General features: G+C 35.5%; 2 protein-coding genes across 2 annotated transcripts; one reads left to right on the forward strand and one right to left on the reverse strand.

Annotated features, from left to right (window-relative positions):
• Positions 1-21,799: 21,799 nt before the first annotated feature.
• LOC101893557 (uncharacterized) lies at positions 21,800-29,675 on the reverse strand. The gene is made up of 4 exons (XM_011297677.3): positions 29,523-29,675; positions 22,355-22,659; positions 22,116-22,226; positions 21,800-22,052 (listed from the first exon to the last, which is right to left on the reverse strand). The coding sequence occupies exons 1-4, from the start codon at positions 29,649-29,651 to the stop codon at positions 21,872-21,874; spliced, it is 726 nt and encodes a 241-aa protein (XP_011295979.2). The 5' UTR covers positions 29,652-29,675; the 3' UTR covers positions 21,800-21,871.
• An 8,712-nt stretch (positions 29,676-38,387) lies between these two features.
• On the forward strand, positions 38,388-44,216 carry LOC101893391 (uncharacterized). The gene is made up of 4 exons (XM_020039707.2): positions 38,388-38,662; positions 38,749-38,868; positions 38,992-39,281; positions 43,950-44,216. Exons 1-4 carry the CDS (start codon positions 38,438-38,440, stop codon positions 44,170-44,172), a joined length of 858 nt encoding a protein of 285 aa, XP_019895266.2. The 5' UTR covers positions 38,388-38,437; the 3' UTR covers positions 44,173-44,216.
• The last annotated feature ends 27,873 nt before the right edge of the window (positions 44,217-72,089 follow it).

Here is a 72,089-nt window from a genome sequence, read left to right on the forward strand (position 1 = left end):
AGTCGATTTGGAAGTGTGTACTCATGTATTCGAGAAGTACTAAACGGTACTAAATTTGGTACAATTCGAAATTAGAGGAACGGTTGGAGCTGGAATCCTGAAATTTGAAATTGATATTACTGTCGACGAGTAGGATTGGGATATGAGGAAGTTTACGAAATTTGAACTTATGTGTGCGATTTGTACTAAACTGTACTAACATTGGTACAATTACGATTTGGGTGAACATATAATGCTGGAATACTGAAATTTTTTGTTTTGGAAATTCGTGCTTATGTGTACTAAATAGTACTAAATGCGGTACAATTTGAATTTGGGTGAACCAGTAGATCTGATAAAGTAAGATTGGGATATGGAGGAAGTTTTCGAAATTTGTACTTATGTGCACGATAAGAACTAAATTGTACATAGTTTGGAAATAAAATTACTATTGCATTGTAGGACTGAGGTATATGCGTAGTTTTGGAAATTCGTACATATGTGTACTAAATGGTACTTATTTTGATACAATTTGTCTCCAGTCTCCAGGAAATCTTCTGTTAATTAAAACATAGAAGCTCCTCAGAAGGAAGTTCATCCAATAGAAGTCCTTTAGTATATCTTCTATTTATTGGAGACTCTCTGGGGGTCTTCTATCCATAATAGGCTTGACAAAATCTTTTATATAGTAAAGGCCTTTAGAACGCCTTTTATTCCTAAAATGAATTTTCTATCCATAGCAGTCTTGCGAAAGTCCCATATCCATAAATGTCCTTCATGAGTGTTTCTGTCAACAGAAGCCATGCAGAAGGTCTTCAAAAGGGCTTTTTCTTTATTACGATTTCTTTTGCCCATAGAGCCCTGTACGGAATTCGGACGGAATTCAGTAAAGGAGCAAGTACGACAAATTTGGTGAAAATCGGGTTAGATATAGCTATATTGCTCCCATGGCTCCCATATATATATTTCGTCTGTTGTGGTGTTAAAGTCCCTCTCATGCGTACTATGCACTCCACAACAAGGATATTTGATACATCACATCGGATAGAGCTTGAAAATACTTCTGCCAAATTTTATCTAAATCGTTTCCTATTTATACCCTGCACCACATAGTGGTAAGGGTATTATGTCTTTGTGCATTGGTTTGTAACATGGAGAAGGAAGCGAGATAGACCCATAGTTATTTTTGAGGATCTCCATAGAATCACTTTCTGAGTTGATTTATGCATATCAGTCCGTCCGTCCGTCCGTCCATGTATTCTTGTGAACAAAATGCAGGTCGCATTTATTATCCGATTGAGATGAAATTTTCCAAACAACATTTGTTTGGCCCAAGGACGAACCCTATTGAAATTGGAGATAATCGGTGAAAAATTAGATATATCTCCCATATATATATTCGCCCGATTTGCCTTTTATTGTGCACCAAACGTGTAATATCAGACCGAATAGTATGGAATTTTGCACATACAACCTAATTAGGCCTGAAAATAAGTATGCCAAATTTAATTTGTTATTTTAGTCCTCCGCAGCCGTAATATGCACTCGGTAACAACAATATTTGGGGAAATATATCAAATGTAGCTCAGAAATACCTTTGCTAAATTTTATCGAGATCGGTTCGGATTTGGATATGGCTCTCATATATAACTTCGTCCGATTTAACTTTTATTGTACACCAAACGTCTAATATTTGTCCAAATGGGATTTGGTACATGCGACCGAATTGAGTCTAGAAGCTAGTATGCCAAATTTGGTGAAGATCGGTTCAGATATAGCTGTAGCTCCTATATATATTGTTCATCCGATTTGTTGTATTTGTTTCCCACAGCCGTAATATGCACTCCGTAACAACGATATTCAGGGAAATATATCAAATACACCTCAGAAATATCTTTGCCAAATTTTATCGCGAATGGTTCAGATTTGGATATAGCTCCCATATATATATTTATCCGATTTCAAATTAATTTTGCACCAAAGGGTCAATACAAGTCCGAATTTAAAAGATACAAATGGTTCGGCATATTTAGTCCTTTGAACTTTAAATTACAATTATAATCATAGCGAGTATGATTAAATTCTTTCATAAAATCTAAAATCTAAAATTTCACCGTTTTAAAATGGGTGAGAATCGGTTCAAATTTAGATATAGCTCACATATCTACCTGCATCCGATTTCGGTTGATTGTACACCAAATATCAGTCCAAATGACCTGAATTTTGGCACTTTCGACGGATTTCAGTCAATGATGATATATACGTCTCCCTTATATAAACGTTTCATCCAATGTGGTGTTAAATTCTCTCTCATGAAACAAGGATATTTGATACCTTACATCGGATAGAGCATAAAAATACTTCTGCCAAATTTTATCTAGATCGTTTCAGATTTTTTATACCTTCGATATACATCTTCATCCGATTTCACGGTTATTGTCCACCATATTTGTAATATCAACCCAAATTGAATAGTTTTTTATACCCCTAACAATGCATACGAGTTGTATGGAGGGTATAATAAGTTCGTCATTCCGTTTGTAACTCATCGAAACAATAGTTTAGACCTAACCATGTATATAAATTCTTGATCAGCGTAAAATTCTAAGACGTTTTAGCCCTGTCCGTTCTTCCGTTTGTCCGTCTGTTGAAATTAAGCTAGGGTCCAAACGAATTAAGATAGGAAGCTAAAATGTTTCACAGTGTAGATGGGCTATCTCAGTCCACGAAATTAATAATTTTAGCGGCATTATTCACCGGAGTTGTCTCAAATTTCGTATTTAGAGTTCGTAAGGAAACTACTGTCTATGCCAGCAAATTGTCTATGCGGGTCCAAGCCTTTACGAAGGCCCCATATATCAGTACCCTATATTCGGTATTTTGACGATTTTAAGTACAATATTCGCCGAAATTGTTTGAAATTTGAAGTTCCTAATAGGTACTACAGTCTGTGACAGAAAATTGTCCATGCAGGTCCAGGTCTTCGCATAGCCCCGATATAACGGTACCTCCCTCTATTCAGTATTTTGATGATTTTATCTACATTATTCAACGGATTTTTTCTTTTCATGTTTCCTATTTGAAGATTGTAATGGCTTATGACAAAAGTTGCCTATACAAGTCCAGGTCTTCGTATACACTCCAATATAACTCCTACATTGAGTATCTTTAAGATTTTAACAGAATTTTCAACGGTTTTTTTTTTTTTTTTTTTTTGAATATTTCCAACTTCGTTGTGAATGCTGAGGGTATTAAAAGTTCGGCCGGGCCTGCTACCTATTTACTTGTTTCATATTCAACCAAATTATTCCACTTGGTGAAGCTCGGAAACTCTTATCGAATGTTATTTGGTACGCGAAGTACAAAAGCCTCCGTCAAATTTTTTGAAAATTGATTTAGGGTTGGATATAGTTCCTAAATTGTGACTACTCTAAAGTCATGATAGGCATTCAAATAGGGTTCATAGTTGGTATTCACACACTTCACATTAATTCCCAATATAAACTTGTTTTGTTACAGGAGCTCTGCTAAATACGCATAGTGGTGTACGGTATCATATAGACAACGACCGACTTTTGACCTTTCCTTACAGGCTTCATCTTTTCTTGATTAGATAATCTTAATTTTAAAATACATGCAATCTTAATTAACGGAAATTTGTCACGATAATTAGATAAATATCTTAATAAAATATTCTAATGACTTTTGACCCAATAAACAAAAAAACGAAAATCAAGACCAGTAAACACAATTTAAACGCCTTTCCAAAAATTGACTAATTTCCCTATCAACAAAATAAAATAAACATAAATTAAGAAACTGTGCCAAGAAATTTGAACTTTCCTCGGCAAATGGACAACATTCTGCCATAATAAATCTCACTATCACTATCTTCATCATCGGAAAACTACAACGTTAGTTTAGCCCTCACCCATTGAATTTGCCTGTCATCCGACCTGTGCCGGGTCAAGTGAAATAAATTCACAGGAAACTATAAAATCAACATAAACCCAAAAATTATGTCATAAAAAATGATAAGAAGCAGATAACAAATTAAGCTTACAAGCTTGAAGGCACACACAAACGGCAAAGCACGGAAACACAAAGAGAACTGGAAAACTTCAATGAAAATGTTAAAAGAAAGTCTTTTAATTAGAGGCAAAAAAATTTTGGACATAGGAACCTAAAATTAAAATGAAAGATGAAGTAAAAATTTGACATTTAAAATTAAGTAGATGTGATACTAGATAATATATTAAAATTAAGGGTGCTTGCATGAGAGTGAAAGAATTCATTACTTTAAAATTAAAGTCTATCTTCAAAAAAAATATATGTATAAAAATGACGGTATTGAAGAGAACATATAATCATGGGTCAGTGTGTAGTTCAACGCCTCGCAAAGAATCTGAGAAATACACCGCAAGACGCGAGCCTTAGACAAAAAAAAATTAAGACTCTTAGACTAACGATGCTTTCTTCAAGGATATCTAGACCTAGGAAAGTTAATTTCTAAAGAATATATTTTCAACCATCCCTAGATCAAGAAAATTTGATTTTTAAAGAAATTTTAAAAGATTATCTGACCAAGTAATATGGAAATTTTTAAGAACGTTGATTTTTTAAAGAATATTTTTTCAAGGATTATCTGACCTAGAAATATTAATTTTTTAAGAACATTTTTCAAGGACCAAAGGACCAAGAATTGTGCATTTTTTAAGAACATTTCTTTAAGGACTCTTAGACCAAGAAACGTGTAATTTTTAACTTTTTTTTTCAAGAATCCCTAGACCAAGGAAATAGGTATTTTGAAAAAAAAATTGGGACTCTAAGACCAAGAAATGTGGATTTTGAATAGAATATGTTTTCAAGGGAGTTCCAGATAAATAAACCTAGATTTTTAAAATAATACTTTTTCAAGGACTCCAGACCAAGAAATGTAAATTTGTTAAAAAACATTTTTTCAGGGGAGTCCTAAATAAGGAAACGTGGATTTTTTTTTAAGAATACTTTTTCAAAGAATGTTTTCCATAGAACATTTTTCCAAGGATTATCTGACCAAGAAATATGTTTTTTTTTAAGAATATTTTTCAGGACTCTTACACCAAGAAACGTGGATTTTTAAAGAATGTTTTTCAAGGACTCTTAGACCAAGAAAAGTTGATTTCTTACAGAACATTTTTTCAAGGGATCCTTAGTCAGAGAAGGTAGTCTTATACCAAGAAAAGTGTTTTTTTTTAAAGAATATTTTTTCAAGGACTATTAGACCAAGAAACGAGGACTTCTTAAAGAATATTTTTTCAAGGGAGCCTTAGATCAAGAAACGTGGATTTTATAAAGAAAATTTTTTCGAAGAGTCTCTGACAAAGAAACCTGGATTTTTTAAAGAATATTTTTTCGAAGAGTCTCTGACAAAGAACCCTGGATTTTTTAAAGAATATTTTTTCGAAGAGTCTCTGACAAAGATACTTGGAATTTTTAAAGAATATTTTTTCATGGACTCTCAGACCAAGAAACGTAGATTTTTTTAAAGAATATTTTTCAAGGACTCTTAGACCATGAAACGTGGATTTTTTAAAGAATATCTCTTCAAGGACTCTCTTTTCAGGACTGTTAGACCAAGGAATGTAGATTTTTTTCAAGAATATTTTTTTAAGAATTCTCAGACAAAAAACGTGGATTTCTTACAGAAAATTTATTCAAGGGATCCTTAGTCAAAGAAGGGAGTCTTAGACCAAGATTTTTTTTAAAATAATATTTTGGTCTAATGAAAAGTGGATTTTTAATGAATATTGTTTCAAGAATAGTCGATTTGTAAAGAGTATTTTTTCAGGAATTTTCGACCAAGAACAGTAGTGCATTTTTAAGGAATTTGAAATTTTAAAGAAAAGAATAACATGGAGAAGGAAGCGGGATAGACCCATGGGTACTTTGAAGGGTCTTTATAGAATCATTTTCTAAGTCGATTTATGCATGTCAGTCAAAATGCGGGTAGCATTTATTATCAGATTAAATTGAAAATTTTCAAACAATATTTATTTGGTCCAAGGACGAACACCATTGAAATTGGTTAGAATCAGCTCAACTTTAGATATAGGTCCCAATTCATTTTAGAAGTAAGTACATCAAATTTGGTGATCGATTCAGATATAGCTATAGCTCCCATATATCTAATTTAATCCGATTTAGTCTTTATGTCCCTCATATTTTTAATATGCACTCCACAATAATGATCTTATAGAGCTCGGAAATACCTTTGCCAAATTTTATCAAGATCGGCTTAGATTTGGATATAGGTCCCATATATATCCTTAATCCAACTTTAGGTTTATTTTGCAAGTATTGATAAATTAAGCCCAAAAGGGGTGGATTACGGGACGTACATTTCCATTTGGTGGATCTCGGATACGATATATTTTTTTATATAATCCTTCACTCTAGAGCAATTTTATTTGGTATAAAAGATAAAAATGTATCCGTCAAATTTGGTGAAAATCGATTCAAAATTGTATATGCCTCTGATATATTAGTTCCCTCTGAAACCAAATTATAACGGGTCTAAAACCAAATGTGGTATGATCTACTTCAAATAAATTCTTCTGTTACGGGAGATCTATGTGGATAAATTTAATCTTCATAAAAAAATAAATAAATGTCCACTCCCTGATTGTCGCTATTTTCAAGGTTGCGTTTCCAGCCAAATCAGTTGTAACTTTAAATTTCGATTTATTTGTGCTGTTGCATTTTGTTTTCTTTTTTTATCACTCCAAAATATTGCTCCAATTCTAATATTTGACCACCTTTTTAATTTCTCTATCTAAGACTATTCTTAGCTATGCCACGGTTCCGTCAGAGCAGCATATTCATATTAATTTCGAAGAATTGTAGTCTGGTTTAATATTTTTATCTCAAGCTTGTCATCTTTACTCTGCATTTTGGGATTAGACATCATTAAAAAATGTGAAAAAAAGAACAACCCAGCCGAGGGGGAAACTAACCCCAAGCAAGTGCATTGAGACGACAATGGTGGGTGAATGTGCTCCCGCACTTGCAACCACAAAGAAAGTTGGCCGAGAAAGATGAACGAATAATAACCACCTCTCTTGTCTCTTAGCCACCGTTTCGAATTGTGCGCGTAGAATTATTAGCCAGTGGTTGTGTCAAAAGTTACTACCACTTTATAGCTTGGGAATTTTATGTGTAAAATATAACAGGGCGTTTGCTATTCGGTAGCAATGAGAGGTCCAAATATTGTTGCTCACAAAATATGCAGATCATAAAGAATATATTCTCCTTCTTTCGCTGGCAGATGTAACGTTTTGTCAAACTAATTAGTTTATATAAAGAAACTACAAAAAATTAGCATAACAATAGTGGGAGAGGAAAGAAGAGCTATTAATCTTGCCTGGGAAGCATTGTCGGCGACTGGATTGGACTTATTTGAATTAATTTCTTTTTTCAATAACACTGTGCAACATAATTTCTAATGACGGGAAAATGCAGTTGAAAAAAAGTAAAAAATAGTAGGAAGATGCTAAAAATGGAATATGCGTGTATCGGCGTTTTGAATGTTCACATAGCTAAGAGACCTAAAAAGAGGGGGCTAGTTCCTCCGTCTACCATATTTTTTCATAGTTCGAAGATGGGCTATATTGGTCCAAAATATCGTAAAGCCCACACACTTTTAATGGAATTGTCTGAATTGTGAATTCTTAAACACCTGAAAGAGAATTTTCTATATAGATCTACGACATCGTATAGCCCCCCTACAACAGTACACCCCTATATTCGGTATTTTGTTGATTTTAGCGACATTTCTTACTGAAATTGCTTCAAAATGGTTTTCTATTTGAAGCTCATAATGGGTACTGCAAACTATGACGGAGAATTGTCTATGAAGATCCATGTCTTCATATAGCCCAAATATAACGGCACTTCCCTTTCCTCAACATTTTGACGATTTTAGCGTCACCGGGATTGTTTAAAATTTCGTATTTGAAGCTCTTATATGGACTGCAGTCTATTATAAAATTTACTTATGCTGGTTCTCATTTGAGTGGTATTTTTGACGGTTTTTTTTTTTTTTTGGAAATTTTCATGTTCCTTCAAAATGGTGGAGGGTATTAAAAGTTCGGCCCGGCCAAACTTAGCTGCTATTTAACTTGTTGTTATACCCTCAGCAATATGGCTACAGAAGATATATGTCATTTGATACGGCCAAAACATTCCTCATTGAAATAACGGTCTTAGACCGTAGGTCTCTTTGGAGCAAACCTGTCTCATTACATTTGAAGTCAATCTACGGGTATCCGTCCATCCGTCTGTCTATCTGGCTGGTGCGTACGCTAACTCTCGCAAGGAGTGTCCAACTTGGTCCAAACATTGTAGGTCGTAATATTATTGTCCATCTTAGACCGAGTTCGCAGATGGACAATATAGGTCCCCTCCTTCTGGTAACTCCTACACAAAAGGTCAAATTGTTCACAGGAAATAATTTTCCGTATAGTACAAAAAAGGAGCAACCAATTTTGTTCAAATTTTACAAATCCCTTTATATGTCAGGTACGAAAATGGAAGCACTCCATCATATACCTCCTACACAAAGGGTTAAATTTTTATACCCTACACCACAAGGTGGTCAGGGTATTATGTCTTTGTGCATTTGTTTGTAACAGGCAAAAGGAAACGAGATAGATCCATAGTTCCTTTTGATGATCTGCATAGAATTACATTCTGGGTCGATTTATGCATGTCCGTCCATCCGTCCGTCCGTCTGTCCGTCCCTATTGAAATTGGAGATAATCGGTCAAAATTTAGATAAATTTCCTATATATATCTTTGTCCGATTTTCCTTTTATTGTGCACCAAACGTGTAATATCATTCCGAATAGTATGGAATTTTGCACGTACGATCAGATTGGACCTCAAAATAAGTATGCCAAATTTGATCGAAATCGGTTCAGATATAACTATAGCTCCCATATATATTGTTCATCCGATTTGTCATTTGTCAGCAATACATACAAATACATTTTAAAGATACAAATGCTTAGGCATATTTAGTCTTTTGAACTTTAAATTATAGTTATAATCATAGCGTGTATATTGAATTCTCCCATAAAAACTTTTAATTGTTATGCGGAGCTCTACTAAATTAGCAAAGTGGTGTAGGGTATCATAAAGTCGGCCCCGCCCGACTTTAAGACTTTCTTTACTGGTTTATAATTATAGCTCTTATAAAATACGAAATAAACATCAGATTCTTTACATGAAAATATTTTTATTAACACAAGATCAGGTGTGAAGATGTCGGTCCATTCCTCTGGTGTCTCCCCCACAAAGGGTCAACATTTTGAATTTCTCTGAAGCTCATAAATGGGCATCCGATTATTTCAAACTTGGCAGATCTTAATTTTTTCCCAACACAAAATCGGATCTAAAGATGGAATCTATCGGGCCAATCCTACTGGTACCTTCATCACAAATGGTCAAAATTTTTAATAAAATGTGAAATGGACATCGGTTCACTTTCAAACTTGCCACATCCCAATGTTTCTACTAGCACAAGATAGGGTGTGAAGGCAGAATATATCGGACCACACTTTCTGGTACCTCCCTCACAAAGGGACATGAATTTGAATCACCACGAAGCTTAAAAATGCAAACTGAGCATCCGATTCCTGGCTGATCCTAATATTTTTTCAACACAGGATCGGGTGTGAAGATGGAATATATTGGACCAACAGACCCTCTATACAACGGCTCAAAAATTTGAATAATAATGAATAATCTCTCAAAAAATACGAGATTAGTGATCGATTATCTTCAAATTTCATACATTATTATATTTTTATTAAAACAAGATCTGGTGTGAAAATGGTAGACATAGGACTACTTCTTCTGGTAACACCCCCATGGAGGGCCAACATTTTGAATATCGATGAAGCTCATAAAAAGCGAACTGAGCCTCCGATTCCTTTCAAATCTGGCTGATCTTGAGTGAAAATGGAATATATTAAACCACTCCTTCTGGTACCTTCCCTACAGCGGGTCAATGTTTTGTATAACTATGACTCTCATAAAATACGGAATTAGTAATCGATTCACTTCAAATTGCACACACTATTATATTTTTATTAAAACAAGATCTGGTGTGAATATGGCATCGGTCTACTCCTTCTGGTACCTTCCCCACGAAGGGTCAAGATTTGGATTAACCTAAACGCTCTTAAAATGGGAAATAAGTTACGGATTCTCTTCACATTTCACACGTCTCAATGCTTTTATAAACACTGCTGTGAAGAAGATAGATGTCCGCATACCCCTTCTGATATCTCCTCCACAAAAGACCCACAGTATTCATTAGTTATACTCTCATAACGTAACATGTCAGCTGTTCTATTCAGCTTATCTAAATATTTCTCTTAACCAGAGAACTTGATGCAAATATGGATCCATCATATTTACATCAGAACAGCTGACATGTTACGCAAGTTATGAGTGTGTAACAAAATGAATATTGTTGTCCTTTGTGTAGGATTCCCATTAAATTCGAAATGAAGTTTCAACTTCCTTAATTTTTCTTAAATTTCCCAGTATTTTTATTAATATTTATATGAAGTGGAACGCATATTTAAAACATTTTCCAAAAATTATCAAATATCTCATATAAAGTGAAGGAAATAGTCAATATTGTATTGGTACTGCCCCCATGATGGGTCAACATTTCGAGAAATCATAACTAAAGTCAAAATATATTTCAATAAACGAACTCTGGCTGAGGGTATACATCTGTCAGCAAAACTGACTGACACTATTTAACTTGTTTCAATATTAAATAAAATGGAATACTTTGGTCCACTACATCTGGTAGCTCATGTGCATTTATATATTTTTAAAATGAACAAAAAAATTAATCGAAACTTCATTTTTAGGGAAAAAAGTCTTTTTCCATATGCCTCTTCTTTCTTTTGAATCATAATCCGTAATCACCTGCCTCTTCTCACTTCTGTATGTTACCTGTATTATTATGTCTCCCCCGTGGAAATTAATGATTCCGTGGCTAAGCAACTGACAGTTGAAACTGTTCCAGGAACATTTCATTTGAGTTGAGAACTTTTTGATGGAATTGTTTGTATAAGCATGGCTTATGGTGACGACTCAAGTTCTCCACGGGTTTTTTATTTGGTTGATAAGACCTCACATTCGTCATGCATTAACGCTCCGTAACATTGGTTGATCGCTAATACAACATCTTTTTTTTGGCTCAATTCATTTTTCATTCTTGGGAGTTCTTCAGAAATTCGGGTTCTTGGCGGTCATTTTTCATTTGATTGTTGTATGAAATTTTATATTAAAATCCCATTAAAAGTTATTAAATTATCATAATATAGGCCTTGTGCAGCAAATCGTGTTCTTTGTGTGAGGTTAAGCGGCCACCAAAAAAAAAGAAGCAACTATTAAAAAATTTTTAATTATGGACTTCAAGAAGTGGGATTAGAATTCATCTCATCAATGCTAGTATCAGGAGAGAAACAATCATCGGTGTAAAATATCAACGTTTAAGATGGTGGGGTAATTAAAGCAATTTTTTTTGATACAATACCCTATAATAAGCATGCAATGTGCTTAGGAGGTATTTGGTCCCCAGGAGTGCATGTTTTACAGTTAGGTTGCTACAAGTGAACACGAAGTCATTAAAAAACTCACGATGGAAAATTTGTAGACAACTTCGTCAAACAAGTCTCATCCTAATAAATCTTTAATTTATAAACATAAAAATTAAGTATTGATTAAAACCTGAGCCATTTGGCTACAGAGGGTGTATATCATTTGACCCTTAGACCGATAACTCTGGAAAAAAGTGTCTGATTCAGTCCAAACATGGTACATTATAATATTATTATGAAACTTAGATCGAGATGGGCAATATCGGTCCACACCTTCTGGTACCTCCCCACAAAAGGTACAGTTTTTCCAAAAAAAAAAAAAAACGTTTTACTGCAAAGAAATAGAAAGAATTATCCGATTTTGCTCCGACTGTGCTAATCTTAATATTTGCATCCGTGCGAGGTCAGATGCGAAAATGGACAATATCAATACACTTCATTAAGTATCTCCCCGTTATTTTGAATTATTATAACTCTTCTAAAATGTGAGGTAAAAGTCGGATTCTCTGCAAATTACATACATAACAATACTTTATTGACCCAAGGTCTGATGTGAAAATGGAATATCGGTCCATTCCTTCTGGTACCTCCCCCACAAGGGGTCAAACGTTTAAATATTTCTGAAGTTCATAAAACGCAAAATTAAAACCATATTCCATTCAGACTTGGTACATCTCAATATTCCTATCAACACTTTTTCTGGTATCTCCCTCATGAAAGGTCCAAGTTTTGAATAACCAAAACGATCATAAAATCCGAAATTAGCATCCTGTTCTCTTCATATTTCACACATCCCAATATTTCTACTAACAAACGATCTGCCGTGAAGATGGCATATGTCGGTACACGCCTTCTGGTACCTCCCCCAAAAATTTTGAATATCCATGAAGCTCATGAAAATCGAAATTAATATCCGATTCCATTCAGACTTGGTACATCTCAATATTTCCATCAACACAACATATGTTATACAGACGGCAGAGATCAGATCATTTCATCTTGTACCTCCCCCACATAGGGTTCAAGAGATACGAAATAAGCATCCTCTTCTCATCATATTTCACACATCCCAATATTTCTACTAACACAAAATCTGCTGTGAAGATGGGATATGTCCACTCCTCTTGATACCTCTCCCACAAAGGGCCAAAAATGTTGAATATCCATGAAGCTCGAAAAACGCGAAATTAACATCCGATTTCATTCAGACTTGGAATATCTCAATACTTCCATCAAAGCAAAATCTGTTATAAAGATGATGTAGATGGGACCATTTCTTCTGGTACCTCCCCCTCATAGTCTTCAAGATTTTGAAAAACAAAACGCTCAAATAAAGCATCCAACTCTCTTCAAATGCGACACAAACATTTTTGCTAACAAAAAATCTTTTCGGAAGATTATATATATCGGCGAATGACTTCTGATACCTCACTCCTCAAAGGATCGCAATTTTCAATACATGAATCTGTCATAACTTGCGAAACGAGTCAAAGATTCTTTATAACTTGCTATATCCAAAAAATGTCGCTCAACAAGAAACCTGAGATGATGATAGACCCACAGATTATTTTGAGAATCTTCATAGAATCACTTTCTCAGTCGATTTATGCATGTCAGTCCGTCCGTGCGTCCGTCCATGTGTCCTTGCGAGTAAAATGCATGTCGCATTTAATATCCGATTGAGATGAAATTTTGTAAACAATCGGATGAGAATTAGATATAGCTTCCATATTTCTTCAACCGATTCCGGGTTAATTGTGCACCAAATGGCCAATCAAAGTCCAAAAGAATGAACTTTGGTACAGTCTAGAAGCAAGTAAATCAAATTTAGTGAAAAGTTCCTCATATGCATTCGACAACAATGATATTTGGTACCAGTAATCAGATACAGCACAAAAATATATCTGCCAAATTCTATCAAGATCGGTTTAGGTTTGCATATAGCTACAATATATATCTTCAACCGATTTCGGGTTATATATGCACCAAATGTCCTGAATTTTGGTACATCCGACCGAATTCAGTCTAGAAGCAAGTACATTTGAATTCGGAGAAAATCGGTTCATATATAGATACATAATTATACCCTTCAACACTATGTGTTGGGGATATTATAGGTTTTATTGGATCAAAAGTTATGAAACACCTCGAAGCATTGGTTTCCCATATAGGAAAGTGTATATGGATCTTCCTATCTCGCCGAGCTGAATCGATATAGCTATGTATGTTCTTCCGTCCGTCTGTCAAATGGAGGTGCGGTTAGGGTCACAATAGAATCTGTCTGTCTGTTGTAATCACGCTATCTTTCGAACAAATTGAGATAGAAAGCTAAAATTTTGCACACGTGTATATTTTGCCAGTAAGCAGTTTAAATTTGTAAATGGGCCATGTAGGTCCAAGTTATCATATAGCCCCCATATAACGGTACCCCCCGATATTCTTTATTTTGATGATTTTAGCGACATTATATAACGGAATCGTTCAAAATTTCGCATGTGAAGTTCGTAATGGATACTACATCCTAAGTCAAAAAATGAGCCATGTAGGTTCACATCTTCATATAGCCCCCATATAACGGTACCCCCCGATATTCGGTATTTTGATGATTTTAGCGACATTATTTAACGGAATCGTTTCAAATTTGGTATTTGAAGTTCGTAATAGATACTTCAGCATAAAACAGAAAATGGGCCATGTAGGTCCACCTCTTCGTATAGCCCCCATATACCGTACCCCCCAATATTCGGCATTTTGATGATTTTAGCGACATTATTTACCGGGATTGTTTCAAATTTTGCACGTGAAGTTCGTAATGGATACTTCAGCCCATGCCAGAAAATTGTCTGTGCAGGTCTACCTCATCGTATAGCCCCCATATAACGGCACCTCCTATATTCGGTATTTTGATGATATAAGCTACATTATAAATAGATTTTTCTTCAAGTTTCTCATTTAAATATTGTAATAACTTATGACAAAAGTTGTCTATGCAGGACCACGTCGTCGTATAGGCATTATTTTTCATATTTTTCAGATTTTAACAGAATTTTTAACAGATTTTATTTATTTATTTATTTATTTTTTTTTTTTTTTTCTATAAGCTCATTTTTTGTGTTACTTGGTGTTATTTAGTGTAACACAAAGTCGACCATAACTTACATCCACTATACCATCCTATATCTTCCCTACATTCGTCTTACTTTAGGGGTTCTTCATCACCCATTCTCTCTTTTGCCTTTCAAAACATTTTAGAATTTCTAATTGTTTATAATTATAGTTTTCTATGCTAAATTTATACGAAGAGTTTCAATTTAATTTCTATGGCATGAAAATTCCCTCCAGACATTGTCGCCAGTAGCCAAGAGGGCACACATTACCAAGACCACCTATGGAGTTCGTCTACCAAAAAAAAAAACAAATGCCACACAAAACGGAATGTAAAACACAAAAATATTAATAATAAGCAGAATCAGAAACAAAACACAAAAATAAGTTATTATACATAATTAAGAAATTTACATAAGAAAGTTCATGCGAAAACAGCAACAACAAGGCAAGGCAACAACACCTAAAACTCATAAAAGGAAACCAAATATCGGAAACAATTTGTAAGAGTTCCGCTATGAAATGTTATTTTAATACCGATTCTTTCCTATTTTTCTCACATACATTTGTTATGCTTTGAAATTTTCGGTGTTTTCGTAATTGCAGATTTCACACCAAAACAAAAAGATTCCCTCGAATTGATGAAAGATTTCAGTACTGCCTCCTTTTTTTGGTGGAAGGAGGAGGAAGGAAAGAAAAAAAACATCACTAACTTTTCGACATTAATTATACATTTTATGCCATAATACCGGTCACACCACGCCGCCACAATGAATGGCCATAAAATGATTAATTATTTTTGCAGTCATAATTTTGATATACATACAAGTAAATAAATAAATAAATATTCATAATCGGACATTGACACTGACAGCCATAATCTGATGATAGATTTTTCGTTTTTGTGTTGTTTTTTCTTTGTTTGTTGGCTTGCAGAATATGCCAAGAACAGAAATAAATCATAAATTATGAGATTTAAATCTTTCGCCGGTCATGAGTTGTGTAATTTAATAATTTATTAAATTCGAATGCAAAATTAAACGAAATGAGATTTGTATACCCTACACCACAAGGTGGTCAGGGTATTATGTCTTTGCTCATTTGTTTGTAACAGGCAAAAGGAAACGAGATAAACCCATAGTTCCTTTTGATGATCTGCATAGAATCACATTCTGTGTCGATTTATACGTGTCCGCCCGTCCGTCTGTCCGTCCGTCTGTCCATATATTTTTGTAAACAAAGTACAGGTCACATTTATTGTCCTATCCAGATGAAATTTTGCACAAATCATTTGTTTGGCCCAAGGACGAACCCTATTGAAATTGGAGATAATCGGTCAAAATTTAGATATAGCTCCTATATATATCTTCGTCCGATTTGCCTTTTATTGTGCACCACACGTGTAATATCAGGCCGAATGGTATGAAATTTTGCACATCCATACTATGAGTCTAGAAGCTAGTATGCAAACTTTGGTGAAGATCGGTTCAGATATAGCTATAGCTCCCATATATACTCTTCATCCGATTTGTTATATTTGTTACCCACAGCTGTAATATGCACTCCGTAATGACGATTTTCGGGGAAATATATCAAATACAGCTCAGAAATATCTTTGCCAAATTTTATAGAGATCGGTTCCAATTTGGATATAGCTCCCATATATATCTTTATCCGATTTCAAGTTAATTGTGCACCAAATGGGTAATACAAGTCCGAATTTAAAAGATACAAATGCTTCGGCATATTCAGTCCTTTGATCTATAAATTACAATCATAGCGTGTATGAACTTTTAATTGTTATGCGGAGCTCTACTAAATTAGCAATATGTACTCTCAGCATGTGACGTATTATATATATGTTATAGCCAGGTTGCACTTGAAATAATATTTAAATTTTATTCAAGTCCGGTTTTTTGGCCAGCAAGTTCTTGAATAACATATATTGAAAGCCCACTTATGTCAAAATTCATTTTGGAAGATTTCGTGTTTGAAATAATGTCATAGAGCCCTGCCCAGATGTTACCCTTAGGTTTTTGACCGGGGGCATTTGCCTAAGCATTTGCACTCCGTCGTGTTTTCAGGTATTCAAAACAATTTCATATGAAAATTGTGGTCCATTTTACCGCTAAATTTACCGCTAAATTCCAAAATGCTTTACTTCTTCAATTTATTTTGTGTATAGATTGTACATATTTCGCTATATATCCGATATCATGACTATCAGCATCACTGTGAGAATTTAAATTTTAACGTATTTGTAATTTTGCCGGGATTAAAAATAGCCGCGGCTTAGTGAAAGTTTTTGTTTTTTTTTTTTTTACATAAATGTTATGGTTTATTTTGTCCAATGATCACCCAAATTGGTATGCTTCATTCCAGGCCTAAAATCTAGCCCCATGCTAAATTCGCCTGCAGAGCAAGTGCAAAATCAGGAAATTTTTCTGTTTTTGGTCCATTTCAACCTCCAAATATTATGCGATCATATCCAAAAGCAATAGGCTTCTATTCTGAAACTATATCCACCTCTATTTTCAAGTTCGTGAGGATCGGGCCATCATTGCGATCTCTAGCATGATTAGCAATTAACATGAACAGATCGATTTAACTCGGCGAGATAAGAAGATCCATATATGCTTTCCTATATGGGAAACTAATATTTCGAGGTGTTAAATAATTTTTGACCCAATCAAACTTATAATACCCCCAACACATAGCGTTACAGTGAAAACAAGCCAAAAAGTGGCCGGGCCGAACTTTTAATAAGCTCCAGCATTTGTCAGGCACTTCTTTATCAAAAAAACGCCAGTGGAAAAAAAACATTGTGTGGAAGCTGTACGAAGATATGGACATGTAAAAGTAATTTTCCCAGTAATTCCCAACTTCAAATATCAAGTTTGGAACAATTCCGGTCAATAATGTAGCCAATATCATCAAAATACCGAATATCGGGAGATACCGTTATATGCGGACTATACGAAAACGTGGACCGAAACGTGGACTTAACTAGCCTGCCAACACACGTGTGTAAAATTTTAGCCCTCTATCTCAATTCCTTCGAAAGATGGCGTGATTATAACAGACAGACGGACGGGCGGACATCTCTAAATCGACTTAAAATTTTACGCTGATGCAGAATACAGGGTAAGATTAAAAAACTGCAACCAATTTCAGACTGCTGTCGTTTCCAAGCCACTCGTCCGACAGCTGTTAAAATTATTCCAGTGACAGCTCATTATATTGTTTACAAGAGTACAAAAGCATTTTGGTGAGAATTTTCCAGAAAAAAAGTTATTCGTGATGGAATTCAAGCGTGATGGTGTGATTTCTTTATATTTGGCTGGAAAACCACAAGTGGCTATCGTTAGAGAACTCCAGTCTCGTACCATCACTCGTTACCGTGATACTGGTAGCGTAGCTCAACGTCAAGGAAGTGGAAAAAAACCAGCAACATCTGCAAAAATGGTTCGAAAAGTAAAGAAGCGACTTGATCGAAACCCTCGTCGCAGTGGCCGAAAAATGGCTCGTGATCTGAACATATCGCAATATTCCATTCGGCAAATATTGAAAAATGAGCTCGGGGTAAAGTCATTGAAATTCCAAAAAGTGCAAGAATAGAAAGAAAATAGACTCAACAGAGCTAAAGAGTTGCTTCGCTTGGCAGAATTTGGTTTTCTCCGATGAGAAAACATTCTTTGTCCAGCAGTTTGTAAACAAACAAAATGATCGTGTTTTCTTACCAAAGAGGTCAGCTGAAAATGTGCACCTTCGGTTGACCATCAGAACTCAAGCGCCGGCCATGGTAAAGATGTGGCCCGCCATAACAGCCGATGGCCGCTCTCTGCTCGTATAAATCGACCGCGGGATCAGAATAAATGCCGAGTATTATCCCAAATATATTATGGAGGGTGTATTAAAGCCATAGGCACGCAAACGTTTTTGCCGCAGACCTTGGACATTCCAACAGGACTCAGCACCATCGCCCTCAACACGCGTCACCCAAAAATGGTTACAAAATGAGGTTCCTTGCTTCATTTCCAGCGCACAATGGCCACCAACATCTCCAAATACCAATCCGTCGGATTATAGTCTGGAGTATTTTGGAAAGAAAGGTTGACACTAAAAAATACCAAAGTGTCGATCACCTCAAGCAAGCGCTTCGCCGGGAATGGGCCAAAATACCGCAGAGCGACATTCGGAGAGCGTATGACGGTTTCATTGGCCGTTTGAGGGCCATATTTTGTGCCAAAGGTGACCAATTCGAACAAATCTAAACTTATTCTAAAATGTATTGCTATTTCCGACATTGTTTATTTTCATTCAATAATATTTAAATTATGGCGTTTGATTTTGTAACAGTTTTTTATGTCACCCTGTATAGTTTCTTATGTTGGGGACCAAAATTTCGAGGTGTTACATAATTTTTTGGCCCAATGAAAATACCGAATATCGGGAGGTACCGTTATATGGGGGCTATATGAAAATGTGAATCGAAACGTGGACTTAACCTGCCTGCCAACACACGTGTGTAAACTTTTATCCCTCTATCTCAATTCGTTCGAAAAATGTCGTGATTATAACAGGACGACGGAAGGACGACATCGCTTAATCGACTCTCGCATTTTACGCTGATGCAGAATATATATACTTTGTAGGGCCTAACATGAGTATTTCGAGAAGTTACAAACGGAATGCCAAAGATAGTTATATAGTATGGTAGAGTGTTTAAAATGGAAAGTTTCGGTTGAAGGTGAAAAAATCTATCCAATTGGGCTGATATTACATATTTGTTGCACAATAACCGTTAAATCAAATCGGATGAAGATGAATAACAAAGCTATATAAAAATCTTAACCGATCTCGATAACATTTGGCAGAGGTATTTTCGAGCAGTATATGTTGCCCAGTATCAAATATCAGTGTTGTGGAGTGTATATTAGACATGTGAGGGACTTTAACACCAAATCAGATAAAACATATATGGGAGCTGTAGCTATATCTGAACCAATTTTCACCAACATTTGAAGCACTTGCTTTCGAAAGCTCAATTTCGTCGGAAGTGCCAAAATTCATTCCATTTGGACTTATATTAGCCGTTTGGTGCACAATAAACCTGATATCGGATAAATATATATATGAGAGCTATATTGAAAACTGATCCGATTTAGGTTAAAATTTGTCAGAGGCATATCCGAGCCGTATCTGATATCCGGTACCAAATATCATTCTTGAGGAGTGCATATTACGAATGTAAGGACTTAAATCCCCAAATCGGATGAGACATGTATGTATATGAGAGCTATGTCTGAACCTATTTTCACCAAGCTTGAAGTACTTGCTTCTAGGCTTAATTCGGTCGTTCGTGCCAAAATTAATATCGGTTATTTAGACTGATGCTGCCCATATAGTAGACAATTAACCCGAAATCGGTTGAAGATATATATAACTAAATCTGATCCGATTCTCACCAATTTCAATAGGGTTCGTTCTTGTGCCACAAAAATAACTGTGACTCTATATTACTTCCTTCTCCATGTTACAAACAAATTCCCAAAACATAATACCCTTACCACTATGTGGTGTAGGGTATAAAATGAATCGGATGCCTATTTTGCTTTTATGAGCGTTTTGGTTATTCAAAATTTTTACACCCTTGTGGTGGGGGTACCAGAAAAACAGGACCCATATCTACCATCATCACGACAGATCTTGTGTGAATAGATACATTGGGGTGTGCCGTGTTTAAAACCAAATAAAAAGCAGATAAGTTCGGCCGGACCGAAATGTTGATAACCTCCACCATTTTGAAGGAACTTGAAAAATTTGGCGTTATATGGGGGCTATACGAAGACGTATAGCTGCATAGGTGTTTGTCATAGCCTGTAGTACCCATTAAGACATTTAAATATGAAATTTTAAACAATTCTGGCGAATAAAGTCGCTAAAATCATCAAAATCCTGAATAAAGGGAGTTCCCGTTATATAGGGTCCATACGAAGACGTGGAAGTTAATGCGAAATTGTTTGTAATAGGTAAATGTTCACGTTTTCTTATAGCCCCAATATAATTGTACCTCCCGATATTCGGTATTTAGATTTTCCCAACGCCACTCTCACCAGCCCCTGCCCACGGAGGGCCACCTCCTAATTACGTAAGGAGCGCGTAAACCCCATAATCCGTACTATGGAGGATAAGAAGGCTAGGGAAACCAGTTACTGTTTAACATCAGCCGGCTGAATAAATTCGCAAATAACGATATTTCTTGATATTCGGTATTTTGCCGATTTCAGCCACGTATTTAAATTTCCTAAAGGGTTCTCTACTCTTGTTGCAGAACGGATTTTATATACTTTAACGTTTTTAAATAGCCCTCATCCTACCGATTTGGTACGTTATAGTGCTTATGAAAACTTTAATTTTCTAAAAACAATGTTTGACCACCATACAGAATTGGTACCTATTGAAATATTTCAAAGCTTTAGCTCCATATAAAAATTGGCCTCCATGCCAAACTTTAAAGTTCCAAATTTTTTTCATCGCACAATGATGAATCGATTTGTACATTTTAGTAGTTTTCGCAGTGCAATAGTAACCATTTTTTTAATTCCAACCTTCTTACCCCCATACGATGGTTTTTTCACAAGCGGTGCTGTGTAACTATTACGCATTCCCAATGATCCTGCATTATCTTACCAAAAAGCGACCTACATCATAATTATTGTTGTATATTTTTGTATCCAAAAGTACTTCTTGTACTCTTAAAATACGAAAATCCGAACACATCGCCCTATCTTATCCCTCCGCACAGAAAGGGACCCCATTACCAATATTAAAGTCCTAACTCTTAATAGCAGTTAACACTTAATACCTTGCTCTTTCAATCTTATGGTCCTTTAAATGTTCCCAAAGTTCGAAGTTCCAATAATACCGCCTCCCTCACACCATCAGTGCCCTCTTTCCATATTTCAATTTCCAATTCTTTCTCAGTCGGATAGTTACGTTAATTTTAAAAACAAATTAAAATTATTTCACTTAAATTATTTAATATAAATTATATTTATAGTTTTATTATTTACACAAAATACTGTTCAGTCCATTTTTCAATTTCCACTTCGTACTAACTAACCAATTATTGACATAATATTGTCGGACAATGTTGGAAAATCTGAAAAGTGGTCCAACAACGAACGTGGACAATGTCGAAACACCCGATCACATTTGGCTCCAGAACGTCCCATATGCTCCGCATAAAAATATGCATTGTCGGAATGAGTCGACAGTTCATCCTTTGACGAAGAGGGTCTATTAATAAAAATAGCAAATATTAGAAAAAAATCATTAAATCTCTCCCCTCACTAAACTTACGTCAATAGAATATGTAACAATTCACCAAACAGACCATTGTAGATGTGAAAAGGTCGCTCAGCAGCCTCACAGATACTCTTCAACATACATTCACGGCCAGACAATCCCATCCTAGAGAGAGAGAGATGGCGGAGAAAAAAAAAAACATAGCAGCGGGTCAAATCAAAACATCAGACTTAATTCATTTGTTATTCATTGAATTTTAACTTTGGTGAAATTGCTATTTCAATGCGTCTTACCTCGTTGCCAAGCCCTCCAGGCCTTTGTACACCGTCCAGCGATAGCTGCTGCGTATGTGTTTGCGTTGCTTTACAAAATCCGGCTGATTTGTGCTGTTGTTCGTTGTTGACAAAGCGTTTTCGTCCACAATGAAATTTTCGAACTTCGTTTTGCCATTGAAACTCCTGGCAGTGAGCGGCAGACGACTTTTAGTTCGCAGTTGATCAACGGTCTCGGGTAGGAAATATTCAGCCTTGAGTACATATCCTGAGGTCATGGCCTCAAAGCGTAAATTGTCCAACGGTATACCAATACCTGAAATCCACTGTTGGAATGGCGAACAATAAATGAAATGGAAAATATGAAATGTAGTGGTAATATTTAATGTTTAAAATTTTAGAAAAATTTGTGGGATAAAGAGAATTTTCAACAACCAGCATTAGCTGCATATTTTAATTATTAAAGTGCATTTTAGAATGAAAATTAAATGAAGGCAAAAATAGGACTAGCTTTGGTGGCCGACAACTATGTTCGACTTTTAGAAATTTCACTTTTTCGTCCTTAAAAAAAGAGCAGTAAGGAAAGATCAAAAGTCGAACGGGGTCGACTATATGATACCCTACATCACTATGCGTACTTAGTAAAGCTCCCGTAACAAACAAAAATAAATTACATTATTTGAATATGTATCATGGCTTAAAGTAGTCACAATTTGGTAACTATATCCAACTCTGAATCGATTTTCAACAAATTTGGCAGAGGCTTTTTTACCAAATAACATTTTTGTTTAGTGCATGATATAATTTCGATAAGGTTTAAATTAAATTATATTTATTGGAGCAATAAGCAAAGTAAGCAAAGGCTATAGTCGTGCGGGGCCGACTATGTTATACCCTACAACACTACAATATGTTAGAAGCGTCCTTATGTCCAAATCCATATTGGAAGGTTTCGCTTTTGAAATTAGGATGTTGACTAGGGACATTTGCCCAATATTTATGCACTCCTTCGGGCTGTTATTTGTTGTGGTCCATTTTACAGCTAAATATAATCCAATGGTCCTCTAAAATACTAGAACTCTTTCCTGTCCTTAACTCTCTTCACAGGCGTGTATGGCTTCAATTATGTGAACGGAAAAACATTTCTGTTATGCGAGATTTCGTGTCTTTGGTTTCTATTAGTGACCTTTATAACGGCTGCAAAATCAGGAAAATTTTTAGTTGTTAGTCCATTTCAACGCGCTAATATATTGCAGACATCTTTGAAAACAATAGACCTAGCCCTTCTCAGCCCAAACCTTCCCTTGTGAAAATTTTCGTGAGGATCGGACGATATTTGCAATACTTATATAATATCCCCAACCTGTGTTGTAAGGTGAAAGAATATTACAAAATATTATAAATCAAATTGAAAAAATCGCATGCATTTTTGATTTTATACTTTTATGCCAAAAAGGCATTCTTAATTTAAAAAATTTGTCAAAATAGCTCCAGCCATTCTGGAGATATAAGCATTCTAGCTACCATCCCCTTCCTTTGTATATGCACATTGCATATATTTCGCTATATATAACCGATATATTTACTATCGGCATCTATGTAACGGTCAGAATTGACCCTTTGGTCTATTTGTGATTTCGGCGGGAATAAAAATATTCGCGGTTTAATGAAAAATTTTACTTTTATTTAGCACAAATGTTGTGACCTATTGCACCCACTAAATATTACCCGATGCCCATCAAAATTGGAAGGCTTCTGCCCAGCCCTATGCTATAGCCCCATGCTAACTTCCGATTCTATTGGTCCATAATTACGACCTGTAGAGCAACTGCAAAATCAGGAATTTTTCAGTTTTTGGCCCATTTAAACCCCTAAATATTATGCGATCATCTCCAAAAGAAATAGGGTTCTATTCTGACCCTAGCCCCACCTCCTTTCTAAATTTCGTGAAGATCGGGCCATAATTGCGACCTGTAGAGTGATTACAAATTAACATGGACAAACGGACGTACGTAACTAGATCGACTCAGCTCGGCGAGATAGGAAGATCCATATATACTTTCCTATGTGGGAAACCAATATTTCGTAGTGTTACATAATTTTTGGCCCAATCAAACTTATAATACCCCCAACACATAATGTTGTAGGGTATAAAAATTCGGTTGAATATGAAACAACTATCCAATTTGGGCTGACATTACCTATATGGTGAGCAATAACCGTAAAATCGGATGAAGATGTATACAGAAGCTATATAAAAATCTAAACCGATCTCGATAAAATATGACAGAGGTATTTTCGAGCTGTATCTGATATACGATAATCTGATATCATTGTTGTGGAGTGCATATTACGCATGTGAGGGACATTAACACCAAATTGGATAACACATGTACATGGGAGATATAGCTATACAGGGTGCAGGACTCCAGCATTTAAATGTGAATAAATCTTTTGTGTCTCATACCATCGTTCGTTACCGTGATACTGGTAGCGTAGCCGTCGTCGAGGGAGGGGACGGAAGAAAACAGCAACATCAGCAGAAATGGTTCGAAAAGTAAAGAAGCGACTTGATCGAAATCCACGTCGCAGTGGCCGAAAAATGGCTCATGACCTGAACATATCGCAATTTTCCATTCGGCAAATATTGAAAAAAGAGCTCGGGGGCCATTGAAATTCCAAAAAGTGCTAGAACTTACACCTCAACAGAAAAGAACAACTTACAACTTACTTACACCTCAGACTCAAAAGAGCTAAAGAGTTGATTCGTTTGGCCAAAAGTGGTGAACTGCCCAACTTGGTTTTCTCCGATGAGAAAACTTGCTAAAGAGGTCAGCTGCAAATGTGCACCTACGGTTGGCCACCAGCACTCAAGCGCCGGCCATAGTGATGGTGTGGGCCGCCATAACAGCCGATGGTCGCTTTCCGCTCGTATTAATCGACCGTGGAATCAAAATAAATGCCGAATATTATCGCGAAAATATTCAGGAGGTTGCATAAAATCCTTGGGCACGCAAACATTTGTGCTGCAGACCTTGGACATTCCAACAGGAATCAGCACCATCGCACTCAGCACGCGCCACTCAAGAATGGTTCCAAAATGAGGTTCATCGCTTCATTTCCAGCGTACGTATTGCCACCATAATCTTCGGATACCAATCCGTTGGACTATTGTGACGGGAGTATTTCGAAAAGCAAGGTTAACACTAAAAAATACCGAAGAGTCGATCACCTCAAACAAGCACTTCGCCGGGAATGGGCCAAAATACCGCAGAGCAACATTCGGGCGGCACGTGACGGCTGGCCGTTTGAGGGCCATAATTCGTGCCAAAGTAGACCAATTCGAAGAAATCTAAACTTATTCTAAAATTTGATGCTATCTCCGACATTTTTTGATTTAATTCAATAAAAATTAAAAATTATGGTCTTTGACTTTGTTTGTTGTTAATCCAGCACAATTCATCAATTCCGCCTCAAACACTCCTTGTAAAATACTATATTTAAATTGAGGTCCACATTTCATTCCTATTTAATATAGACGCCACATATTCAATATTTTGAGCGCATGTGCCACATTTTACTTACGATTTCGCTGGAATACATAACTTGTATACTAACAGATAGTTGACTTTTTATACCTCCCACCATAGTATGAAGGGTATATTATGTTTGTCATTCCGTTTGTGCAACCTCGAAACATAAATGTTAGACCCCACAAAGTGTAGATTTCTTGATCAGCATAAAATTCTATGTCAATTAAACGATGTCCGTCCGTCCGTGGAAACCACTCTAACTTCCAAACGAATTGAAGTAGGTTGATAAAATTTTATTCAGATGTGCGTTTGGTCTGCAAAATTTTTGGTATTAAAATGAGCTACATTGGTCCACTTTTTGGTATAGCACCCATATAACGGTACCTTCCCTTAAGTATTTAGAGGATTTTGACAAATTTTACGATATTATACACTGCAATTGTTGCAAAATTCATATGTGATACTACAGTCTGTGACAAAAAATTGTCTATTCAGATCCACGTTCTCGTATAGCCCCCATATAACGGCACCTCCTTATATTCGGTATTTTGATGATTTTAATGAATTTATACACCGAACTGCTTCAAATTTCAAATTGGAATACACAATGGGTATTATTGTCCGTGAAAAAAATTATCTGTGCAGGTCCGCGTTCTCGTATAGCCCCCATACAACGGTATCTCCCTATATTCGGTATTTTGATGATTTTAGCGAAATTATTCACGGAATTGTTTTAAATTTCGTATTTGAATTTCCTAGTGGATACTTCTGTTTATGACAGAAATTTGTCTATGCTGGTCCAGGTCTCCGAATATCCACTAAATATCGGTACCTCTCTATATTCGGTTTCGTGTTTAAATATTGTAATGCCCTATGACAAAAAATGCTGAAGCTGGTTCACGTCTTTGAATAGACGGTAACTCCTAATATTCGATATTTTTAAGGTTTTAATGGAATTTTTAACGAATTTATTCAAATGAATGTTATTCAAAGTTCGTTCCCGCCGAACTTACTGCTTTTTATACCCTGCACCACAAGGTGGTCAGGGTATTATGTCTTTGTGCATTTGTTTGTAACAGGCTAAAGGAAAGACCCATAGTTCCTATTGATGATCTGCATAGAATAACTTTCTGAGTTGATTTATGCATGTCAGTCCGTCTGTCCGTCCGTCCGTCTGTCCATGTATTCTTGTGAACAAAATGCAGGTCGCATTTATTATCCGATTGAGATGAAATTTTCCAAACAATGTATGTTTGGTCTAAGGACGAACCCTATTGAAATTGGTGAGAATCGGATCATATAGTCGGCCCCGCCCGACTTTTGAGCTTTCCTTACTGGTTATTTTCTTTAACACTACGAAAAAGACACACTATCAACAAAAAATGATAAAGTAAAAAAAAAATACAGGACAAACTTAAAGAAGGATGTTATCCGGCTAACGAACCAGGAAATCCATCATCCATTGATGGTGAACTGAAAAGCAAGGTTTGAAGAATACACGAAGGAAGAGCATCATCCACAAATCGTAATGCAAACATTTTTCCAAATAGTTTGGTATTGATGCAAGGATAAAGAGGACCAACAGAAAAAAAGAAACATTGAAACGAAATGCATTTCAAAATATTGTTCAACAATTTTACGACAATTTACACTCTATCTGTACGACATGACGATTATCCTTAAGATGACAAGGATAAGATGTGTCGGAGCAATGAATTGATGATGAATGTAAAATGTATGATTTCTCATCATGGAAAAAAATGAACTGAGTATGCATTGTGAATTCATCCAAATATTATCGAAGTTATTCTCATAATCAATTATAGGTGATATAAAAAGTAATATTTGATGATAATTTAAAAATAATTTTCGAAAATAATTCTTAAAATGTATAATAATATATTGTTACCAAAACATAAAAGGACGTGACAGATACATGGATATCCTTATAGTAAGCTAAGTATCAGTCAAGAGAAAATATCAGCCGACTAAAACATATGGCTTGAAATATATTTATAATTAAATAAATAAATAAGCCGGTACCAAAAAGAGGTACTATATGAGTATAACGTTGTGAGTTACATCTATTATCAATAGTGTTTGAACCTTACTCCCTGTTATCAATCATTTCACTTCCTGTAAGCAATATTTCATTAAAATTTTTGGAGGATATGGAACAATACATTTTTCACACCCTCTAATAAAGAAACATGCATCTTATGAGAGTTTCGATAATTCACAATGTTGGCCCATTGTTAGCAAAACTTCAAAATTTTTGATTTCGTATCTAACCAATTTTTATACCCTACACCACAAGGTGGTCAGGGTATTATGTCTTTGTGCATTTGCTTGTAACATGAAGAAGGAAGCGAGATAGGCCCATAGTTACTTTTGATGATCTCCATAAAATCACTTTCTGAGTTGATTTATGCATGTCAGTCCGTCTGTCCGTCTGAATCAGTAAAAATTTAGATATAGCTCCCATATATATCTTCGTCCGATTTGCCTTTTATTGTGCACCAAACGTGTAATATCAGCCCGAATAGCATGACATTTTGGACATACAACCAAATTAGGCCTGAAAATAAGTATGCCAAATTTGATCGTTATGTTTGTCCTTCGCAGCCGTAATATGCACTCTGTTACAACGATATTTTGGGAAATATATCAACTATAGCCCAGAAATACATGTGCCAAATTTTATCGAGATCGGTTCAGATTTAGATATAGCTCCCATATATATCTTCGTCCGATTTACCTTTTATTGTGCACCAAACGTCTAATATTTGTCCAAATGGGATGGAATTTGGCACCTAGGACCGAATTTAGTCTAGAAGCAAGTGTGTCAAATTGGTGAAGATCGGTTCAGATATAACTATAGCTCCCATATATACTGTTCATCCGATTTGTTACCCACAGCCGTAATATGCACTTCGTAACAACGATATTCAGGGAAATATATCAAATACAGTTCAGAAATATATTTGCGAAATTTAATGGAGATCGGTTCCGATTTGGATATAGCTCCCATATATATCTTTATCCGATTTCAAATTAATATCGCACTAAAAGGGTAATACAAGTCCGAATTAAAAAGATACAAATGCTTCGGCATATTTAGTCCTTTCAACTTTAAATTATAATTATAATCATAGCTTGAATGATTGAATTCTCCCATAAAAACTTTTAATTTTTATGTGGAGCTCTACTAAATTAGCAAAGTGGTGTAGGGTATCATAAAGTCGGCCCCGCCCGACTTTAAGACTTTCTTTACTGGTTTACTTGTTCTCTTGGGGAGAGTATGACTCCGTCCGGATTTAACACCTTATTCACTTTCTTTTTTATTGGACATATGATCGATCGTTTATCACGACATTCTTTGTAAAAGTGGGACAAGTAATTGCCATCTAGTTCTTATGATTTCACACCTTTCTATCAAATTTTGTCCATATACATAAATCTTTTGCTTTATACCGAAAATTTAAAACGCGACTATCATTTTATCACATCCCACTTTGGGTTCACGAATACATTTGATTTTCAACGAAATTTATATTTTGGATTGGCATTGTTTTTTGGTAATTGTTTTTTTATTTTATTATTTTTTTATTTAAAATACATTTTTTAATCACTTAAGGAAATAGAATCCAATTCACCTGTATTCTTGTGGGTGCCGTCGGTGGGAACAGTATCGGCAGTTTGGCCTTTACCAGGGTGCAAAGGAATATTAAAATATACAGAAAGGTCTGTCTGGGCCTTATACTTTTCACAATACCACAGCACATGTTTAGTTGTTCTTCTTAAAATATTCTTTTTTTCTATTTCTTACGATATTTTGTTTATAGAAGTTTAAATATCTTTTCCCGTCTTAAAATTCCTTCTCTCTTTTGTAAACTACGCAACTTATTGACCACGTTACACGTCTCAAAGTATACTGATCTGGGTGTTCTACTTTCGTTGGTAGCAGACCAAAGTTTTGATTTATTTTTCTTGAACTTCTTTAAAACATATTTAGCATTAACATATGAATTCGGAAAATGACGCAGTCAGCTGCAGTGAAAGAGCAAACAGAACATAAGCAACCGAAGAAGAAATAGTAATAACTCGTAAATTGTCTGGCAATTAACACATCGGCCTCAATGCTAACACTGTTATTCTCTGGAAATGAATGATACCAAAACAGACCAACCAATACCAGAATTTAGAGCGAACACGTTGCTAAAACTGAGCTTGGCTAGAATTTTCTGTTAGACGCGCTATAAAAACCTTTTAATTTCACTTTTAGCAATAACCTTAAGTTAATAGCAGAAAAACACAAATTTGGTAAAAAAAAACAAACAAATTTGGCGACCATGTGACTTACATTTCTATGTCATTATTTTCTATACCAATAATTCGGTTCCATATAAATAAGCTATCAGATGCTAAGAAATCAAATTGAGGATTATAAATATTGTCATTGTTGTCAAAATTCAGGTTCCTTTAGAAAATGTGACTCAGTATTTTTACGAAAAATAACAGATGATTACCAAAAAAATCAAGATTATTATTTTTTCAAGCCTTTTCATCATCAAAAGCCAAACCAAAAAAAGTTTTAGTCGGTTTTATCGACAAATATATATACCCTAGGTAATGTTCGATTATTTTAATATATTTTGACTTCTGTTATTATTGAAATTGTTGACCTTCTATGGAGAAGGTTCCGAAGGAATGCACCAATATTATCCATTTCGTAACGGACCTAAATAAATATGATATAAATATTACGACGTGCCAGGTTTGACTATGTTGATTACTTCCTTCAATTTATATGAACCTGGACCTGCATAGGCAACTTTTGTCATAATTCATTACAATATTCAAATGCGAAACTTGAAAAAAACAGTAAAGATCGCTTAAAGTCGGGCGGGGCCGACTTCATGATACCCTACACCACTTTGCCAATTTAGTAGAGCTCCGCATAACATTTAAAAGTTTTTATGGGAGAATTCAAGCATACACCCTATGATTATAATTATAATTTAAAGGTTATAGGACTAAATATGCCGAAGCATTTGTATCTTTAAATTCGGATTTGTATTGCCCATTTGGTGCAAAATTAATTTGAAATCAGATAAAGATAAATATGGGAGCTATATCCATATCAGAACCGATCTCGATAAAATTTGGCAAAGATATTTCTGAACTGTATTTGATATATTTCCCTGAATATCGTTGTTCCGGAGTGCATATTACGGCTGTGGGTAACAACTATAACAAATCGGATGAACAGTATATATGGAAGCTATAGCTATATCGAAACTGATCTTCACCAAATTTGACATACTAGCTTCTAGACTCAATTCGGTCGTAAGTGCCAAATCCATATCATTTGGAAAAATATTAAACGTTTGATGCAAAATAAAAGGTAAATCGGACGAAGTTATATATAGGAGCTATATCCAAATCTAAACCGATCTCGATAAAATTTAGCAAATGTATTTCTGAGCTATATTTGATATATTTCCCTAAATATTGTTGTTACAGAGTGCATATTACGGCTGCGGAAGACAAAAATAACAAATCGGATGAACAATATATATGGGAGCTATAGCTATATCTGAACCGATTTTGATAAAATTTAGCATACTTATTTTCAGGCCTAATTTGGTTGTATGTGCAAAATTCCATACTATTCGGGCTGATATTACACGTTTGTTGCACAATAAAAAGCAAATCGGACGAAGATATATATGGGAGCTGTATCTAAATTCTGACCGATTATCTCCAATTTCAACAGGGTTCGTCCTTGGGCCAAACAAATGATTTGTGCAAAATGTCATCTGGATAGGGCAATCAATGCGAACTGCACTTTGTTTACAAAAATACATGGACTGACTGACAGACGGACGGACAGACGAACATTCATCAATCGACTCAGAATGTGATTCTATGCAGATCATCAAAAGGAACTATGGGTCTATCTCGTTTCCTTTTGCCTGTTACAAACAAATGCACAAAGACATAATATCCTGACCACCTTGTGGTGTAGGGTATAAATATTCAGTGAATGATATAACTAAAATCAGCAAAATACCGAATATAGGGGGGTTCCGTGGCTACACCAAAACGTGGACCTGCTCAGACAATTCTCTGTCATAGGCTGTAGTATCCATTGCGAAATTTAAATAACAAATTTGGAGAATAATGTCGCTAAAATCTTCAAAATACCGAATATGGGGAGGCACTGTTATATGGGGGCTATACGAAGCAGTGGATCTGCACAAACAATTTTCTGTCATAGGCTGTAGTATCCATTACGAGCTTTAAATACCAAATATGAAACAATTTTGCTGAATAAAGTCGCTAAAATCATCAAAATACCGAATATCGGGAGATTTAATTATATGGGGGCTATACCTAAACATGGACCTGCACAGACAATTTTCTGCCATAAGCTGTAGCTTCCATTCCGAAATTTAAATACCAAGTTTGAATCAATTCCGGTGAATAATGTCGCTAAAATCATTACAATACCGAATATCGGGAGATATCCGTTACATGGGAGCTATATGAAGACGTGGACCTACACATAAAATTTTCTTTCGCAGGCTGAAACAATTCCGGTGAATAATGTCCCTAAAATCAACAAAATACCGAATATAGGGAGGTACTATGGCGGCTATACGATAACGTGGACCTAAACAGACAATTTTCTATCATAGGCTGTAGCATCCATTACGAGCTTCAAATACCAAATTTGAAACAATTCCACTAAAAAATGTCGCTAATATCATCAAAATACCGAATATCAGGAGGTACCCTTATATGGGGGCTATATGAAGACGGGGACTTGCACCCACAATTTTCTGTCACAAATTGTAGCAATTATTACGAACCTCAAACACCGAATTTGAAACAATTCCGGTGAATAATGTCGCTAAAATCAACAAAATACCGAATATAGGGAGGTACTGTTATATGGGGGCTATACGAAGACTTGGATCTGCACAGATAATTTTCTGTTATAGGATGTAGTCTCTACTACGAACTTCAAATACCAAATTTGAAACAATTCCGCGAAATAATGTCTCTAAAATCATCAAAATACCGAATATTGGGAGGTACCCTTATATGGGGGCTATATGAAGACAGGGACCTGCACAGACAATTTTCTGTCACAAATTGTAGCATCCATTACGAGCTTCAAATACGAAATATGAAACAATTCCGGTGAATAATGTAGCTTAAATCATCAAAATAAAAAGTTTTGAACCCCATGTGGGGGAGGTACCAAAAGAAGTGTGCCGATCTCTACCATATTTATAAAAGATATTGTTTTGATGGAAATATTGCCAAGTTTACATGGAATCGGATATTAATTTCGCGTTTTATGAGCCCAATGGATATTCAAAATGTTAACCCTTTGTGGGGCAGATATCGGAAAGAGTGGACCTATATATCCCATCTTCACAGCAGATCTTGTGTTAGTAGACATAATGGGATATGTGAAATACGAAGAACACCGGATGCTTATTTCGGATTTTATGATTATTTTGGTTACTCAAAACTTTGACTCTTTGTGGGGGAGGTACTGGAACGAATGGTCCGATCACCACGATCTTTATAACAGCTCTTGGGTTGATAGAAATATTGAGATGTTTCAAGTCTAAATGGAAATGGAAATTTCAATCGAATATTCGCGATTTATGAGCTTCAGGGATATTCAAAATTGTAACCGTATGTGGGCGACGTAGCAGAAGAAGTGGAGTGATTATTCCATCTTCACACACCACCTAAGGTTAACAAAAATATTGTGATGTGTTTAATTCTAAAACAATCGGACACTTACATCACATTTTATAAGCGTTATAATTATTCAAAATGTTGACCCTTTGTGGGGTGGACCGATATTGGTCTGCACCTGACTTAGCACTAAAGAAAATATTAGGATTTGCAAAGTTCGGTCAAAATCAGAATATCCTTTGTCTTTCTCTGCAGTGAAATATTTTTATGAAAATTTCGACCTTTTGTGGGAGAAGGAGTGGACCGATATTGCCCATCTCTGAGCTCGATCTAAGTTTGATAAGTATATTGCTATGTATTAAGTTTGAACCATACCGGATACTCCCTTCGAGAGTTATCATGGGCCACAGCCAGACAGACGGACGGACGAACGGACATCACTAAATCGGCTCCAAATGCCCTGAAACGGATTTGGTCCAAAGAGATCTAGGGTCTATAACCATTCTTTCGATGAGGCACTTTTTGGCCGTATCAAATGCTATATACCCTCTCTAGCCCTCTATGACTGAGGGTATGAAAACCATGCCCTTCATTGACGTCATGTCATTCTAACTTTGGTATGAAAATATTGTCGATAGCCAATCAGTTTTGGCACACAAGCAAAATTAACTCAATTTTCAAATATGACGTTTTTGTTTGCCTTCCAAAATTCGCATAAACTTCACTTTCACTGTCCCATACGAGACACCATTTTTTATTTTATTTATTTTTTTCATAAATTTCTATTTTTAAACTTGACATGATTTTGATAAGAGAACTTATTTGTTTTTCAAAATATTTGACTTACATTTATTTTGAGTGCCTCTGTATGTGTATGTGTGAAAATATGCCGGTATAACCGAGTTTAGCGCCCTACTTTGTTGTTTCTTTTTAACTTCAAAAGTGTGCCTCATTTCATTGATAATTTTTTTTTCGTATTCCGATTTGAAACTAAAACGTGAACTCAACATTATGACCGAATTGTGTGAAGCCCATATTAGGAGGCATAGTAACCGGTTTTTGTAATTAGCACCTATTAAAATTTCACTATTTTTTCTTCTGTACATTTTTAAGAAGAGATTCTTTACTACATTTTACTGATGTACAGGGTGGTGAGTATTTCAAATGGCGATATAAATAAAATAATATTTTTTCAGCAAAATTGTAGCATGTTGTTCTAGGGAAATACTTCAATTCCGAAAAACTTAAAAACAAATTACCTAAAAACTATATGATTAGAACCGCAAATCCAAATTCAGTTAAAAAGCATGTAAATGCTATAGTCGGGTGGGAAGAAGATTTCTTTAGAATGAAGATTCTCCTAAGAAAAATCTCCATACCTACTATTTCATAAAATAAATATTGGATTCCCAATTTCAAGGTTTAGCTCACATTATACGACATGGTACCAAATGTAGTAAATGTAATGGTGCAAATTGTCCAAAACCCTGGTAAATCCATCATGACCCTCATTATACCCTCTAAGATAAGGCCAAAACATGCCTCATCGAAATAACGGTTTTAGGTCCGGCTGGTGCACACGATAACTCCCGAAGGTAGTATCCGAAATGTCCCAAACTTGTTACATCGTAATATTATTGTCAAACTTAGATCGAGTTCGAAGATGGGTCATATGGTCGAAATTTTGAAAAAATGTCTTACTGCACTGAAAGAGAAAGGTTAATCCCTCATTTCTCTAACTTTGCAAATCCTAATATTTGCATCAGTGCTAGGTCAGGTGCGAAATATAGGTCCACTCCATCAAGTACCTCACTCCCAAAGTGTCAACATTTTTAATAATTATAACTCTTAGAAAATGTGATGTGTTTTCCGATTGTCTTCAAATTACACACATTACAATATTTTTATTATCCCAAGGTCTGGTGTAAATATGGAATGTATCGGTCCACTCCTTCTGGTACCTCCCTACAAATTGTCAAAATTTTGGATATTCATGAAGCTCATAAACCACGAAATTAAAATTCGATTCAATTCAGACTTGGCAATATTTTCAACAACACTAGATCTATTAAAAATATGTTAGAGATCGGACCATTCTTTATGGTAACCCCACAAGGAGTCAATGTTTTTAATAACAAAAAAATCATAAATTCCGAAATAAGCAGCCGGTTCTCTTCAAATTACACACATCACAATATTTTATATTATTATATCTGGCGTGAAGACGGAATATATCGGTCCACTCCTTCTGGTACCTCCCTCACAAAGTCTTAAAATTTTGAATATACATGGAGCTCATAAAACGCGAAATTAACATTCGATTCTATTCTTCCTTTGGCACATCTCAATATTTCTATATAACACAAGATCTGTTATAAAGATGGTAGAGATCGAACCATTCCTTTTCCTATCTCCCCAACAAGTGGTCAACATTTTGAATAACCAAATCGATTATAAAATCCAAAATAAGCATCCGGTTCTCTTTATATTTCACACATTCTATTATTTTTTCTAACACAAAATCTGCAGTGAAGATGGAAAATATGGGTTCACTTCTTCTGGTACCTCCCCCACAAAGGATCAACATTTCACAACAGAAGTCAAAATATTTTTAGATAATTCTACATTGGCTGAGGGTATACACCTGTCGGCAAAACCGATAGATATTTATACCGTACAACACTATGTGTTGCGGGAATTATAATTTTGATTGGGCCAAAAATTATGTAACACCTCTTCCTACCTCGCCGAGCTGAGCCGATCTAGCTATGTATGTCCGTCCGTCCGTCTGTCCATGTTAATTTGTAATCACTCTACAGGTCGCAATTATGGCCCGATATTCACGAAATTTAGAATGGAGGTGAGGCTAGAGCCATAATAGAACCCTATTGCTTTTGGAGATGATCGTATAATATTTATAGGTTGAAATGGACCAAATACTGAAAAATTTCCTGATTTTGCAGTTGCAAGTCTTTTAATTTTGATGGTCATCGGTTAATATTTAGTTGCTGAAATAGACCATAACATTTGTGTTAAAGAAAAGTCAAATTGTCCATTGGACCGCGAATATTTTTAATCTCGGCGAAATCACAAATAGAAAAACAGGTCAATTCCGACCGTTACGCAGATGCCGATAGTAAATATATCGGAAACATATATAGCAAAATATATACAAATAAAGGATGGCGATGTTAGCTAGAATGCTTATATCTCAAGAACGACTGGACCGATTTTGACAAATTTTGTCAATTTAGAATGCCCTCTTGTCATAAAAGTTTAAAATCGCATAAAAAGATGCCAATAATGATGTTAATCAAGATTCTTTAGTATTTTATGACATTTTTTTTCATATTTTTTATCGCATGCGATTTTTTCAATTTGACTTAGAATATTGAAGTGTATATTTGGTAATATTTTTTCATCTTACCAGACAGGTTGGGGTTTTTATATGCAGATTGCAATAATCGTAAGATCCTCAGAAAATTTTCACAAGGGTAGGGTAAGGCTCAGTAGGGCTAGGCCTTTTGTTTTCAAAGATGTCCGCAATAGATTTAGGGATTAAAATGGACCAACAATTTAAAATGAATATGCAGCCATCACAAATATTAACCAAAGGACACAAAATCTCGCCTGAAGTTGAGTTTAGGACAGCGAGTAGAATGGACCACTATTTTTGTATGAAAAAATACCAACATTACCTGCAGATGATATTCTAAATACACAAAAGGCGAAACTCTGGCTCTCGCCGACGAATATAGATGAGTCTAAACTTGCTTTTGGAGATGATCGCAAAATATTTAGGGTTTTAAATGAACCGAAAACAGAAAAAATGTCCTGATCACACAATTGAAACCAATCGACAAGACAAGAGAGTTAAGGACATGGAAGAATTCTAGCATCATGGATGACCATTGAATGTCCCTTGTGAAAATGCTAGGTGTAATATCTGGGCAGTGCTTCGTAACATAAATTCAAAATCGAAATCTTCCAAAATGGATTTGGACATAAGGGGGCTCTTAACCTATTGTAGTGTTGTAGGGTATCACAAGGTCGGCCCCGCACGACTATAGCCTTTGCTAACTTGTTTTTAACTCGTTTTGTCACATTTTCCACAGATTTGTCTAAAAAATGGTATTTGTAGTTCTTAATGGGGTTTCGCTCCAGTGGCAGAACATTGAATATCTAGGTCCATGTTTTCCTATAGCGGCCATATAATGGTAACCACTGATATTCGGTATTTTGATAATCTTTTTCACATTTACCCATGGAATTTTTCACATTTACCCATGGAATTTTTCACATTTGACATATAAGACTTGCAATAGATAACAGTCCGTGCAATATAAAGTTGTCTAAATAGGTACCCTTTTTGGTATGGCCTATATAAAAATGTTTTCTTTACCCAATGGTGGAGGGTGTTAAAAATTCGGCCCGGCCGAACCTAATATTTTTTCACTTTTTTTTTTTAATATAATCCTTATGGAAGTCATATCATGCACTGCTAAACACTTATATTGGTGTAAGATATCATACAGTCGGTCCCGCCCGATTTTTATACCCTACGATTTTTTTTTTTAATTTTCTATTTAAAAAATAGATCAAATATAGAAAATTATTTTAATACACATTTTTCACATTTCGTCGTTTAATGCATTAGAGTAATTAATTTTAATCACCCTGTTACAGCCACTCACTAAATGCATTCTCCATTCATTTTCCACACATTATTGGCTCGGAATCTTCTTTACAACACTTTGACGTATATTAACCACACTTCCAACAATTACCACCAACAGTTACTTACCAACAATTGGCAAAGGCGGACGACAAACACTTAAAGCACACAATGTTGCAGCAATGCGAACAACGACGACGAAGATCAAGACCAGCACGGACGATGATGATGACATTGCATCAAATGACCCATATATGGCCAACAACAATAAGAAGAAAACCGACAACAACAATAACAACACCATCACTATTAGCGGTTAGCATTATTTGCATGTTTTTGGCCAATATTGCTGCAGTTATGGCTGGGGTATTCTATCCAAGAGGCGGATCATTTGGGGTAAGGAAAAGTGAAGTGAAGCCAAATTTGTCGAAATGCGCCAACACAAAGAACCCAAAAACAAAAACAAATCCTTTCATTGACAGTATTTGGCAGCTGTGGCCATACCAGTGGACTTGCCCAATCGCAACATTTACATGGCTTTTAATTTTGAGTCCAATTATGGTTTGCCATCGAATGATTCCTACACTGAGTGGATAGATAGGGTGAGTAAAGGGCTGAATGTTAGGATTATGGTTTAAAAATAATTGTGGTGTGAATAATATTAATATTTATTCCTTGCAATTCAAAATGTCCTTTTCTGTTCTTTCTTTCCTTTTTTTAAATAGTGGGATTTGGATGAAACATATTTGGGTATTGGCAACAACGTTACCGTCATTAATAACCGAAAATTACAAAGCAAACGAAAACGATCCACCACCAGCACCGACCAAACTTCTGGCCAGCCATTACTGCCCCGTTATGACCGTCGTTCGTTTTATCGCACATTTACTGGTTATTTGGATCATTATCAAATGAACGGAACCGGTTGCCTGCTGAGAACGATTTGCGAAGTGGCCGCCTCAACAATGGATGAAAACAATGGCGTTTTGGGCAGTATTTTGAAAATTTTATTCATGTAATTATGAATTTCTTTTGTTTCTTTGTGTGATATTTTAAAATTTTATTTTAGATAGCAAAGGGAATATGTGAAAGACGGCGATAAAGTTAGTGAAATGTGTTGAGGATTTGTGAAAAGTTAAAGAAAGGGGGAAAACAGTGGTTGAAAATCTATTTAATAAGGACTCCTACTAAAAATTACTCTCAACTTTGTAAAGTCCCTAATTTTCGAATTCTTGAGAAAATGTATGATATTTTGATGAGAGATTGATATGTAGAAATGGGGAGAATTTCGGCCAGGACGAATTTTATACAAACCAACATAATCTACATAATTTTTATACCCTCCACCATACATAGTATGGAGGGTATATTAAGTTCGTCATTCCGTTTGTAACTCATCGAAATAATCATTTTAGACCCAACAAAGACGATTTAGCCCTGTCCGTCCGTCTGTCCGTCTGTTGTAATCACGCTACAGTCTAAACGAATTAAGATGGAAAGCTAAAATTTTGCAGATATCTCTCTTTTGTCTGCAGGCAGGTCAAGTTCGAAGATGGGCTATATCGGTCCACGATATCGTATAGCCCCCATATAACGGTACCCCCCGATATTCGGTATTTTGATGATTTTACCCACATTTGTCAACGGAATTGTCTGAAAATCCACATAAGGAGTTCCTTATGGGTACTTTATACCTCGAAATAGAATCATCGATATAGGTCGACGATATCGTATAGCCCCCATATAACGGTACCCCCGATATTCGGTATTTTGATGATTATAGCCACATTTTCTAATGGAATGGTCTGAAAATCCACACAAGGAGTTACTTGTGATTACTTCATCCCTTGAAAGAGAATTGTCTATATAGGTCCGCGATATCGTATATCCCCCATATGACTGTACCCCCCGATATTCGGTATTTTGATGATTTTACCCACATTTTTCAACGGAATTGTCTGATAATCCAAACAAGGAGTTCTTTGTGAGTACTTTACTCCCTGAAAGAGAGTTGTCTATATAGGTCCACGATATCGTATATCCCCCATATAACGGTACCCTCTGATATTCGGTACTTTGATGATTTCAGCCACATTTTTCAACGGAATTGTCTGAAATTCCACACAAGGGGTTTTTAGTGAGCACTTTACCCCCTGACATAGAGTTCTTTATATAGGTTAACGATATCGCATAGCCCCCATATAACGGTACCCCCGATATTCGGGATTTTGATGATTTTAGCCACATTTCCCAATGGAATTATCTGAAAATCCACATAAGGAGTTCCTTGTGAGTACTTTACCCCAGACATAGATTTGTCTATATAGGTCCACAATATCGTATGTCCCCCATATAACGGCACCTTCCGATATTAGATATTTTAAAGATTTTTAAAGAATTTTCAATGAATTTTATTTTTTTGAAAATTTTCTAATGGTGGAGGGTATTCAATGTTCGGCCCGGCCGAACTTACTGCTTTTTTACTTGCCGAAACCCTTTGTGCTGAAGGTACAAGAGAGAGTAGATCTAGATGTTTCAGTTCCCCAGTAGTTCTGATACTGGTACAAAGATAGCGATATGCGAAGCTTGAGATGAATGTCAGCTATTTCGTTAGCGAAAATTAGCCATAAAAATAATTATGTAGAAAATCCAACAGACTATGGAAGAAGACACAAGTGTCGACGTTTTCAAAGTCTACATCGCAAAATATTCTAGATAGAGGGGATTTAAGATATATAGTGTCTCAGACAATGTTGCATATAAAAATTCGAAGAATATTTTGGTCAACAATTTTAACCCTTATTAGAGTCAACTTGTTGTTCCTTTTTATACCCTACAATACTATGTGTTGGGGTATTATAAGTTTGGTTGGGTCAAAAATTATGTAACACCTCGAAATATTGGTCTCCGACATAGGAAACTATATATGGATATGCCGAGCTGAGTCGATCTAGCTATGTATATCCGTCCGTTTGCCTGTCCGCCTATCCACGTTAATTTGTAATCAAACTATGGGTTGCGATTATGGCATAATCCAATATGGGTTAGGTTCAAAATAGGAGCCTATTAATTTTGGAGATGATTTCAAAATCCCAATGCGTTAGAATAAACGATAACTTTTAAATAAAAAAATGGAAAATTTCCACCAAATCGCGAATATTTTCAACCCGGCGAAATCACAAATGCATAAAAGGTCACTTCTGACTATTATAGTGAGGCTGATAGAAAAAAAATTTCGAATATATAGGAAAATAGGTACAATACGTATAATACACCATAATTTTTACATTTTTTTTTTTTTAAATTTTGATTGAATGAAAGCAAAAAATGTCGGAAACAGCATCAAATTTTAGAATAAGTTTAGATTTGTTCGATTTGGTCTCCTTTGGCAAGAATTATGACCTTCAAACGGCCAATAAAAGTGTCACACACTGCCCGAATGTTGCTCTGCGGTATTCGGCACATTCCCGGGGAAGCGCTTGCTTGAGGTGATCGAAACGTTGGTATTTTATAGTGCCGACCTTGCTTTCCAAAGTACTCCAAACACAATACACGGAATGGTATCCGGAGATTTTGGTGGCCATTGTGCGCTGGAAATGAAGCGAAGAAACTCATTTTGTTACCATTCTTGGATGGCACGTGCTGAGTGCTATGGTCCTGAGTCCGGTTGCGGCCAAAATGCACCCTCCAGAATATTTTCGCGATAATATTCGGCATTTATTTCGATGCCATGGTCGATTAATACGAGCGGAGAGCGACCATCGTCTGCAATGGCGACCCACACCATCACCATGACCGGCGCTTGAGTTCTGGTGGCCAACCGAAGGTGTACATTTTCTGCTGACCTCTTTGGCTAGTAAACATGATAATTTTGTTTGTTTACAAACCGTTGGACAACGTATATTTTCTCATCGGAGAAACCCAAATTCGGCAGTTCACTAGTTTCGGCCAAGCGAAGCAACTCTTTAGCTCTTTTGAGTCTATTTTCTTTCTGTTGCGGTGTAAGTTCTTGCACTTTTTGGAATTTTAATGGCTTTACCCCGAGCTCATTTTTCAATATTTGCCGAATGGAATATTCCTGAAATGTATTTCAAAGTCATTGAGATAATTGTGGCAAGGCCGCCAATATTTGGCTAATAAAATGGTTGACGACAATTTACTTGAGGGCCATATGAAAACGAGGCTGTTTCCCATATACTAGGGACACTAACTTCCAATTTAAAGCAAATTCGAATTAAGATTGCAAATAAAATGACCAAAAGACCTTTAATCTGTCGGTACAATTATATGGGGGTTATACCAAAACGTAGACCTATATATATCATTTACAATACTACAACTCCTGCAGACATAAAATACATCTAAAGCTGGAGTGATTTCCACTGACGGACATCGTTATGCTGATAATGATTATATACACTTTATGTGAGATAAAATGTATATTTCGTTTCGCCACGTTTCGGAATGGCATCCATGTAACGGTACCACCCGATTTTAGGTATTTCCAAGTTTTTTTCCAAAGGAATTTTCAATAATTGATATTAAGGTCCCTGCAAACATGATTCCCTCAAAAAATCGGTCGACATTTTGGCATAGCTCCCATAAAACAGACCCAACCAAATTTGTAATACTTTGGGAATATTGACCATGTTTTCAAGAGGAATTGAAATCGGCTTAGTATAGCCCGAAAAAGTATAACTTTAATTTTGGGTATTTTTAAGGATATCACATCATTGTCAACTACATTTATTATACCCTCCACCTTGGAAAGGAGGGTATATTAACCACATTAAGCCCACATTATTTGACGTAGAGCGCCAAAATTTAGCAGAGCAATTTGTATTGTGTCCAGGATGGTTGGTATTCAAAAATGAGATATATCGGTCCACGTTCTGGTATATTCTTCATATAACAGTACCTCCCAATATTCGATATTTTTATGATTTATGCCACATTTTTTCACGGATTTGTCTGAAAATTGGTATTTGTAGGTCATAATGGGTTCTAGCTCCTTTGGCGAAACATTGCATGTGTAGGTCCATGATTTGATATAGTCCCCATATAACGGTACCTCCCGATATTCGGCATTTTAATGGTTTTTGCCACATTTCTTCTAATGTTTCCTTTACCCTAAGGTGGAGGGTATTAAAAGTTTGGCTCGGCCGAACTTAATGTTTTTTTCTTGTTTTTTATCTATTTAGACTTCAAAATTAATTGTTAACATCAGGTCCTATTACGCAGGTGTTCTCATATTCACTTAAATATGGGTATATCTAAGTTCATCTAATATTGTTGCCATTTTTTTCTTTTTTCATAAAATTTAAAACTTTACCCTTTGATACCACTGTCCTTATGGCCCCAAGTAAGACAATATCCTACCAAAAAGCCGATATTTAAATTTCGAATTACCCTTTTTGGTCTTATCTTTCAAATACATCTTTCTCTTTTTTTACGCCTTTTGAAATGAAAATTGTGGGGTCTGTATTTTTTCGCATAGCCCAAAATGTTCATTCACTTTGCATCGCATTACAATTCTTCCTTCATTCATTCATTTATTCATACCTAGTCACATACATATGTACATATGTTTATATCCACATAAATGTACATATGAATGTTGTTGTTTTGTCGGTTGTTACTAATTATTCATTTGGGTATCATTTCTTGATTATATGTTAAATAGGCCAACAACATCACGACCCGAACCGCCACAACTGCATAACGATATTAACGATGAAGACCTTTATCGCGCCGAATGGCAAGGCCGCCAATATTTGGCTAATAACATGGTCGACGACGATGGCAACGAACTTGACGGTGGCGATAACGAAAACAACAATGCCTGTTTGGATTATTCGCAATGGTGTCCTGAAGGAGTTATTAGTCTGATATCAAACTGGTATTAGGTATTGTGTCCGGTGAGCTGAGCTGTGTGGAGTTGAAATGCTTGTGAGGGCATTGGAAAGCATAACAATGGAAATGAAATTCATACACGTCTGCTTGTTTCGCTGTAATTGCAGCTTATGAAAATAAAATGTTGTCGTTACTTAATAATGGTATGCCTTTTAATATTCGGACGAGTTTATAAGTATGTCGTGTTGTGTTCATTTAGAAACATACACATTTTTTCATGAGATTATTTGATTGTTCGCCTTTTAAGATAAAAAAAAATTTTTGAGAAGAAATAAAAAATCTGTTAGGTTCTGATGGGATGATTTTTTGTACCCTCAGCCATTTCATACGACCAAAACGTGCCACATCAAAATAACACTTTTAGACCCTATATAGCTTTAAACCAAATCCATTTTAGACCAATTGTCTTCAACTTAGATACATCACAATATTTTTATACCCTCCACCATAGTATGGAGGCATATTAAGTTTGTTATTCCGTTTGTAACACCTCGAAATATACATCTTAGACCCCATAAGGTATATGTATTCTTGATCAGCATAAAATTCTTTGTCGATTTAGCGATGTCCGTCCGTCTGTGGATATCACTCTAGCTTCAGAACAAATTGAAGTAGATTGATAGAATTTTACTAAAATGTATATGTCTGCAGGACTTTTGGTATTGAAAATGGGCCATATAGGTCCACGTTTTGGTGTAGCCCCCATATAAAGGTACCCCCCGATATTCGGAATTGTTTCAAATTTGATATTTGAAGTTCGAAATGGATACTACAGCGTAAGACAGAAAATTGTCTGTGCAGGTTCGGTACTTTGTTGATTTTAGCTACATTATTCAGCAGAATTCTTTCAAATTTGGTATTTGATGTTCGTAGTGCATACGACAGTCTTCGTATAGCCGGTACGGTATAACGGTACCTCCCAAAATTCGATATTTTGATGATTTTAGCTACATTATTCACCGATTTTTTTTTGTTAGGTTTCGCATTTGAATATTGTAATGGCTTATGACAAAAGTTACCCAAGCATGTCTATGCCGTCGTATAGGCCCGGTATTTTTAAGATTTTAACAGAATTTTTAACGGATCTTATTGTTTTCGAGAATTACCAAATTCGTTCCAATTGGTGGAGGGTATTCAAAGTTCGGCCCGGCCGAACTTATAGCTTTTTTACTTATTATTAATCCAAAGTCTGGTGTTAATATCGTATATATTGGACCACTCCTTCTGGCACCTTCCCCACAACGGGTCAGAATTTTGAATAACCCTTTACTTCATAAAAAGCGAAATGAGCATCCGATTATTTTCAAACTTGGCACATAACAACTTTTCTATCAGCACAAAATCAGATGGAATTTGTCGGACCACCCTTTTGGTACCTACCAAACAAAGGGTCAATATTTTGAATAATTATAATTATTATTAAATGTGTAATGAGAGTTGGCATTCCAACCCTCATTTCGTACATCTCAATATTTCACACTCAATATCTCGTATGAAGAACGGATAGAACGAAGGACTACTTTTAGTACCTTCACCACAAAGGGGCCAATTTTTGAAAAATCATGAAGCTCATAAAGCGCAAAATGAACATCCGGTTCCTTTAAAACTCGGCACATCCTAATATTTCTATCAATCCAAAATCTGGTGTGAATACGGGATATATTAGTCCACTCATTCTGGTACCGCCCCACAAAGGGTCACAATTTTCAGTAACTATATGTATTATAACTTGTGGAACAAGTCAGAGATTCTTGAAGTATCTACATATTTATTTCCACCTGAGATCTGATGTTAACTCCTTCTGGTTCCTTATTCACAACAGGCTAAAATTTTGACTAACACCTATTCACAATTTGGGAACTATATACACCTCTGAATCGATTTTCAACAAATTTGACGGACGCTTTTGTACCTATAGTACCATATAACTATAGTACATGGTATGACTTGGATAAGAATTATGTTAAAAATATTTTTTGGAGCAATAGATATACCGGACCGAGTTTCACAAAATGGAAAATTTGGTTGAATATGAAATTTTGGCTCATAGTACATATATGGTGGGTATAACCATAAAATCGGATGAAGATGTACATCGGAGCTATATAAAAATCTGAACCGATCTCGATAAAATTTGGCAGAGATATTTTCGAGCTGTATTTGATGTCCGTCATTGTTGTGGAGTGCATATTACGCATATGAGGGACTTTAACGGCAAATCGGATTAAAAATATATGGGAGCTATATCTATATCTGAACCTATCTTGATATAATTTTAAACACTTATATCTGAGCTGTATCTGAAATCTGCTACCAAAGATCGTTGTTGTAGAGTGCATATTACACCAAATCGGATAAAACATATATATGGGAGCTATAGCTATATCTAAATTTATTTATGCCATATTTGAAGTACTTGTTTCTAGGACGTATTCTGTCGGAACAATAAACCTGATATTGGATAAAGATATATGGAAGCTATATCCTAATCTGGTCCGATCGCGATAAAATTTGGGAGAGGTATTTTTGTGCTCCATAAGTTATATGGTACCAAATATCATTCTTGTGGAGTGCACATCACGTAAGTGAGGTCTCAAAGCCCCAAATCGGATGAAACACATATATGGAAGCTATAGCTATATCTGAACCGATTTTCACCAAATTTGATGTACTAGCTTTTACACAGAATTCGGTCAGATGTGCCAAAATTCCGGCCACTTGGACTGATATTGGCCATTTGGCGCACCATTAACCCGAAATCGGTTGAAGAAATGTAGGGTGAGATGAAATCAGAATAAATGCCGAATATTATCGCGAAAATATTTTGGAGGGTGTATTGAAGCCTTCGACACGAAAATATTTTGGCCGCAGACCTTGAACATTCCAACAGAACTCATTTCAACCAAACTTCATTTACAGCGCACAATGACCACCAAAATCTCCGGATACCAATACGTTGGACTATTGTGTCTGGAGTATTTTGGAAAGCAAGGTTGGCACTAAAAAATACCAAAGTGTCGATCACCTCAAGCTAGCGCTTCGCCGGGAATGCAGAACAACATTGGGGCAGCGTGTGACGGTTTCATTGGCCGCTTAAAGGCCATAATTCGTGTTAAAGTTGGCCAATTCGAACAAATTTAAACTTATCCTTAAATTTGATGCTATTTCCGACATTTTCTGCTTTCATTCAATAAAATTAAAAAATGTGTAAAAATTATAGCGTTTGACTTTTTTGCAGTTTTTTTATATCACCATGTATTTACATATCTCGTATAGACTGATGGAAAAGTCGATATAGTCATATGGGTAAAAATATTGACCCATACCTTCGGTAATATCCTGTTTCAACATTTAAATAATCATAACGCAAATAAATCATAAACTGACATTGGCGAAGTGTTTTTCTAACTTGTTATAGTGACTAAGTTAGGTGATTTCTAGTAGTTTTAGTACACTTATAGTTCGAAATTCCAAATGTCCATCCTATCAGCGGTTCTTATTTCAAATTTAAGAATTCAGACAATACAATGGCATGACTAGGGTTCTAAAACCGTTCTATATGTATAAGGGAATTTCCGTATGAATTCGTTCATGCCTCTGAACCCATAAGGATCAAGAATTCCACATCATAGCCTGTATTCCGAAGTTTTCAATACCAAAAAAATGTTTCTGTCTTTCCAGTAGTGATTAGCTACGAAAATATTTACAACTCAAGATTTTGTATTTGGTTTCGCAGTATTTAAAAGAATTACACCAAAATAGGATAACTTAGTCTTAATGCAAGAGATATGTTCTACAGGATTACATGCGATTGCAGATGCAACTTTAGTAGTCTTGTGTTACCTGTAAACCCATGGTAATAAAACCTCGTGCTTATATGCTTTGAAGACCACGGTTGTCCAGGATTTACCTCAAAATGTAAATTCTTTGCAAAGATTGTGGGTGCATTTTGCATTATTACCTTCCAAATTAGGTAAAATGGAATAACAAACGCCCAATAGTGATTAAGGCACAAGCCAGATTTAGATAAACACAACAAACACAATTTTTTACAAGCACTACTTCGGAATTTTCATTCCGTATATCGTTAATAATAATGAGAATACAATGGTCTAAGTGTCAATGAAAATTTGAGTACATTTGCTTTCGTCTTAAAATAGATCCTATAAATCCGAATTATGTAATCCTCATGGGCACGTGCTTTCTGCAAAAAACAACACAACACAACAGTTTGCAAAACTGTGGTACTGGAGTCTAAGAAGTTGGGTATTGTTTGCAACATAAATAAGGAGAAGAGATATTGACTCTTTTGGAGAGGCTCCGCAATTGTTGGCCAATATTGCCCATTTTGTATATGACCCAAGTCTGATATAAACATAAAAAGTTGTCAGATTTGTCCTGTACTTTATATATGAGATAAATTTTGGAAAATGTTCAAATGTGCCAGATGTACCAAATATAGTGGACCGAAGTATTCCACTTTCACATTTAATATACAGGGTGAGACAAAAAACTGCAACAAAGTCAAACGCCATAATTTTAGAATTTTTTTTTAAAGAAAGGAAAAAAAAAATCGGAAATAGCATCAAATTTTAGAACAAGTTTAGATTTGTTCGAATTGGTCACCTTTTACACGAATTATGGCCTTCAAACGGCCAATGAAACCGTCATACGCTGTCCGAATGTTGCTCTGCGGTATTTTGATCGACACTTTGTATTTTTTAGTGTCATCCTTGCACTGCAAAATACTCCAGACACAATAGTCCAACGGATTGGTATTCGGAGATTTTTGTGACCATTGTGCGCTGGAAATGAAGCGAGGAACCTACCTCATTTAGTAAACATTCTTGGGTGGCGCGTGCTGAGTGCGATGGTGCTGAGTCCTGTTGGAATGTCCAAGGTCTGCGGCCACAATGTTTGCGTGTTTAATACACTCTCCAGATAATATTCGGCATTTATTCTGATGTCACGGTCGATTAATACGAGCTGAGTTCTGGTGGCCAACCGAAGGTGCACATTTTCAGCTGACCTCTTTGGCAAGTAAAACGATCATTTTGTTTGTTTACAAATTGCTGGACAATGAATGTTTTCTCATCGGAGAAGGAGAAACCCAAATTCGGCAGTTCACCATTTTCGGCCAAGCGAAGCAACTCTTTAGCTCTTTTGAGTCTATTTTCTTTCTGTTACGGTGTAAGTTCTTGCACTTTTTGGAATTTCAATGGCTTTACCCCGAGCTCATTTTTCAATACTTACCGAATGGAAAATTGCGATATGTTTAGCTCATGAGCCTTTTTTCGGGCACTGCGACGCGGATTTCGATCAAGTCGCTTCTATACTTTTCGAACCATTTCTGCTGATGTTATTGTTTTCTTCCGTCCACTTCCATGACGTCGGGCTACGCTACCAGTATCACAGTAACGAGTGATGGTACGAGACACAAAAGATTTATTCACGTTTAAATGCTGAAGTTCTCTAACAGTCAAATATAATAAATCAGACTATCACGCTTGAATTCTATAACGAATAACTTTTTTTCCGCAAAATTCTAACCAAAATGCTTTTGTACGCTTGTAAACAATATAATGCGCTGTCACTGGAATAATTTTAACACAGGGTGGATTATGTTGTTTCAACAATTTGGTATAGCCTCTATATATCTGGCATATTTCAAAAATGTAATAAAATGTGGTCAGCGTTTTTTAAATTCAACAATTATTCAGCAGAACTTAAATGCAGATATAGCAAACATTGTCGATCTAAAGAGGCTTTGCGGTGATCCATTTTAGGTTCATAAACATGAGACCTGCCTTAAGATTGCCGTAATGGTATTTCCAAAACAAAATTTAGAATTTTCCAGTATTTATCTTAATCTCAGCGTGTGTCCTAATCACTGCTGGGCGTATGTGATTTAATTTTGTCTAATTTTAAAAAGAAATAAAAAGAAATCCGCCTACCATGTTTGCAAAATATTTTCGTCATCTTCTAAGCGGCAAGCCCTCAGGCGAATGGTTTGTGTGCCATTGTTTCGTTGATAACATTGTGGCCAGATTTAATGGCGCAACAAACCATTGCAACAACCTCAACGAACAGCACACCAGTAAAGCTGCATTCACAAAAATGTTCTGCCGAATAACTGCAAGCGATCATGGGGACAATTGCATTGAATGTGGGTTAGGTAATCCTATTTAATCCTTAATTTTCAAAGACGATTTGCCTCAAAACAAAACAAACATTATCCCCTTAGCGGTAAATATTTGGAAAGATAAAAAGACAGGACACTACCAACAAATATATGAATGCATTGCGCGCCCTAAATACCCGCAACAGCTACCGAAATAAAGATGTTACCCAACACCATCAGGATATGAATCGTAATAGCATTCATGGTTTAGAAACCATTGGAGTGTGTCCAAAAGAAATAAAGAGGATTTATTATCATAGGTCTTCTGTTGCGTGTTCTATTCACGGTGAAGCAGGGCGGGAGATTGATCTTTGCTGAAGAAAACACACAACATATTTGCAGCTGGATCAGAAGTTGTGATAACCGAACGCAAATTGCGTGTCAAACATCTTATCGTAGGGGAATCTTGAGCCAACTGCATTGGATTTCGATTTGAAAAATTGAAAATAGAAATGAAATGATATTGGCCTAATTTAATTACAAAATAATTTTTTGTCAAACGTTATTTGAGATGGGTTTTCTTAATTAGCCAAATAGGTCGAAAAGGTGATGCAAAATGACCGACCACACACACATCAGGGTAGGATTGATTAACAAATTCGATAATTTTTTATTATCAATAATTATGGATACTGTTTTAGGGAAGGAGGCTAGTCATTTGCAATTTTGCTTTTGTGAATTTGAAGTAAAAAGCAACTGTCATTGCTATATTTTTATGATTGTAGCCACATTTTTCAACGGAATTATCTGAAAATAAACACGAGGAATGCCATGTGAGTACTTAATCCCCTAGAAGAGAATTGGCTATATAGGTTCACGATATCATATAGCCCCCATATAACGGCCCCCCCGATATTCGGGGTTTTGATGATTTTAGCCACATTTTTCAATGGAATTGTCTGAAATTGTACACAAGGAGTTCTTCATGAGCACTTTACCTCCTAGCAGAGAATTGTCTACATAGGCCCCGATATCGTACGTCCCCCATATAACGGCACCTCCCGATATTCGGTATTTATCTGAAAATTCACCCAAGGTGTTCCTCGTGAGTACTTTATCCCCTAGGTGACAATTGTTTATATAGGTCCAACATATCGTTTATCCCCCCATATAACGGCAATTTCCGATATTCAGTATTTTTAAGAATTTAGTTCCAGTACTTTTTCATGGAGTTCCTTGTGAGTACATTATCCCCTGGAAGAGAATTACCTGTATAGATTCACGATATCGTATATCCCCCATATATAGACACCTTCCGATATTCGGTATTTTTAAGATTTTAACAGCATTTTTAATGGATTTTATTTATTTTTTTATTTATTTATTATACCCTCCATTATAATATGGAGGGTATATTAAGTTTGTCATTCCGTTTGTAACACCTCGAAATACACATGTTAAACCCCACAAAGTATATATATTCTTTATCAGCATAAAATTCTATGTCGATTTAGCGTTGTCCGTCCGTCTGTCCGTCTATCCGTCTGTCCGTCTGTGGGAAGCACTCTAGCTTTCGAACGATTGAAGCAGATTGATAAAATTTTGCTCAAATGTATGTTATGTCTGCAGACTTTTGGTATTGAAAATCGACCATGTAGGTCCACGTTTTGGTATAGCCCCCATATTACGGTACCTCCCGATATTCGGTATTTTGATGATTTTAGCTACATTATTAACCGGAATTAGTTCAAATTTAGTATTTGAAGTTCGTAATGGATACTACAGCCTATGGCAGAAAATTGTTTGTGCAGGTCCACGTCTTCGTATAGCCCCCATGATACCTCCCTACATTCGGTATTTTATCTACATTATAAACAGATTTTTTTTTTTTTAATTTTCACATTTGAATATTGTAATAGCTTGTGACAAAAGTTGCCTTTGAAGGTCGACGTCGTCGTATAGACCCTAATATACGGCCACATTTGGAATGTTTAAGATTTTAACAGAATTTTTAACGGATTTTATTATTTTGAAATTTGCCAAATTTGTACCAAATGGTGGACGGTATTCAAAGTTCGACCTGGCCGAACTTACAGCTTTTTGACTTGTTTTTTTTTTTAATTTTGTCCTAAATGGAGGAGGCCCGACCGAACTTACTGCTTTTTACTTGTTTGTATTATTCAAGTTATTAATTTTAGGGAAAGAATTTTATCTCTATCTCTTCACCCAATACTACATATAGTACCAATCAGTACTTTTCGTACAACTAGAGTACCAAATTTCCGAGAACACCTCCATATGTCCAGGCTACACATGTATAGCGACCCTAATAGCAAATTTTAGATTTCAAGCACTATCAGTTCACCTAAAATTCATCCGAATATAGTACTAAATATAGCACTATTTAGTACTCTTCGTGTGCTTGTAGTAAACAGTTCCAAAACCAGCTCCTTATCACAAACATACCACCAACAGGGACCCCAATAGAAAATTTAAAAATTCCCACCTTATTCTGTTTGTCCAATACAACGATTCAATTTTTAGTACTTTTCGTGCCAAAACTACCTCCAAACCTCAATCATACAATCCTTTAGAAATATAATTTCCATATTTTAGAATTCCTGCTCTATCGGTTCACCCCAACTCCAATTTGTACAAATTTTAGTACCATTCAGTACACGTTTCCATAACAGCCTGCGTTATGCTCTCTAATAGAAATCGTATTTCCATAGTCAATACCTATAAATACGCATCTCCAAAGCTTTCTACATTCCACAGTAACTCCAACGATAAATGTCAGGATACCATCCTTACCGGTTCGCCTAAGTACACATTGTACCAAACTTAGTACAATGTATTACAGATTAGTGCGAATTTCCAAAACTTCCTACATAACCCAATCCAACACTCCTACAATAATCTTAATTCCAAATTTCAGGATTCCAGCTATATCGGTTCACATAAATCCAAATTGTGCCAAATCATGTACATTTTAGTGCATATGACCACAAATTTCCAAAACTACCTACATATCCCAATATTACACTCCGACGATAATCCTATTTCCAATTTTCACGATACCAGCTTTATTGGTTCACCCAAATCCAAATTGTACCAACATTTATTACCATTTAGTATTCTTAAGTACTAATTTTCATAACTACCTACATCATACAGCCTAATTGAATTCTTATTTTCAAATTTTAGGATTCAAACTCTACAGGTTAACCCAAAATTTAAATTGTACCAAATTAAGTGCCATTTAGTACGAATTTCCAAAACTACCTACAAAGTTCAGTCCTACAATACAATAGTAAACTTATCCACAAATTTCAGGATTCTAACGCAATTAGTTCACCTAAAATTGAAATTCTATTAAATTAAGTAATATTTAGTAAACATAAGTACGAATTTCCAAAACTACCTACATTCCTCAGTTCTAGAATGCAATAGTAATCTTTTTTCAGAATTCCACCTCTATCGATTCACGAAAATCGAAAATGCACCAAACTTAGTACCATTTCTAGAATGCAATAGTAATTTTTTTTCAGAATTCCACCTCTATCGATTCACGAAAATCGAAAATGCACCAAACTTAGTACCATTTAGTACTTTTTGTGCAAATAAGTACAAATTTCGAAAACATACATGAGTACACGCTTCCAAAACATCGTGGTTACATCGACTGTACTCCTCAACCTTGATTCCCATTCCAAATTTTAAGTTTTTAGCCCCAGCCGTTCACATGATGCGAAATGATACCAAATGTACAGGGTGAGATGGAAAAAACTGCAACCAACTTCAGACTGCTGTCATATATAAGTCACTCGTCCGACAGCTGTTAAAATTATTCCAGTGACAGCTCATTATATTGTTTACAAACGTACAAAAGCATTTTTGTGAAAAAAAGTTATTCGTGATGGAATTCAAGCGTGATAGTGTGATTTCTTCATATTTGGCTGAAATCCACAAGTAGCTATGGTTAGAGCAATCCAGCATTTAAATGTGAATAAATCTTTTGTGTCTTGTAAAATCGCTCGTTACCGTGATACTGGTAGTGTAACCCGACGTCAAGGAAGTGGACGGAAGAAAACCGCAACATCAGCAGAAGTGGTTCGAAAAGTAAAGAAGCGACTTGATCGAAGCCCGCGTCGCAGTGGCCGAAAATGGCTCGTGAGCTGAACATATCGCAATATTCCATTCGACAAATATTAAAAAAATGAGCTTGGGGTAAAGCCATTGAAGTTCCAAAAAGTACAGGAACTTACACCGCAACAGAAAGAAATAGACTCAAAACAGCTAAAGAGTTGTTCCCTTGGCCGAAAGTGGTGAACTGCCGAATTTGGTTTTCTCCGATGAGAAAACATTCGTTGTCCAGCAGTTTGTAAACAAACAAAATTATCGTGTTTACTTGCCAAAGTGTCGATCACCTCATGCAAGCACTTCGCCGGGAATGCTTACTTGAGCATTTCGGGCAGCGTGTGACGGTTTCATTGACCGTTTGAAGGCCATAATTCATGCCAAAGGTGACCAATTCGAAAAAATCTAAATTTATTCTAAAATTTGATGCTATAATGTGATGTAAGAGTCCGATTGTCTTCAAATTTCACACATTCCAATATATATATTCATCTAAGGACTGGTGTTAAGATGGAATATGTCGGTCCACTCCTTCTGGTACCTGCCCCACAATATGTCGAAATTTTGAATATCCCTTAAGCTCATATATTTCTATATTCCAATCAACACAGGATCTGTTATGGTAGAGATTTGACCTTCTGGTACCTTCCCACAAAGGGTCAAAGTTTTGAATGACCAACACGTTTATAAAATCCGCAACAAGCATTCGGTTCTTTTTATATTCCACATATACCATTATTTTCAATAACAAAAGATCCGTTGTAAAGATGGGATATATCGGTCCACTTCTTCTGTTACCACCTCCCACAAAGGCTCAACATTTTGAATATCCATGAAGCTCATAAAAAGAGAAATTGACAACCGATTCCATTCAAGACTTGGTGCATCCTAATATTTCCATCAACACAAGATCTTTTATAAAGATGATAGAGATCGGAAAGCGAAATAAGCAATCAACATTTTTCAAATTTCACACATACAAACATTTTTGCTAATACAATATTCTGTTGTGTAGATGATATATATCTGTAAACCTTTTCTGATACCTCACTCACAACGGGTCACAATTTTCAATACTTTTATGTGTCATAAATTGCGAAACAACTCAGCGATTCTCTACAACTTGCTATATCTAAGTATATGTCTCCCAACCAGAAACCTCAGATGAATATGGAATTTATGATTTCCCAAAAATTGGATATAATTTTGCCAATACCAACATTTTTATCTGTATTAGATGAAGCTTGAAAATGGAATACTTCGGTCGACTATAACTGGTACCTCACGCACATTGCAACATCATCTAAAAATTATCCCAAATTTCATACAAAGTGAAGGAAGTAACCAATATAGACCGAACCTGGCACGTTGCAATATTTATATCATATTTATTTTAGTCTGATACGAAATGAACAATTTTGGCCTATCCTTTAAAAACCCACTCCATAGAGGGTTAAGAGTTTGAATAATCATAACAGAAGTCAAAATATTTTTAAATAATCGAACATTGGTTGAGGGTATACTTGTTTTGCTTTCATTCAATAAAATGTAAAAAAAAATTTAAAAATTATGCCGTTTGACTTTGTTGCAGTTTTGTTAACTCACCCTGTATAACGAATATGTAAAGGTACAATTATGGAGAGGCCCATACGAAAACGTGAACCCATATGGTCAACTTTTTGGGTTGCAACTTATTAATTCGACCGATTTTAAATGGAACCCTCCATAAAAAAGTGGAAGACACCACAATTTCACCCAATATAAAAAAGAACCCTTTAGGGTCTTATATGCATATTTAAGGAACCCATAAAGTCCCACATATTCTGGCATGGCAACAGATTTTATTTTCAACATTTCTCACGCCAAATCATTGGGTATTATTTTGTTGTGCGGCACACATCTTTATTTGAGTAATTGTTTGCCTCAAACCTCAAAATGTGGTATTATTTTCAATTGTTCGAATTATTAGTTTGTTAGCAAAACGAATCATTAATTTATTGTTTAAATAAAAAACAACAACAACATTGAATACAAGGCATTGCGTTTTATTTCCTACCTTTGCAGTTAATTGTTGGAAATTTGATATTTTATTTCGGGGCAAAATAATATAGGCTGTCATAAAATCAAATAGGGCGTAATTCTCTCGCCAAATACGTTTTAATTGAATGGAGCCGTCTTTAAAGGTTTATTTTATTTTTTTGGGAATAAATATTTGAATTTCTATTTTCGTTGTTTTATATTTTTTGGGTTTGGAACAATCCCCGCAATTCACGCCAAACTTCCCCAGAACAAAAGGCAGCCAACAAACAAACGAACGCAGGAACAAAAATATAATAACGAAACACGTCAAGGATTAAATCCTTTCTTTCGTTTTTTTTTTTTTTTTTCAATTGCATTGAATTGAATAATACAAGACATTCATATGTATGTCCATAATATGTTATAAGTACTTGTAAACGCTCTTAAAGACAGCTTCTGAATACACAAAAGGAAATCACCAGGCAGCAACAGGATGAAAAACATTCCACAAGTCTTTGTGTGTTTTTTTTTTTTATTTCTTTACTGTCCTGTCCCACTCTACTCTCTTTTCTTGTGGCGTTGCGTTTTGTTTGCTTCGTTTTTTGTATAAAGCTGTCCTAGTGATTTCTTTTTTTTGAATCCTTCTCGCCAGCCATTGTGTGAGAACAATAGTTTTGCTCCCGCCATTCCTGTTCTCTCGTCGGTTTTCTTCGGGGTTTACCTCATCTCCACTAGGGATAAGAGGAATTTAAAAATCACGAATGTGCAAAGATGTTTTAAAACACAGCAAGAGATTAAAAACTTCGAGGGCTCAAGAAATGAAAACAAATGAAGTACAGAAGCGAATGCAATGGACAACTCCATTTTTTCGGTTTTATAGTTTTTTCTATAATTGAAACGGAAGAAACGATCATCACCAGTGACAAAGGGAATATTAAAACGCATATGATTTCGAATGCTTGTTTTTTTGAAATAAGTGGTGTACATTATGTTTGTAAAAGGAAAAACTCCATTAAATGATGTGTCTAAAATCATCCAAATATCGAATATCGGGGAAAACGGTAACTTTTACGAACTTCAAATTCCAACTTGGTAAAAAATTCGTAGAAAAATTTGTTAAAAATATAAAACCAATACGAAAAGTTTTCGGTTCGCTGGGAACACAAACTGCCGATTTATAGCAAATTCGGCTGATAAATATGTCAAAAACCCCAAAATTTGAGTTGAAGCATTATATGGGACCTATAACAAATCGTAGACCCATATTACCCATTTTCAATTCCAAAAAATTATGAGGACATAACTAACAATTATGTGAAATATTGTCCACCTAAATAATTCCGTTCAGACTGACCAAAGTGTTTTTGGAAATTAAATCTGAAATTTGGTTTGAGGATCAAGGTTGGAAAGTAAGTTTGGTGTATGAATGTGATTTTGAAAATATGTACTAAGTGTACGAACTGTACAAAATGGTACTAACGGGTGAAGCTGGCATTTTGAAATTTTATATTGATTTCCCTGTTGTGAAAAAAGTGAAAAAGAATTGGCTTTCGAAATGTGCACCACAAATGCCCGAAAAATACTAAATAGTACCATATTTGGTACAGACTGGTATTGAATGAACAGATAATGCTATCAGTTTCAAATTTAGTATTAGAGTCGCTGTTCATATGTAGCCTGGATATATTGAAGTGATTACAGAATGTGTACTATGATTATACAAAAAGTACTAAATTGTAGTAAAGAACTAAAATACTAAATATAGATAATATTCTGAAATTTCATACTTAGATTACTGATGCTATCTATATTTGAGATATGGCAATGATTTGAAAATGCGTCTTATTTTTGTACGAAAAGTACTATTTGGTTTAAATTTTGGTATTAGTAGAAGAAATAAGACTGAAATCTTCAAATTTGATATTGAGTTATCTGGAATTGGAATATGGAGGTGGTTTTAGAAAGCTGTACCATAATTTTACGAAAAGTACTAAATTTTACATTGAATTTACAATTTACATTCATTGAGCTTAAATCCTGAAATTTGATATGTATGTCACTGTTCTTGTCTGTGGTTAAGATATGAAGGTTGTTTTGGAAATATGTATTATAATTGTACGAAAAGAACTAAATAGTACCAAATCTGGTATTGGGCGAAGGAATAGATCTGAAATGCAGAAATTTGATGTGAATGTCACTGTTCGTGTCTGTGGTACAGATATAGAGGTAGTTTTGGAAATATCTACTTTAATTATTCGTAAAGTACCAAATGGTAACAAATTGTGTATTGGGTTAAGGGATAAAGCTGAAATTCTGAAATTTGATATTGAGGCCTCTGTTTATATTTGGAATTGAGATATCGAGGTGGCTTTGGAAATGTCTCCTATAAATGTACGAAAAATACTAAATAGAACTTAATTTTATGTTGGCTGAAAGAGTAGAACTGATATCCTGAAATTTGATATGAATGTCATTGTTGGTGCCTGTGGGTAAGATATAGATTTGGAAATGTGGATTAATTGTTTGAAAGGTACTAAATGGTACTATATTTTGTATTGGCATTGGGTTGGATTCCTCAAATTTTATATTGAGGTCATTATTGGTTTCTATGATTTAGATATGGTTGTGGCCAATTTTTATCATGAAATGACGTTGTAATAATATTGCCCAGATTGTGCAACGTTTTCACCAATATCCTCCTCGGTAAACATTAAAATGAAAAATTTAGAAGAGTTTTGATGTAAGCATTTTGCCCATTGTTTTGTCAAACCGAATTAATTGTGCATTTTGAAAACTAACAAGTAAGAAAACCGTAAGTTCAGCCGCGACGAACTTTGAATATCCTCCACCATTTGGTACAAATTTTGGCAATTTTCAAATAAAAACAAAATCCGTTAAAAATTCTGTTAAAATCTTAAAAATACGACGTGGACCTGCATAGGCAACTTTTGTAATAACCTATTACAATATTTAAATGCGAAACTTGAAAAAAATCAGCTTATAATGTAGCTAAAATCATCAAAATACCGAATATAGGGAGGTCCCATGGGGGCTTTTGTTTTGGTTTTCATGAATACTACATTACGAACTTCAAATGCGAAATTTGAAAAAATTCCGTTGAATAATGTCGCTAAAATCATCAAAATTCCTAATATCGGGGGTACCGTTATATGGTGGCTATATGAAGACGTGGACCTGCACAGATAATTTTCTGTCATAGGCTGTAGTATCCAGTACGAACTTCAAATACCAAATTTGAAATAATTCCGGTAAATAATGTCGCTAAAATCATCAAAATACCAAATATCGGGAGGTACCGTTATATCGATGCTATACAAAGGCGTGGACCTAGATGGCCCTTTTTGAATACCAAAATTCCTGCAGACATAATACACATTTGATCAAATTTTTATCAACTTACTTCATTTCGTTCGGAAGCTAGAGTTATTTCCACAGACGGACAGACGGACGGACATTGTTAAATGCTGATCAAGAATATATGTACTTTGTGGTGTCTAAAATGTATATTTCGAGGTGTTACAAACGGAATGACAAACATAATATACCCTCCATACTATGGTGGAGGGTATAGAAAGACCGAACACGAACTGTTGGAACGAATCATAATTTTTTAAGTGGACTTTTCGCTGACCAAGTGGCGGGCACTTATACTTATTTAATGTAGTGCTTTAATATAGTAAAATCTAGCACAATCCTGATTTTCGGTATTCCGATCACATGTTCCCACCCCCCCCCCCCCCCCCTTTGGTGTCTTTAATATCAAATTTTGAAATTTTCACATTTTTGCATAATAGTTAATACAGTTTTTGAAGTTCGCAATCACTCTTTCCAACTGACAGATGGACAGAGGAACATAACTAGATAGACTCCAAATGTCCTTTGTAGTCATAGGGCTGTGGGGTACAAAAACAGTTTTTAATATTACTCGGAAAGATTAGAGTGTGCTCCCACTCAAAAATGAGAAAAACATATTCGAGTGTCATAGAAAAAATTGTACACACTCTATTTTTACTGCTCGCAGTTGTACTCCCGCTCGAATTGGTTCAGCTTAAAATACATAACTCTCCAATTGAATATATGGACCTACTTCATATGTATTTTTAAACGTTTCAAATTTTGAGTCCAAAACAATTTTCTGTTTTCCTCCCACATTGTAGTATAGCCAATAAAAATTGCCAAATTTATGAGAATGCTTCTAGCTACACATAACGACCATTATGCTAAACTACATTCTAATGCTAATACCAAACCTACCTACCAAAGCTCACATTTTACACACAAGCTTATTATTTTATGATACGATATAGAACACAATGCAAATATTTGAAGAACGTTTCTATCGAACCAACCACCCAACCGTATTCCAATCCAAAACGCCTCCCATTATTAGAGAATTCTCCACACTACAATACCCATGTAAAAACCAACAATCCAGTACTGTGTCCATAATGGTTGTCAGTCGCATAAATGTTTGTCCTGTGCATGTGCATGTGTATGTGTGTGTAAATAACATTTTGTGGTTCGAACGAGGATTAAAATTGTTTATATTGTATTTTAATTAACAGCTAGACATTTGTTGTTGTTGTTATTCTTGTTGCAACTCCTGCATGTGATATTCACCTGAACTGGCCGCTGTGCAAACAAACTAACGACAGACAGAGCGACGGACAGACACATGGACACTAATTGAAATTATCGCAGCAGACACAAATAGGCTTAAAAATGTTTTAATTTCATTTTTCTCTCATTTAAAATATTAGTTCGTTAACACATTAAAAACATTCCTTTGATGAAGTTTGTGTTTTTTTCTGGAGTTGTTTTTGTTTTGTGTTTTGGTTTTGTGAGAGAATTTGAGGTGCTACCATAATGATGTTGGAAATGTTAGTTGGTAGTAGATATAGTCGTGGATGAACTATTTATGCTTTTTAACATAGGAAAATGTAAATTTTTGGTCAAAATTTGGGGGTTTGGGAAATAATAAATTTCAGACAATTTAATTACAAGACAAGTAAGCAAAGGCTACAGCTGTGCGAGGCCGACAGTTGGTCCAAATCCAATTTGGAAGATTTCGCTTGTGAAAATATGTCATGGAGCACTTAGAGCACATTACCCTTAGCTTTTTGACCAGGGACATTTGCCCAATATTTACGCACTCCATCGTGCTGTTAGTTATTGTAGTACTTTTACATCTAAATATAATCCAATGATAAACCAATATCCCAGAATTCTTCCCTGTCCTTACCTCTCTTTTCATACAAAATTCCGTGTCGATTGATTTCAATGGTGTGATCAGAAAAATTGTTCTGATTATGGTTCATTTGAACCCCAAAATAAAATACGCGATCATCTCCAAAGCAAGAGGCCCCCCTGTATCTCCAAATTTATACTCATCTATATGATTTGCTTGTCTCCTATACTTTGGCTCTATTCGTCTACGAATTCAGCATAAACCAGTAAGAACCAGTAAGGACTGAATTCGGTCTTATATACGAAAATTCATGCCATTTGGGCTGATATTGGCCATTTGATGCACAATTAACACGAAATCGGATGAAGATATATATGGAAGCTATATCCAAATCTGAACCGATTTCGATAAAATTTAAAATAGCTATTTCTGTGCTCCATCTAATACCTGGTACCAAATATCACGGTTGTGGAGTGCATAGTAGGAATGTGAGGGACTTAAAGATCAAATCGGATGAAAGATATATATGGGAGCTATAGCTATATCTGAACCGATTTTCACTAAATTTGATATACTTGCTTCTAGGCTGAATTTGGTCCGATGTACTAAAATGCAGTCCATTTGGACTTATATCGGCCATTTGGTGCACAATTAACCCGAAATCGGATGAAGATATATATGGGAGCTATATCTAAATCTGAACCGATTTCGATAAAATTACAAACAGCTATTTCTGTGCTCCAATTTCAGCATAGTTCGTCATTGGGCCAAACAAATATTGTTTGCCAAATTTCACCTCAATCGGGTAATAAATGCGACCTGCATTTTGTTCACAAGAATACATGGACGGACGGGCGGAATGGTATTCATAAATTGACTCAGAAAGTGATTCTAGGAGGAACTAAAAAGTAATTATGGGTCTACCTCGCTTCCTACTTCATGACACAAAGGCATAATACCCTTACCACCATGTGGTTTAGGGTATTAACATAGAATTCATTATAAATTCTGATAAAATCTTAAAAATATATGTGTACAGAGAGTTACAGTTATTGAGGGTTCTATACGAAGACGTGGACGTGCAATTTTCAGTCACAGGGTGTAGTACTCATTACGAAGTTCAAATACGAAATTTTAACAATTCCGGTGAATAATGTAGCTAAAATCATCAAAATACCGATATAGGGAATTACCGATATTTAGTGGCTATACGATGACCTGTTCAGACAATTATCGGTCACGGGCTGTAGTTCTCAAATACGAAATTTGAAACAATTCCGGTGAATATTGTCGCTTAAATCATCAAAATACCGAATATACTGAGGTACTGTTATATGGGGGCTATACAAAGACCTCTGGACCTGCATAGACACTGTAGTACCTATTTATACACTGTAGTACCTATTAGACAGTTCAAACGCTAATAATGAAACAATTCCGGTGAACAATGTCGCTAAAATCATCAAAATATCGAATATATGGAGGTACTGTTATATGGGGGCTATACGAAGACGTGGACCTGAATAGCACATTTTCTGTCACAGACTGTTGTATACAATTACGAACTATTATTACGAAATTTCAAACAAATCCAGTGAATAATGTCGCCAAAAACATCGAAATACCAAATATAGGGAAGTACAGTTATATGGGGGCTTTACCTAAACGTGGATCTACAAAGACTATTTTCAATACCAAAAGTCCTGCAGACCAAACACACATTTGAGTAAAATTTTATCAGCCTACTTTAATTCGTTCGGAAGCTGGAGTGATTTTCACAGACGGATGGATCAAGAATATATACTTTGTGGGGTCTAAAATGTATAATGAGGTGTTACAAACTAAATGACAAACTTGATATACCCCCCATATCATGGTGGAGGGTATAAAAAACAGCAAAGTTCGGTCCGGCTCGAATACCCTCCACCATTTTGGATGAACTTGAAAAATGTCCAAAAATACCGCTCAGAGGATAACCGTTAAATGTGGGCTACACGAAGACGTGGTCCGGTACATACAATTTGTTGTCATTGGCTGTATTACCAATTACGAACTTTTAATACGAAATTTGGAGCGATTCCGATAATAAAAATACGCTACTGGGGGATATACGATATCGTGGACCTATATAGACAATTCACTTTCAGTGGTTAAAGAACCTACAAAGTACTCCTTGAATAGAATTTCAGACAATTCCATTGAAAAATGTGAATGGGGGAATATACGAAGACGTGGGCCTAAATTGACTTTTGTCTTACAGGGGGTAAAGTGCCTAAAAAGAACTTCTAGTATGGCTATTAAAATCATCTAAATACCAAATATAGGGAGGTACCGTTATATAACGGATATACCATATCGTGGGCATATATACACTTTCAGGGGGTTAACTACTCAGAAGGAACTCCTTTTGTGAATTTTCAAACAATTTCATTGACAAATTTGACTACCGACCGATATAGCCCTTCTTCGAACTTGGCCTACATGATCTGTGCGATATTTTAGCTTTCTATTTTTATCCGTTTTTAATCTTGCGTTATTACATTAGACGGGAAGGCGGACGGACGGGACTAAATCGTCTTAGAATTTTACGCTGATCAAGAATATATATATACTTTGTTAGGTCTAAAATTATTATTTTGATGAGTTACAAAAGGAATGACGAACTTAATATACCCTTCATACTATGTATGGTGGAAGGTATAAAAAATATCTGAATAGTAACAACAACGTTCCTGATTTGGGGGTTCCTTCCAATTTAAGGTATTTACGTACCTTTGGGATCTATATCATGGTACCACCCGATTCATTATAATTTGTTATTTAGGTTTATCCTAGCGTACGCCAATTCTTTAAGAACGGCTCGCAATATGATAGAGCTCTCACGTAAAAGAATGACCAAATTGTAGGTGTCTTGAAAGACTGGAATTGACTGTCATTTGGTGTTTGGGGTTCTCATTAAAAGTTTTTTTCTGCTCGAATTAAAGTATTCACCTTCAGTTGAACTATTTTTTACGAAAACGCTTCATTTTTTACCACTTTCATTTTTAACTCACATTTCAATGAGGCTGAATTTAAGAATTCTGCTCTTCTGAAGACTCTCTTTTACATATTAGAACTCCATCTTAAATTTACGATGCATCAAATTTTTACTTCAATATTAATACCATATATTTAAAGGTTTACCCAATACTAATATGAAATACATTTCCAAATTTAATTACACTAAAATAGCTCATTTCAAATATAGCCGCAAACTATATTTTCAAATAACTCAACACCAAATTGATGTTTACACATGAACTTATATCGTTATTTTAGAGATTATTTTAAACTCAAAGCATAAGCAGACACAAAGCATATCTACTTAATATTGATTTAATTAAAAATAAAACCGAATTTATGTTGAATAACCCCCCGAAAAAATCCCTATCATGCCACAAGCACCAGCATCAGCTTTCAATAAATCTCCACCAAACACATGCCAAATGTCGTTTTTCGTTGGGCTTGCGTCAAAATTATAAATACTCCAACGATTAGAGAGCTACTCGGATAGGGTAGGTGGTAGGTGTTAATGCATTTTAAATGGCATCCATCGTTTGCTCTCCTGTTTCCTTCATTTCGTATGTCCCTGGTCGTGTATGGTGCTGTGACACATGTCACATGTTGGCCCCACTCAATATGCCCAGTGCTGTTGAAATTGTATTTGTTGTGGGTGTGTGTGTGTGTTTCTGGTGGCAATGCTCTTAATACCGTTAATTAAAAATAATCTTTTTTCGAAAACACTTAAGAAAAATTGAGAAGTTTTTATTTTCAATACAGAAGACCATATGGTATCTGGTATTCATTTCAATGGCAGCCTGTTGCTGTTCAGAAGTTGGCAGTTGGAGATTATCCTGGTGTCCAAAATATTTCAGTCAACAAGAGGTAGGAAGATGAAAAAGGTACTAACCTACGGCACAGTGGTTTCTTATTGGCTAAAATTTGGGACAGACATGAAAATACAGAATATCAGGATTTACCGTAAGAAGAGACCTATATCGAATCGTTCGCTTATATAAAATTGTTAATGCTTTTCATATTGTTAATACTTTTCATATATTTTATTAATACCTGTACCACAATTCAAAACGATATCGAGATGGACATACAAACTTTCAGCATTTCTAATAATGACAACCACATACTCTCTGCATTACTTGTATACCAAAAATTAAGACAAGTACATACCTTCTGCATTACAATTGAGTTAAAAAATAATGGTTTACTCCTGAATTGAAAAATGGCAAAATGACATACTTTTATCTTCCCGTGTAATAGGTAACGGCGGCACAGATTTAGCACGTCTGGCTACAAAAAGGCAAGGACGCTGTTTCGAATCTCTATGTTAGCGTGCAAACAAAACCAGTAAGGAAAGGTTAGAAGTCGGGCGGGCCGACTATATGATATCCTACACCACCATGCGTATTTAGTAGAGATCCGGTAACCAAAAAAATTTATTTAAAGTAGATCATACCACCTATCAACATTTTGCTATAGAGCAGTTATATTTTGGTTTCAAAGGGAACTAATATAGAGAGAACTAATTTTTGGAACTATTTACAACTCTGAATCGATTTTCAACAAATTTGACGGAGGCTTTTATACCTCTAATACCAAACAACATTGCTGTATACTGCCTGACATGACTTCCAAAAGGATTATATTAAACAAGTAAAAAAAACAATAATTTCGGCCAAGCCGAACTTTGAATATCCTCCACCATTTGGGACGAATTAAAAAAACTTAAAAAAATAAAATCCATTAAAAATTCTGTTAAAATCTTAAAAATACCGAATATAGGAAGGTGCCGATATCTGGGGGATGTACGATATTGTGGACATATATAGACAATTCTATTTCAGGGGGTGTAGTACTCACAAAGAACTCCTTGTGTAGAATTTCAGACAATTCCGTTGAAAAATGTTGCTAAATCATCAAAATACCGAATATCGAGGGGTACCGTTATATGGGGGCTATACCAAAACGCGGACCTATACATACAGTATTTCGCCACACGAGGTTGAACCCATTATAATTTACAAATACCAATTTTCAGACAATTCCGTTGCAAAATGTGGCTAAAATCATCTAAATGCCGAATATCCGGGGTACCGTTATATGGGTGATATATGATATCGTGGACCTATATAGATAATTCTCTTCCAGAGTATAAAGTACTCACAAGGAACTCTTTGTGTGAATTTTCAGACAATTCTGTTAAAAAATTTGGCTAAAATCATCTGAATGCCGAATATCGGGAGGTACCGTTATGTGGGAGCTATACGATATCGTGGACCTATATAGATAAGGAGATAAAGTACTCACAAGGAATTCCTTGAGTGGAATTTCAGATAATTCCCTTGAAACATGTGGCTAAAATCATCAAAATATAGAATATCGGGGGTACTGTTATGTGGGGGCTATACGATAGCCCATCTTCGAACTTGATCAGCCTGTAGACAAAAGACTGATCTGTGCAAAATTTTAGCTCCCTATCTTAATTCGTTTTGACTTTAGCGTGATTACAACAGACAGATGGACGGACGGACAGGGCTAAATCGTCTTAGAATTTTACGCTGATCAAGAATATGTATACTTTGTTATGTCTGAAATGATTATTTCGATGAGTTACAAACGGAATGACGAACTTAATATAACCTCCATACTATGTATGGTGGAGGGTATAAAACTATTTATTGGAGTAATAGACATAACGGGCCAAGTTTCTCCAAAAGGAAAAATTCGGTTGAATTTGAAAAAAATCTTTCCAATTCGGGCTGATATTACATATATGGTGGACAATAACCATAAAATCGGATGAATATGTATATCGAAGCTATATAAAAATCTGAACCGATTTCGATAAAATTTGGCACAGGTATTTTCGAGCTGTATCGGATGTACGACATCATACATCATTCTAGTGGAGTGCACATTACACATCTATTCTGATGAAACATATATTTGGCAGCTATAGCTATATCTAAACCGATTATCAGCAAATTTGATGTACTTGCATTTAGACTCAAAATGCAGGTCATTTGGACTGATATTGGCCATTGAAGTTATATGTAGGAGCTATATGTAAATTTAAACCGATTCTCACCAATTTCAAAAGGGTTTGTCCTTGGGCCAACGGACAGACGGACTGACTTGCATAAATCTACTCAGAAATTGTTTCTATGAAGATCCCCAAAGATAAGTAACTAATGGTCTATATCGCCTCCTTCTCCATGCTACAAACAAATGCATAAAGACATAATACCATTACCAATATGTGGTGTAGGGTATAAAGAGGGATAATGTAGCTAATATTCCATGAGAGAAGATAGTACCTATTGTCAACACCAAATAGTAACTTTGAAATAAATCTGTTGAAAAATGTCCATTAAGTGATGCAAATACGGAATATGGGATGGTACCGTTATATCGGGATAAACGAAAACGTGAATTTTCGATCGTTGGAAGTTGTCACTCAAATCATCAAAATACCGAACATCTGAAGGTGTAGTTATATGGGATCTATACCTAAATGCGGACCTATTTGTACAATTCTTTATGAGGAAGTTTCCCACATGATGGGGACTTAAACTGCATATTCAGTTTAAATTTGTGACGAAACACCCAAAATTGCTTAAATATGCTTGTATAGTTACATGGAGGCAATTACACAACGTGGATCTATATAAGCCATTTATAATGCCATAAATTCTACGGATACTAAATAATTTGAGAGAGTTGGTATTTTGATGATTTTAGCGACATTATTCATCAGAATCATTTCAAATTTGGTATTTGAAGTTCGAAGTGGATACTACAGCCTGAGCCAGAAAATTGTCTGTGCAGGTCCACGTCTTCGTATAGCCCCCATATAACGGTACCTCCCAATATTCGGTATTTTGATGATTTTAGCCTCATTATTCACCGGAGTAGTTTCAAATTACGTGTTAAGAGTTCGTAATGGATGCTACAGCCTATGACAGAAAATTGTCTATGCAGGTCCAGGTCTTCGTATAGCTCCGATATAACGGTATCTCCCTATATACGGTATTTTGTTGAATTTAATAAAATCCTTCTCGAAGTGATGCTCTCTATTGCAATGTTATTTGGTATAAAAGATTAAAATGTCTCCGTCAAATTTAGTGAAAATCGATTCAGAATTGTATATGCCTACCATATATTAGTTCCCTGTGAAACCAAACTATAACTGCTCTAAAACCAAATGTTGATAGGTATGTTATGACCTACTTCAAATTTGTTTGTTACGGGAGCTCTACTCGATATGCATAGTGATGTAGGCCCGCCCGACTTTTGACTTTTCTCTACTGGTTTTTTATTGAAAAAAAAAAAAAAAAAAAACAATTTTTTTCGACAATGCCTTGCCTGTTCATATCAAAACATATAAATATGTAAATGGATATGTGCTGGGAGGCCAATTTCAAAATAATTTCATAAAGTTCCCAAAACCACAGTACTTTATAAAACGTAACTTAATCCTGGCTAAAAGAACTGTGAAGATTCACCTTCTGCTCACATATGGCTCCCAAAAACTATGAACATAACACCACATCATCATCGTTGTCACCACAGTTTCATCACATTTGGCTCCCTGCAACTCGAAAATGTTATCTGCCAGCCAGCTACTTTACTTTGCACTTGAGCCAACGGATGAAATTTACATTCCCTGCACGCTTCTCGCACAAATTCCCCCCGCACATTTCATTCCAAAAATAAAAAAATCTAGAATGGAAATATATCATTTCCCTAACTCCAACGACGGCAGCAATAAATACAACTCCGAAACCCGGCAGCGTATGTTGAAGACGACGTGTGACATCAGGTTATGGGGTACGGAGCAATAAAAATCTCAAATTTCAGTTCATTCCGAGAGATAGAAAAAAATGAAACATATCTCCAGGGACACTTTTTTTCTTGCGGAGTTTTTCAGTGCTCAATTGAGATGTGCGTGTATGTGAGTGAGCATTCCACAGGACATCAGTCGAAAGTATGTTTCTTTTTTTCTCCTTAGTAGTTTTGTGGGTTGTTCTCCCACCACATCTTGTCTGCTAATGTTCGCCTGCAACTAATTACAAATCAATTTGTACGCCTTGGTTGTGTTTAACATGTCTGTGGTTTTCATTTCTTTCATTTCCTATAATCACTTGTGTCGGTCGGTCGGACCGGACGGAAAGTTGCCACCTGTGTTTCCCCTGCGTGGCCCCAACCACAAAAACAGAAAACGAGAAAAAAATAATGTGGAAAAAATTGAAAAGAATTTTTTTTTTATTTATTGCCTCAAACATATCCTTGTATTTTTTCTCTTCCAACAATTGTATACATGTGTTGGAGTCTTAATAAGGAAACAAGGAATTCTGTGGTGGGTATCATATTATAAATAGGATGCGATATTTTTTCTCCGTTAATGCCTAGCTAATAATTTTGGGAGAAGAAAAATATGCTTCCTGTCAGAGGAGAGCATAACCAATTGGTTCCATATGGGAGGCAGTATTAAGATATTTTCTAAGGATAAAGGTAGGGGGTTATTGATGGAAAGAAATTTATTAAAGAAAATACATTTTTAAGGCTTGAAGAAAATAGAATTCACAAGTATCGGCGTTTTAAAAGTTTACCTCGCAAAGTAACGTGCAATGAGGGGGTAAGATCCACCCCTTTTCCATATTTTTTTAAAAATTATCGGATTAAAATTCCTTGGAATTCTTACAACTACAGACGCCAAAAGTGACATCCAAATCTAATTTCCCAACCCTTCACCGAATACCAAATTTAGTAGCATTTAGTTATTTTTCGTACAGCATTAGTAGGGTTTTCAAAAAATTTCCATATCACAACCTAAGGTACCCATAGTAACCTTAATTTTAATATTTCAGGATTTCAGCTACCCCATTACCAAATTAAGTACCATTTAGTACAATTAAAGTACATATATCCAAAACCAGTTCCTTTTCTCAACCACAGCAACATTGACATTCATATAAAATTTCAGGATACCAGCTCCATCCCTTCACTCAATACCAAATTTAGTACTAATTAGCACTAGACAACCTCCATATCACAATTCCTGATATCAGCAGAAACCTCAATATCAAATTTCGGGATTCCAGCTCTCTCTCCCTTCATCCCATCACCCAATATAAAATTTAGTACTATTTAGTTCTTTTCGTACAATTATAGAACCCCTTCTAAAACAACCTTCATATTCCACAAATTTCAAGATTCCAGTTCTATCCCTTCACCCTATCACCCAAAAACCAATTATTGTACTATATAGTACTTTACGTTCAGTGACATTATCAATTCCAGATACCAACCTCAATATCAAATCAGATTTCCAGCTCTATCTCTTCACCAAATACCAAATTTGGTACTATTTAGTACTTTTTGAACTTCATAGCTTTACCACAAACATCAACAGTGACATTTACAGGGTGAGATAAAAAAACCTGCAACAAAGTCGAAGCCATAATTTTTACATTTTTTTATACCCTCCACCATAGTACGGAGGGTATATTAAGTTTGTCATTTCGTTTGTAATACCTCGAAATATACATTTTAGACCCCACAAAGTATATAAGTTCTTGATCAGCATAAAATTCTATGTCGATTAAGCGATGTCCGGCCGTCTGTGGAAATCACTCTAGCTTCCGAACGAATTGAAGTAGATTGATAAAATTTTACTCAAATGTATATTATGTCTGCAGGACTTTTGGTATTGAAAATATAACGGTACCTCCCGATATGCTGCATTTTGATGATTCTAGCGACATTTTTACCGGAATTGGTCCAAATTTGGTATTTGAAGTTTGTAATAGATACTACAGCATAAAACAGAAAATGGGCCATGTAGATCCACGTCTTTGTATAGCCCCCATGTAACGGTACCCCCGATATTCGGTAATTTGATGATTTTAGCGACATTATTTACCGGAATTGTTTGAAGTTCGAAATGGATACTACATGCTAAGGCACAAAATGAGTCATGTAGGTCCACGTCTTCGTATAACCCCCATATAACGGTACACCCCGTTTTTCGGTATTTTGTTGATTTTAGCGACATTATTCACCGGAACAATTTTAAATTTCGCATTTGAAGTTCGTAATGGATATTACAGCCTAATACAGAAAATTGTCTGTGCAGGTCCACGTCTTCGTATAGCCCCCATATAACGGTACCCCCCGATATTCGGTATTAGGATGATTTTAGCTACATTATAAACAGATTTTTTTCAAGTTTCGCATTTGAATATTGCAACATCTTGTGACAAAAGTTGCCTATGCAGGTCCACGGCGTCGTATAGACTCTAATATACGGCAACATTAGGTATTTTCAGGATTTTAACAGAATTTTTAACTTTAAATTTTAT

This window comes from Musca domestica, unplaced genomic scaffold, assembly GCF_030504385.1.
Source record: "Musca domestica strain aabys unplaced genomic scaffold, Musca_domestica.polishedcontigs.V.1.1 6, whole genome shotgun sequence".
In the NCBI taxonomy this organism is placed as follows: domain Eukaryota; kingdom Metazoa; phylum Arthropoda; class Insecta; order Diptera; family Muscidae; genus Musca; species Musca domestica.

Excerpts from the sequence above, each read along its gene's own strand:
- LOC101893557 (XM_011297677.3), bottom strand. The coding sequence starts at position 29,651 with ATGTGCTGTGGTATTGTGAAAAGTATAAGGCCCAGACAGACCTTTCTG. Across the intron at positions 22,660-29,522 it reads CGGCACCCACAAGAATACAG|TGGATTTCAGGTATTGGTAT; the intron begins GTGAATTGGATT and ends CCATTCCAACAG. Across the intron at positions 22,053-22,115 it reads TTGTTACATATTCTATTGAC|ACCCTCTTCGTCAAAGGATG; the intron begins GTAAGTTTAGTG and ends TTTTATTAATAG.
- LOC101893391 (XM_020039707.2), top strand. The coding sequence starts at position 38,438 with ATGTTGCAGCAATGCGAACAACGACGACGAAGATCAAGACCAGCACGG. Across the intron at positions 38,663-38,748 it reads CAAGAGGCGGATCATTTGGG|TATTTGGCAGCTGTGGCCAT; the intron begins GTAAGGAAAAGT and ends TTTCATTGACAG. Across the intron at positions 38,869-38,991 it reads ACACTGAGTGGATAGATAGG|TGGGATTTGGATGAAACATA; the intron begins GTGAGTAAAGGG and ends TTTTTTAAATAG.